Source organism: Cannabis sativa, chromosome 5 (genome assembly GCF_029168945.1).
Source record: "Cannabis sativa cultivar Pink pepper isolate KNU-18-1 chromosome 5, ASM2916894v1, whole genome shotgun sequence".
Lineage (NCBI taxonomy): Eukaryota > Viridiplantae > Streptophyta > Magnoliopsida > Rosales > Cannabaceae > Cannabis > Cannabis sativa.
Genome location: NC_083605.1, coordinates 74,610,448 through 74,676,611, shown reverse-complemented (window position 1 = coordinate 74,676,611; position 66,164 = coordinate 74,610,448). Strand labels below are relative to the sequence as shown.

Sequence of the window (66,164 nt, the reverse complement as noted above, 5' to 3'; positions counted from 1 at the left end):
TTTAAATTTTTTAGTAGGTTATTAATGGTCGATAAATTATTTATAGTATTGTAAATTGGTTATTTTGTTAAATTTTATCATATATGGCAAACAAAATAATTTAATATTAAAAAAATAAAAAAACTTGACAAAATTGGTGAAGTAGCCATATTATTATTTTATTTACACTCACTTTTCATAGTTTAGAGATTATTTTTAACGGACTAAAAAATTCAAGAAGTGCATAAATCAGGCAAAAATCTTAAATAATCATATTAACAATATAAGGACTCGTTTGGAACGCCGTATTAAGTCGTATTGTATTGTATTATATTGAATTGGATTATATATCATATTTTTATATAATACTATGTTAAACTTTAATTTATACTAAAATATTATATATTTAGGTGTCCATAAAAGTTAATACCACATATAGTTTTACATAAAAATATTGCATAAAATACAATTCAATATAATACAATACAATACAATACAATACAATACGACCTAATACAGCGTTCCAAACGAGCCCTAAGAGAAAGTGAAATGAGATATTCAAGAAAGGAAACAAAGTCAAATGAGTTGAAAATATTGAATCAATAATAATGTTATTCTTAGGAGTAGTAGTGAGAACCCATTTTGAATATATTTTAGGTTGTTGGGGAACGAAAGGACAAACATTTGCAACCCTTAGATGCATGAATTTAATTGTAGGACTTGTCTTATGACTTTCTTTCTTTCTCTTTTCTTCTTTTCTAGAAAAAAAAAAGAATACAATACAAAACAAAACAAACACACCACCTAATAATAAACAGGTCAAAAATTGAAGTTATTGGACGGTGTAAGCATATTAGACAACATAGTCTAAAACTATCAGCAATGACATCAAATATAGTTCCACATTTTCAACTGCATTCTATACAATCATAGTTTAGTTCCACTACAAACAAACATGTCCTAGTTTATAAGCTTTTATATATAGAGGATAAAACTATAGAAGAAAAAAACATTTGTTATTATAATTGTTTATATGACTGCCAATGTTAGCATCCTATCTGTTTTTTTTATATTTTTTGAATAACAGAATTCAAAGATTCAGTTACGCGAGTGCTTGTATCTTTTTGCATGAATGTTTGAATATTGTTTTCGAGACGGTAAATTTTTTGAAAATTTTAATTATTATTTTTCGTAGCATTAAAAATAAAACATACTAATGAAGACAAAAGTGATATCCCTACAATAATAGTGTGTTTACTTACACGTAATCGAAATGACCAAAATTTGAATTGAATAGAAATTGGATTCACCCAATCAAAATGACTAAATAGTGGCATGTTTACTTACACGTAATCAGAATGACTAAGAATTGTATTGACTAGAAATTAAATTCACCTTCAATCGGACTGACTTAGAAATGGTAATCCCACCAACCTCATAGGATGGCCAATTCTAAATAGGACTCACATATTTCATTCTCATTCTTTAATAAAATTAGAGAAGTAAACAAGATAATAAATCACATTCTTTATTCCCATTCCCTAATTCCATAACTTGAGAATTGATTCAGATCCCATATTTCATAATATAACGATATCCCTCGAGTACAATCATCAATACAAATAAATTTCCTTCTAAATCTGTAATGTTCTGAACCAGAGCTAATGTTCATAATCATAAGGTAATGATGATACACTTACAACTATCCTAATGTGTTGCCATAGTGACCAGTACAATAATAAATCCTCACACAATGGGGAAAGGAAAAACCAAATTATGCCATTTTTTTATAGCTTTGTTGTTCTCTCTTCTAGAATCTAGCTCACCTAATCTAATAGCTGCTGTTATTGATCATCTAGCAGAAACTGCATCAGTTCTTGTGCTTGGATTTAACAACTGATGAAGCTTGGCTTCAGGATTATCTGAGTTCTCATTCCTATTAGAATCATTAGAAATTTCAACTACTTTCTCAGTACTACTATTCAGTAAGGCCGAATTAGTTTCGGCCTTATCTGAAACTGTGTCTCCTTGCTGATCCACCGCTGCACATCCCAGCTTCGCCTGTGAATTCAAACTCGGGTTAACAAAGGAGTAACTCGATCAATACAGCTTGCTTGGTTGGCCAAACTATGGAGAAGTATGTGATAATAATAATAATGCTTGGATATTGGCAAAATGGAGAATAGTATAATGAGGAAGTTAGAAGAAGTACCATTAGTGCAGCATTTTCAAGCCTCAATTTTTCTGAATCGCCTTTGAGTTGTCCTAATTCGGACTTAAGGGCATTATTCTCCATATTCAAGGAGTCCCACCTTCTCACGAGTTCCTCGTACTCAGCCTGTTTCCTCATCCTAGACCTCCTTGCGGATTCTCTATTAGCCTGTTTCCTTCTCTCACGTTTCAAAAGCCTTTCATCCTGATGAAATTAACATCGAGATGCATAACATAACGTAAATATCTAAAGATCACTTCTAATCTTTCAAGTGTTCTTATAAATCAAGCTCAGCTCAAAGTCACCAACTACTCAAAACAATGTTTCAGAATAACTACCCTGTAGGGTCTTAAGGTTGGCTCTTTTTCAGCAAAGCAAGCCTCTAAAAATCTGAAGAAATTCCAAACCTCTTTCATTAATCCGATAGCATCATTTTAAACAAGCAGACAAGTACTAATGGTTCAAATCTTTACGTTGGTCATCATATTTCAAAATAAGTCAGCAAAAGAGCTAAATTGTCAATTTTTACATACCATAGTCATGCCATTAGAAGACGTCCCTGCTCCCACAGAAGCAACACAATCGGACATATTTCCTGTTTTCTCGCATGAGGATCCAACATACCCAATAAAATTCATAGGAGGCACCGTATTGTCAGAGAAATTTGAAGAAGTCTCGTTTGCCTCCCAATCTGTTGAAGAAGTGACCTGAGCAAGGACTCTCCTATCAATATCTGCCACCCAAATGATTGAGCAAACAATCAGTCAGCATGAAATAAATCCATACGGCTCGAACAGTTTCCAAACAACAAGAACCAGAAGCACAATTAACATAATTCCTAGCTTGCCATGACACAACAAACTGACCAATAACGCTAATAATGCCTTCCAAAATGAATACATTTCTTGGCCAAGAAATTTCCAATAATAAAAATATTTCCAATGCAAGATAATATATGTGATGAAACTTCACCATACCACTGGTTTGCTTGCTCTCAGCCCCATTATTCCCTTGAGTTTTGTCAGCCTACATGATGAAGAATACGATAACTTTAAAGTTCATGATTTGGTCACAAAAATCACCAAATACAAAATATATACATATATAAATATATATATATAGATACATGTGTGTGAGTGTATGTGAAAGAATAATAAAAATGTAGAATCCATACATCAGAATTTCCATAACTTCCGGCTGTCTGACCATCCAATTCACGTTCAAGTCTGCAAACAACATAAAATCAGCATTAGTATGATTAAAATTAAGAAAGTTAATTAGTTGGGAGCTTCTGAAGAAGGTATATATTATCTAAACTTGGGGATAAAGAATACAGAGCACTGCTCACTTCAAGCTTCCCAAATTAATACTCTTCCTCCCCTATATCTCTTTTTTCTCCAAGGAAAAGAACAAGAAGAATATTGGTAGAAGAATAATCTTTGTGTTAACATACCTTGGTAATTCTTTAAGGACTGGCACTGGAAGTCCATCTGACCCTTTTAACTTTTTTGTTAGGCTTTGCTCCTCCATTTGCTCAAAAGTTCTTCAGTACATGAAAAATTCACCAGAAGCTCACTGTCACTACAGAAAACATAAATTTCTTCTTATAGCTACTAATTTACTGTTTCTCCCAACAATAAATTGACTAAAACAAAGGAAGGAGCTAAAGAAGGGGAAAATGAAATTGTTAAGAACCAATATGCTTCATAAAGTAATATCTTCACGAATCCAAAATCTAAACCAAAAGTAGAGGCTTATATATTCATTACGAAATCATAAATATATATTATGAGCGGGCAAGGATGTCAAACTTTTGTATCAAGTTACAAACTTTCCATCCCAAAAGTGATTGTAGGTTCATGCAAGAGTACCAAAGCTTTGGGTTTTAATTCTCAAAATTCATTCAGCTTCAGTTATGATGTTTTTTTTAACATAAAAACTTCAAAATTGATCATAAAAGAATTGCAGAAGAACTGGAGAACTACCACTTGAGTAAACTCATCTCCACAAGGAGCTTAACCCTAGAGCTATTAATAAAGGTTAGTAATTGATCATTGCTTGATCTCAAATCTTAAATAATTCAACCTTAGACCCTTCTGTAAAAGTCAAAGCTGGCCTTTTAGGAGAGTAAATCATTGCATACATGCATACCCACCATTGGTGTTTCCTCAAAATTTATGGAAAATCAGTATTCTCCCTAACATAGTCGATTTCTTAACACACATTCAATGAAAAAATTCTAAGTTTTATCAGAATAAACCCTCAATTTCGACAGTTCTTCAAGCTTCGATTCATTTCAGAATGTCTATAGCCAAAATTCTAATACCTCAAAATCAATTTCTAGGAAAAAATAATAATAAAAAAAATAATTTCTATTATTCACCCTCAAACATCAATAAATTCAAAATCAGATCGAGCCACAGTTTCAAACATACCTAAAAAAAAATTGGAATCACATTCGAAAGAGCACAGAAACCGTAATCCTAGCTCAATTTTCGTAAAAAAAAAAAAAAATTGATTCAGCTGTGGACTGCCCCGACCGACGAGAAGGAGAGAAGGCCGATTCAGGCGGCGGCGCGTGGGTGGAGGGAAGAGGAAAGGGATTTTTGTTTGTTTGTTTGTATGGTATGATATGTTATAAGCTGATTGGCTCAGATTTGGTAGTTCTGGTTGTCCACGTGTCGAGATTTGGTGGGGTTGGACTACAATTAGGGGAATAAGCTCATCATTACCCGATCTTTCCTCCTCACGCGGCTTCGGTTGGGCCCAAACAACTAACCCACGTGTAAATGTAAATTGGAGGCTAAGTTGAAAAATACTTTTTTTTTTTTTTATTTATTTATCAAAAATACACTCATATTAATTTTTTATTAAAATATACTCATTCATTTTTTAAGTGGACTGCTTAATATACTTTCACTCTCTACTTAAGTCTAGCATATAATTTACATAACTTAAGGGGTCTAAGACATCATCCGGTATATCTAAAAAAAATATGAAAATAGAGGTAAAAATTAAAACAAGTAAAACAAAGTGGGTATACAATGTAATTTCCTCTGTAAATCGGTCCTAAAGGAGTCCATCAATACACACTCTATTTGTTTTGTCATTTAGGAAGAACAAAATTCACAATAATTTACAATAGCAATAGTTAAACAATTTACAAGTGTTATACCTATAACATACTCTATTTTAGATAATATTTTAAATAATTATAACGTACACAATTATAACTATAAAAAATAAATTAAATTTGATTTTTAAATGTTAAAATAAATAAAAGTACATCGATATACTTTTTCTAGAGGTACATTTTAGAATTTTCACCTACTTTAATAGGTTTTTTTTTTTTTTTTTGACTAAATTTACCATGGAAATATGAGTGTAGTACACTCCCTAAAATTATTTTAGTTTCAAAAGAGTTGATTTTCACAAATTAAACAATAAAAAAACCTTAGAATGTGTCATCCTAAAAATTCACGACAACGTTTAGTTAGAAAGAACGAAAGAAAATAAATATATACATATATAAAAAGAAAAAAGGAATACAAATAAAATCAAATTTAAAACACAGAAAAAATTGATAAAAAAAATTATTAATTTTTTTTTTTTTCAAATCTTACATTAAAATTTAGAATGGTCCTTCCATTTTAAAATAAAATAGTGATTCTACCAAAATAATAAAATAGTGGTACTATTGAAATAAAATTCTAATACTTTAAAACCAAACAAACTAATAAAATAAACACCAACCAAAGCCACCAAGCTTAATCATTCATATTAGATGAAGATTACCTTTTTTTATGGAACACATTAGCATTACTTTGGGTGGGGTTGTGAAGAAAGTTATTATGTAGAAAGCCATACAATAGACAATCACCCCAAAATCAAATGACTATTAATATCTATTATCTACATTACTATATGCCCCTACATGAACCATGAGATTCAAACTGCCCCAAAATACAAGAATCAAACCATTCCAACAAGGATGAGAAACAGTTTTACAAAAGGGACTATGGGAGACCAAGGTCAGAGATTGGGGTGGGTGAAACATTGGGGACTAAAAGGATCTCCGAGGACGAAAAAAAGATATGATCCCCTAAATTTGGAGAAGCTTTTAAAAAATTCCCAAAACACAACTTTATCTAGGTTGAGAAAACTTCCTCTGTATGAACAAAACCACTGTCTTTGAATCTGCTGAAAGCCGACTATAACCTGAACAACTCGCAAAAACCGGGATCAGAAAACAATTGTGTTTTCTGTAGAGGAGACATGTAATTGTGTTTTCAACAAAATTTTGCATGTAAGATCTTGTCACCACGCATTTGCACATATTGCTCCTGAAAAATGAAATGACATCATAGAGAATAAAGAAGTGTTTTTGAAATGGGATATAAACAAATTATCTGAGATGAGAAATATAAAACTCTACATATTACACATAGCAATAAGTTTGGCCATTTGAGGTGATCTCTTGTTCCAAGTTGCTATAGATCTTTTGTTTTTGCATTCACGTGTGGCTGCGTTTTCATGATTTTTTTCTTTCCCGGATCCACTTAGAAACTTAATGGCTCAATATCTTCTATTTGGTTACTTTTTATTTTCTCTAATGACTAACCTTCAGACTGAGATGAGCAGCACATCTTCTGTTCATCTATATGGTCGATGTCAAGCCCGAGAAACCATGATCCAACACTGACAGCATCACAAGCATATGTACGAAGAATAGACCTAATCAAACAAGGGAAGACAGTCTCTGAGTCCTACCATCAGTGCTTGCATAATACATAATGTCAACCAAAAAAGAAATGGAAATGGGATAGAAAATTACCTGTTTATTGATACATACTGAGCCAAATGTCTAGAAATGGCATATATCTCACCAGAGGCATGTCTAAAATATCTGTATCATAAGGCAAAAACAAATGCAATTATGAGCCAATTCAAAAATACTCTAAGCCTTGGTCGTTACTTACTAGAATGCTTGAACAAATATCCAGAGGAAGAACACTTAAACATGAAGCTTAACGATAAAACAGGAAGCTAGTTAAGTTAATTACTCACGAATTTGCATCACCAAACTTCCACCAGTCTGGCTCGTACCATTTGTTGGTCCTGCATTATCAAAACAAACTCTGAGCTATTCAGCATTGAAAAATTTGACAGGCTCATTTAGCAACTAAAAGTTATGTCATCTAAACTCACGGCTCAGTCAAGACGTGGCCTGATTTCATACACCCAAGATAGGTATCTTGTTTGTCCAAATGAGTATTTAAGATCGCTTCCAGAGCATCTGCAGTTTTGAATAAAAGGAAAATCAATAATCAGCACATACTTAATACTAATTACTTTAGGTCTACAGACTTTTTAATTGACATAAATAAAACAGCCAAGATTTCTTCGTTTGGTCTACAATGACCATAGAGAACATATTTGAGCAACCATGTTGGTAAGAAGAGAAAAAGAGATACTTCTGCTACTTGGGATTTGCCTATCCACCCACATAGCAACTATTCTCAGTAGTTATTTGTAGAAGAATTAGCTCAAACATTGGGTTCATATACACTATTTACTTTGTGAATATTAACACTTTACATGCTTGGATCAAAATAATAATAAGCAAATCATCCTGTATCATGCGGTTGACATTTAGAGTGTCATTGAACAGTAATGGGTTAGATCACAAATTGAAACCTAAGAAAAGGAACTAAATGGTCCCTGAAATTTCCAAGTAATAGTTTGTGGCTATGGAGTTTTCAAATGAGCAACAGTTCTAGTGTGAGTGAGTGTGTGCTTTGTCTATATAAAATAGCCAATAGAATGAAACAGATTAAGTGAGGAAAGGATTCTCCATTGTTCGTTACTACTACTAGAAAATTATTTTACAAGGGCTACATACCAATATTAACAAAAACATCATCATTGACCTTAACAAAAAATTTGGCGTTCCATTTCTGTACAGCATGAATGAGGAATGACTTTATCTTTCTGGGACGCTCCTTAGGTGATTCCACTTGATCATCCTAAACAAAAAGGTAGAACAAGAATCTGATATTTATGCACTAAATATGTTACAGATTTGCAGCAATCTTTTGACAAAATGTTTGACGTCCAATTTTGGATTTTAGAATTGTTAGACAAATAAAGTTCAGTTAGATTTTGAGTTGTGCATTTTCTAGTACCTAATGTAAGTTCAGATTATAATATTTCCACATATAATAAATTTCTATTTTTAAATCACCAAACATACAAGAACAATGAAGTCATTAGTTTGCCTATTTTCTTCTTCAGTCTCCTGGTCCAAGCTGTCTCCACGATTTGAACTGCAAGAACCACAATATAGCTGAAGAATGAACTCAAAAGCAATTATTGTTGTCATTCTTTTTTTCTTAGTACAGTTCTTGTTATAATTTCTAAATCATCATTACAGACCTTCTTCCAATTACAAACTGCACAATGATGCCCTTTTCATCTGCTAGTTTCTTCAAAGCTGATCCTACAAAATATGTGTCTCCAAGTTAATAGAAAACAAAAGAAAATTTAGAAAAGTAACAGTAATAAATTCATCAGTTGTAGATTACTTATTAACAAATTAACAAAAGTTGCCAAACAATTTCACCAAAGTTGTTATATTATTTAATCAAAAACCATGGCACCCCAATTTCTATTATTTACATTACATCCTACTATCAAAGTGATGAAAACAAATAAATGAAACTCAAAACAGTTACCAGTTGGCATCCATGCCTTACGAATCGCATCTCTATTTTTCCTGCGCCCAAACGTCGTAATGATTCCTATTACAGCTAAAAGATTTTTTGTAGGATGAGATTCTTCATTTTTTGAAATGTTCTTTAGAATGAAACCCTCCTTTCTAGCTGCAGTCAGCTCTGTTTCAAGAGCTGATAACTTCTTCTGTTGTTCGCTAGATAACCAAAGTGTCACTGTTGGTGGCCTTCTCAAAGTTTATAGATGGTTTCACAAAATAGAAGGAAAAAGAAACATTGATTACCTGCAGGCTATAGTTTTGAGAGTATCATCATCTACTGATATGATAGATTGACCCTGAGAGAGGACAATTTCCTCATCAATATAAAAATTGCATTCAGCTCAATCAAAGATTTCAAATTTTACATAATGGTAAACTTTGATTCCAGTCTCCAAATTTTGAACTATACACTTAGGAAAAGAAAAATGCAGAATTAAGCTAAAACTTTAGGCCAGGATTTCATGACTTAATGAATGAAAACCATAAAATGTAATGTCTTTGACCAATCTATGAATATGTTATCATGTACATCTCACTCAATAATTACTACTCAAGGTTAAGTGTGCCCAATGTGGATGGGAGTACAATTATTTGGGACTGTTAGTAGATGGTGTTTATAAGTTGTTCAAAGATCCCATTAACCGAATCAACCAGTTACTTTACATAGCATTAGAAAGCAGAAATTCCATTAATGGAAACACCACCACCACAATCCCTTGAATACAGTATACAGGGAAGGGGAGAATCCACAAAACTCTGAAATGCCTCAATGTTAAAGGAGATGCTTATGAGGCAATGAATTCAACAATGCGCCATAATTATCGAAAAAGATGATTGATTGACATTTCATTATCCATCATCTTAAAAAGTTGGCACCTCTACTGTCTCCACAAAGAGTCTTTCAAACAATGTTGAGAGAAGGGCATGTAAGGGAAGTAAGGCTATCTTTCTAGATGTCCTCAAAGAAATGTCAACTCATGCAAATCAACTTAATCTAGCTTTAGACAAATGTAACTTGCATATTATTAAAGTAACAATACATTCAAAATTTAAATTCCTCTACATTAGCAAAAGGAACAAAACACACAACATTTTAATTCTTTTTCTCTTATGAACAATTTAATTGATACAAAGTATCGGTTCACACTCTTCGAGTCAGTATAACTCCTAATTTTCTTTCATTTTATTCATTATCCATATGTGAAATGAAATATCATATCCCTATACCACTTTTATGTAACATTAATCCCATAATAATTAAATAAACAAATAAAATACCTGACTAGCTCTTTGATCAAGTTCTTGAACCAAATAAGCTCTAATCTCTGCATCCTGCCACAGACTATCAAAAATTCAAATTCATCAAACATAAATCACGAACAATGGATCAATTATAATAATCAAAAAAATGAAAATGAAGCTCACCGGCCGGCAACATAAACAGTAGCCATGGTTGCCAACATAGTGAGAAAAAGAGGGGAAACTCGGGAGCGAGAAGCGGAACCAGATAAGCGATTGTTGTGAGAACTCCGGGTATGCATTTTGAATGAAAGATACGGTGATTCAGTGAGTTGAAGGTGTGATTTCAGATCTGGAGGAACACAAAGCTATGTAAGCCCTAGCCAAGATTGAGATTTGTAACCGAACAATAGCTTAGCTCAGTCCCAACTTCTCAATTCATCAGTGTCGTCTTGGCGGTTTTGTAGTTTTAACTGTTTTTCCCTTTTGACCTTTCCTTGAGGCGTTTGGTTGGGAGGAATGAAAATATAGGAATAAGAATAAGAATCGGAATGGGAATAGGAATAGGAATGGAATGGAATAAAATTTAAAATACATAAAAAAATTGATAAAAAATAATTATTTTTTTTTTCTTATTACATTGGAATGGTCATTCCTTCCTTTTTAAAATGGAATAGTCATTCCACCAAAATGGTGGAAAGAGCATTCCATTAGAATGTCATTCCAATACTTTAAAATGCAACCAAACAAAAGAATGGAATGAAAATTGTTTCTTTTCCATTTCATTACCTCCAACCAAACGCCACCTAAGTTTTTGCTAAGGGCGGGTGGTACGATTTTTTTTTGACTATTTTTGTTAAGAAAAATTTAAAGATCTTACTGCAAAAAATTTTAAATTGATTTTTTTTTCTTCGGTATAGTACGGTTTGAGCGGTTTGATGAACAATTCTAGTTTTTGCCCTTTCAATGTATTATTAGAGTATTGAAATAGGGTACTAATTAGGGGTGTTCACTAAGTATCCGATCTAATCCAATCCGCATGATCTAATCCAATTCAATTCGCAAAATGCGGATATCCGTATTTGTGCGGATTGGATTGGATTAAAAAATCTAAAATCCGCACTTGTGCGGATTGGATGTTGTTTGACCTTAAAAAGTTTTCCGATCCAATCCAATCCGTACTTAATAATATATATTTTTAAAAAATTATAATATATAATATATATTAATTTTCTAGTAATATTAAAAAAAAAAGACACAAACTTCTAATTTTTTAATCTTTTTTAGTAATGTATTGAGTTGGTGTATTTTATTTGTTTTATAATAAAAAAATACCAAAAAAATTATTCTTATTCACATAGACACATACACATAAATTTAAATATACATACTAACTTATTTATTTTAGTAATGAATACATATATATTTTAGTGTAAATCTAAAGATGAGTACATATATATTGACATATATGTATATTTGTTTGATTTATATATAAATGGAGATGAAAATAGATTATTATTGGAGATTAAGAAACAATAGTCTTTTTTTAATTTTTTTTTATGAAATATTAAATAATTTATCATTAAAAAAAATAACTGATCCAATCCGCACTATTGCGGATTAGATTGGATTGGATTTAAGCTGTTATGCGGATCGGATTGGATCCAAAATATGAAATCTGCACTTAGTGCGGATTGGATGTTGTTTGACCAAAAAAGTGCGAATTGGACCGGATGAACACCCCTAGTACCAATGTGTCTAACCACTATGAAATGAAGTTTTATAATTGTTAGTAATTCTTTATAATTTTTGTTAATATAAAATATGTTGGACCCAATATTGAATTACACTTATAGGGATATTACACATCATAAGAGTGTTAGGCACCATGAGTGATATTTAGCATTTCTCGTATTATTAAAGCATTATTATTGCACTCAAGTAGTGTTCAACACCTTTTATAAGTGGCGCCCCAAGATTCTCTAAAAGTTATTTTCTTAAAGTTGTATGGTATTCAATACTTAATTACACTTTACACCAATAGCGGTATGACACCGAGAAGAGTGCTAGGCACCAATGATACTTTTTAGCAATTTTCGTATTATTATTACTGAAAATTGAAATATGCTAAGGGTACTTAAAGTGTCAAGTACTACAATAAGTATCAAATTGCTATTGGTGCAATATAATATCGGCTTCTATAGTTTTTGATTTAATAAATAATATAGAAAATCTTTAACCATTCACAATGTGTTACATTACTATAGTGTTAGACACCTTAAGGTACATAATATCAATGCTCACTCTTATTAGACTAAAATTTTTGGCTTTGACATGTACTAAATCATGTTAGTAAAAATTCTCTTGAACAATTAAAATTGTTAGATTGAATGACTTATGTCTAATTTTATTTAATTTTGTCCATGTATGAATTTGTGTTCACTAAATTTTAATATTTATAAAATCGTGCCTTTCAAACTTTGACATCTATTGAATTGTGTTATCTCAACTTTCATCAACATCAGACTTTGTAAAATTGGACAAAAAAGTTTTAATCGAACAATCTCAATAATTTAGAGAGAATTTTTAATGACTTGAAAAAGTTCAAAGAACATGATTTGGTATAAGTTAAATTTTATGGGATACAAATCTAAATAATCTTATTATTATATGACAGTGTACAACATAAGTATTTAAAACATCTTGTAAATTTTTTAAAAATTTATAAAAATTTAACATGATAAAAAAAAAAAATTAAAAACAGTATATTATATACATGTCTTTTATATTTTATAAAATGTTTTTACTATTTTTTATATTATAATTTATTTTATATTTTTCAAAATTTTATAAAATATCTAAAATAATTATAACATGTATAATCATATAAAAAAATTGAGATTATAATCAGTTTGATATCAGAAATATTATTGATGCATAAGTGGATCTTGTTTTCGGCTGCACTAAAATAAATTTAAAATATCTTTCATTAATATTTGTTTATGTATTAAATAATTTTTTTACTGTCGTCCCAAAAAATGATATTGTATGTAATTGTCTCTTAAAAGAATATGAAAATTTAAAATTTAAAATTTAAAATTTAAAATACAATTTCATATTTTAATTTTAAAAAAATTAACAAGCTTCTAAATAACTTTCTTAAAAAAGATAAATTTTATAAAAATATGATTTTTTTTTTTTGCTATCAAATCTTTCTTTTTTTTTCTTAAAAAAAAATGTAATATTATCTACATCCCATCTTATCATATCGATCCAAACAAGACCACAAATATATAAAACCCTCTCCTTTTCCGTTAAATTACAAAAACCTACCTAAGGATTTTGAAAATTACACTAACACCCCTTATTCTATAACTAAATAAAATAAAATTGTAGAAAAGATATTTTTTCTAAAAAATATTTATTTTTCAATTTTTATTAACGATTTCGGTAAAATCCAAACTAAATTTAATTTTATATTATATTCTGTATTTAGTAAAAAAAAATAAATTTGATGATTATTTACTGAAATTATCTTAATGCAGGTGTAATGCCTACTTTGAATGGGGTTTTTCTACTTGGCTTGCTAACATTTTTGCCAATTTTTCTATCGAGGCTATAAGAATTATTAGTGTCATCTGCTTGCAACTTTGGAAGGATCGAAATGAGATGGTTTAAAATTTTTCTACTCTTATTACTTTTAACATTGTAAGGTCTACTATTACTCTTTTTGATATGTAGAATATAGCTCACGCGGATATGCTCCTTAAAGTTTTGTTGGCTCGGTTAGGGAGATTGAGCATTGGATGATACTATTAGCTAATATGATCAAAATTAATATGAATGCTGCAATCTTTGACAGTGCAAGAAAGTTTGATTTCTCCATGGTCATTCGTGATTCTGTTGGTGTGCTAGTGGAGGCCCGAGTGTGATGTGCAAAGGGTGTTATGCGTGCGAATGTAGCTAAGGCTCTTGGTGTAAAGGAAGCTCTCAGTGTTGGAAATTATTTTACCAGGATCTTAGATCTACTCACAAGTATGTTTATTAACATCCTAAATATGAACTTTCTAAAACGATAAATTAAACACATATAAAGTTTAAGAAACCTTACATTGGGTGCAGCGGAATATAATGACTCCTTCCGTTCAGATATCTAGCCCTTGATTCCTTTCTGTAGCAGAGCATTATCAATATCTGAACCTGGATCTCTTTCTCTGAATCTTTGATGCTGAAACTCCTTTGCTGATGATCTTTCTTCACGATCTTCCTCACTATGATTGAGGTATCACTTGATGTGTGTGGGCACTACTCATACACTAAGGATTTTGAAATTATCAAGGAAGAAGAGAGAGAGTGGTCAGCTAAAGATAGGGAGAGAGAAGGCTCAGTTTTTCTGAATAGAAAAAGTCAGAATAAAAGTGTATTTTTCTGAAGCCTTCACTATCTATTTATAGCATTCCACTAGGGTTAGATTTGAATTATATGGCATTAAAATAATGAAAAAATCAATTTAAAATGCTACAATAGGTGGCCGGCCATGCCTTTAATGGATTGGGCCTTGGGCTTTGCAATTTTGCAATTTTAACACCTTTTGTATCTGATCTTCTCAAAAATGCCAATTTCCTAATTCAAACATTTAAATGCCAATTCTAACTATTTAATAACTATAAATAATTATTAAATAATATTGTCATTTATCATATTTATTAATTGAACCATACAAAGTATCATAATTAACAAATATGCCCCTATAAACTCTTTCTTTACAATTTTGCCCTTACTTAGTGAAAAATTCACAAATAGACATAGTCTAATTGAGAATTATAATTGATTAATCAAAACCAATTACATGAGTCTTACAAGCAATATTATCTCAACTAGTGGGGGGACCATGGGTCTATATAACCGAGCTTCCAATAAGTAGATCAAGAATTTAGCACTAAAATTCACTAACTTATTAATTCTTCGTTGAATCCACGCATAGAACTTAGAATTGCACTCTCAGTTATATAGAATGCTCTATATGTTCCACCATATAGACACATCATTAGTTATCCATTGTTATAATCCTAATGTGATCAATGATCCTCTATATGAATGATCTACACTGTAAAGGGATTAAATTACCGTTACACCCTACAATGTATTTATTCCTTAAAACACTTGACCCCGTATAAATGATATTTCAGCTAATGTGAAATGAGTACTCCACCATTTATGTTCGTTTGGTCAAGCTCGAAGGAGATCATCCTTTGCTTACTATTCGCCAGATAGAAGCTATAGATTCCATGTTTATGATAGCGTTCCCACTCAATTGCACTACCGTGTTCCCAAAAAGTACGTATCACCCTGACCAAAAGGTAGGCTTAACTAACAATTCAAGGAACACGAATAGCCTTTCAAGATTGAGCCTAATCATAACAGGATTAAGATCATTTGATCTAGGATCAACTAGGCGATATTGACTTGAATAGATATTACGGTAAGTTTAATAAATCTAAGTCAAAGTTCAATATCGGTCCCTTCCGATGCATACTCCATGCATCCAACCTGAGCTTTACTTTAACCAATGTTCTGGAAAGAACATAGCACTTCTCCAAATGCAAGTAAACTCTTGTTGTAGATTATCATATCAGTAAAACCCCGTGTCTGATAAATCTAGGAAACTTTATTCACATAGTCATGTTTACTTTCCAATGTGTTGACGGCACAATAAACGGGATCAAGTATGTGAAAAGGGTTTCGTATGAATTTATACATTATGTACATATAATCATGAAATAAATCATGTGAACCATGCAACATTAAATGTTATTTCTGATCTATATTAATAAGTAAATCTGATTATATTGAAATGAGTTTTATTTAGGGCATAAAACCCAACAAACTCCCACTTGCACTAATATAAAACAAAAAGTGCGTTTCAATTAATCTCAACACCTTGATATACAAATCAAGTGTAGTAGTAGTAAACTCCTCGTAATAGGATCTGAAAGGTTGAATTAACCACAACCTTTTCTCCACTATTACTCTTCCTTAATCACAAAATCATTGATAATGTGAAATTCCTCTCTATATGTTTACTCTCTTGGGATACTGGATTCTATACCTTTGGCAACTACTTTTGGTTAATCAGGAAATTAACAGTAGTAGTTTAAGGCAATTTGGAATGGTGCCAAAGATGTATAGAACTTTCCTTAGACTGAATAAGTACCTTTCCTGCAGCTTTAACATTCAATCTCTCTCTGGTAGACCTAGAGACTTCAGATAGGTTTTTACACTTCTCCAAAATCACTATTCCACCCCCAGAGTAATCACCATCTTATCAGAAAGATTTTCTAGCACAAAGGCAAATTTCGAAATCTGATATGGTGTAGTCTAAGAGTTTTAAACACACCCTTATAGACTAACATATAGTTCCTCTTCTTAATCTTAAAATTTACTTGATTGTCTTCCAATGTTCTTCTCCTGGATTAATCTGATACCTACTCATTACTCCCACTCAACAGCAGGTGTCTGGTCTAAGGCATACAAAAGCATATCTAAGACCTCTCACTGTTGATGTAAGAAATTCTTTCATGGCTTTATCGTTTCTGGAATAGTTAAGACTTTTCCTTAGATAAATAAAATCTATACCTAAGAAGTTGTGAAGCTTCTATAGATTGCCATTAGAAAGAAAATGCTTCAGCATCTTACTAAAGTAAGTTGCTTGCATTAGAGTAAGTAATTACCAGGTATACCACAAGCCATAGATTTAGATAAACTCAAACCTATAATACTAGGAACAGGAAGTTTTGTTAAGTCCATTGAATGGACTTATAAACGTAAATTTCCTTTAATGTCCTTGTAATAGAAAACTTAAGGTTACTCCATGTGAATGGATTAAACCATAGTTCTATTGGCTTTTCTTCTTAGTTTCTTATCTTGACAATCCATTACTTGTTTAAACTCACAATGGATTTTAATCACTAGTGTCTCCCAAGTCATAAGAAGGTGAGTTCCTAGAAACTCTCCCACTACGACAAGGTACCGTGAATTATGTCGAAGAAAACTAAATGGTATTAACCTCTTTGGTTGTGACAAGACAACAGAGGCAGTGGGATCATCATATATTATATAAGATGATAGAACACTTTTGGAATCAAGAATTAAATATCTCCTTTATTTGCTACTTGTTTTTCAGACTTAGTCATTTTCTTAGAAAAGTAGTATTTGTTTGAACAAACACTTTCTTATCTATTGACAATGGGATGGTCCACCCCTAATCACTTAGAATAGCTAAGAAACCATGGTTAACAGTTCTAGCTTTTCTTAAGATTTTGATTAGATCATCCATGAATCTAGTAATGATTTACATTAAGTATACAACCATTACATCATTCTGAAATTGTATTACCATAGAAGGATTTAGGCAACGACTAGTAACTAATCATCAACATGCAACTCGAAATTTACGGGAGGTAAGTTTGGATATAATTCAAAAATCAATTTAATGATCTTTGAACTGCATATCTACTAACTATTTCTCCACCCCTATCAGTTCGCAAGATCTTTAACCACTGACCTTAATGGTTTTAACCATTGCTAGAAATTAATGAAATTTTTCAAACATTTCAAATTTCTTTGCTAAAAGGTATAATCTAGAGTGATCGTTTTAAGAATACAACGAAAAACTCATATCCACCCACCGAATGTACATCCATCTCGCGAATGAGATGAACTACTTTCAGTGGATATAGGCATATTAACTCTTTGCAGAGATTGATCTTGTCAAATCCACTATGAACAAGATACAAATGCCATAGATTAAGAAAAATGTGGTTGTGTCGTTTTGATGACTTAGGTATAGTTACATCAAAGAGTTCTTAGAATACTGCAAGTGGATCCTGGTCACAGAATACCTAACTCATATTCCATACAGTTTTAATCCATTGATAGAAGATGGATATTTAAACACTTGAGAAAGTGTAACTGTATTGTATTCTGGAATTAGAAATATAAGAAAATTTCTATTTGGATTCTAAAATTAAAGTCAAAGACTTGAATTCAACCAAATATAATGAGTAATTCTTTCTTGGACCACCACTACTAATACAAACTCTAAGTCAGATTTGCCCATACAAGTAGGAGATTTCTAAGATTGAGGATTTATATCAATTGGGAATAGAATTTCGGGATTATAATCATAAGCGTCATTTAATTTCTTAAGAGAAAATATAATGACATGAAATGATTTATAGACCATTCATCCAATGATATATTATTAAGCTAATTCGAAATGAATAAGCTAAGAGGAATTAGGATAATTTCGTTTATAAATAAGAATCCAACGATGCTTCGATTAGCGAAAGACAAAGTAATCTTATTTATGTAATCTTCTTGTTTCATATTGTAAAAATACTAGTCTAAGGTGTCATCAATTGATGAACAGCTAGATGTCGCATATACAATACTTATCTTTCGAGATCTTACACTATTATGTATGTCTAATGGTGAAAATCCATTAGGGATTTATCTCATTAGAAAAACAAACATGTTAGACCAACAATGAAGATTCGAAATTAAACTACAACTTAATAACAGAAAATAACATGGTTCAATATAAATTCATACACAATTCAGAAATTATAAGCATATAGCAAGTAGGAATGACAAGTGAAAATACTAAAACATACAATCCTAAATAATTTCCAAGGTTTTTCAACAAACTGATACAGTGTCCCGTTTAGGCGAGAGTCAAAGCATCATCCATTGAATAGAGTTGTCAGCTCATCTAAAATGATAACCATTCTAGCAACCTTTTATTCGATCAAGATTGGAATTCAGCGTTGTCCCGTTTAGGCGAGAGTCAAGGCAATTCTATCTTATGAGCTTCCACCATTGTTTCATAATTTGCAAGTCAAGTATGGTCGCCACCATTAGGGTGATCCATACCATACAAAACACTTACAAACTACTTATCATGCGAGGTTAAACGGTGCGAAATTGCTAATGAACGTTCCTCCATTAGGGAGGATTACTCACTAAAACAAACGCGGTGTAAAACCCACAATGGAGATCGAATATCTTTTGATAATAAAGCTCATTATTTAAAAAGAGTTGTATTTTCTTTTATTCTCTTTATTTATTCTATTTATTTTAAATATATATATTTATTTAATTAAAATTCCAATTTAGAATGAAAAATTCTAAATATAAATTTTAATTTAATATTTATAAATTTTACTTAGATGGATATGAAAATAACATGAATTATTTCCATCTTAGTAATAATTTCCAATAAATATTTAGAAAAAATATTTAAGTTGTTACAAAATTAATTTAAATTAATTTACAACTCAAATTTAATTTTCTATAAATATATATTGCATTTCGAAAAATTAAAGTATATAAGAATACAATTTTCGAAAAATGCATATTAAAATAAAAAATAAATCCTGAAAAAATTATTCTAATTTAATGTTGGCCCAAAATTAATTAATAAAATTAATTTACAATAAAAAATATAATTTTACTATTTAATTAAATATATAAGAAAAATTTCAAATATTTAAGTATGATGATGAAAATCAACTTAAATATTAATTTTCTATTAAATTAAATACACTAGAAAAATACTTCAAGCAAAAATATCACCTATCTAGATTTTCCTTTGACTAATTAATTCAATTTCTAATAATATACTTTAATTCAATTTATTTTAAATTAATCAATAAATGAAAAAATCATTGATTTAAGTTGATCCAAGAATTAATTAAAATAATTAATTTACAACTTAATCTATTTTTCAAGATAAAATTCGAAATTCTAGCATTTAAGAAATGCAATTTCGAAAATTGATTAATAAAATAAAGAAAAAATATATTTTGAAAATTATTTAAATTTAGTTGAAAAATTAAATTTCAACTAAAAATAATTTTCTATTTAATTAAATGTCATGAAAAAGAAATATTTAAGTATGATGATAAAAATCAACTTAGATATTTAATTTTCAAATTAATTAAATGTATTAAATTCAAGAAATAAATAATTAAGTGTAGAGAAGGCTTAATTATTAATTTCTAGTTTAATACTAGGAAAAATATACTTAAAATAAATTGTACCAAAATTAATTATTTAAATAATTAATTTCACAATGTATAATATTTTCCTATTTAATATTAGAAATAATAAGTAGTCTAGAAATAACTATCTAGAAAATATTTTATTTGACTAAGTATCTTTTCCACAAAATTTGAAAAAATATCTAATTTAAGTTGTATTAGAAAAAATCTAGAACTTAAATATTTTTCAAATTTAAATTTAATTGAATATCAAAAATTAAGTTGTAACCACTTAATTTGAAAATATTCCATTTTAAGTTAATATTCGAAAAGATATTAACTTAAAAAATATCTAAAGAATCTTAATAACCAATGCCTAAAATTCCTCAACTTAATTTTGAAATTTTGAATTCAAAAGATATTCAGATTTAAGTTGGTTAGTTGAAGATAACTAAATATCAACTTAAATAGGAATATTTAATGAAAAATTTAAATTAAGTTCCAGAAAGAATCTAGATGGTTATAATTCTATATTTAATTAAATACAAGAAAATACATATAGTTTAGCTTAGAATAAAAAAAAATAATTCTTTAAACTATATTTTTCTTAAATTAATTTCAAAATAAATGAAATTAATTATGTTGCTAATCAATTTTAATTAGGTTAAACTAGTGTAATTAACATAGTACAGTCATTCAAATCAGGCAAATGGGTCTTCACAATTGGGGTGGTTTGTGTGAGGGGGTGCTGGGTTCAGTATGTCGTACCCACTTCTATGGCTCCCAACTCTCACACAAGGCCCAAAAGAGAGGAATTTAACCTTAATAAGAACAACTGTTATTAATTGAATAGGCCCAAAAACTAAATGGGCCTAAATAAATTCTATCAAAAACTATGATAATTTATTTTAGCAACATTAACCTATATGCATCTATAATAAAATTAAACACATAGGCTCACACAGGCACACTTTGGATGGGTCCTATCATGTTGCTAGGTCATACACAGATGAAAGAAGATTGTAAATATACCTGTTACAAATTATTATCTTGACCAAGGGAGCCATCAGATCATTAGATATGGCAAAAGGTAACCATGGCTATTTGCAATCAAGTAATAATAGGTTTTGAAAATTTACAAACAAGCTAAAACCACATACTCCTGCAACAAGGTTAGCTGGATAGTTGGATGTAGGATTTATTTAATTTTAAATTAAATAATTAATTTCGAAATATTATTAAAATGGATTTTCGAAAAAAAAATTTAAAAAAAATTTCGAAAATTAATTATATATTTAAATTTAAAATTAAACCTACAATTTTGAAAAATTAGGTTTGAACCAACCTAAATATCATTTCAAAAATTTGCTAACTACTTTTAAATTTTAAATATTATTTTATAAATAAAAATTAAATAAAAAATTATAAAAGATAAATAAATATATTTTTCAAATTTTAAATGTAATTTAAATAAATAAAATAACAAAATTTAAAAAATTAGCAAAATATCTTATATCTATTTAAAATTACATGATTATAAATATCTTATTTTAAATTTAAATATGGTCAAAATATCTAAAAAGATTTAATTAAAAAAGCTTAAAAGATAAGATATTTTTAAAATATCTTAAAAGATAAGATATTTTTAAAATATCTTAAAAGATATTATAAATATCTTAAAAGATATTATAAATATCTTAAAATATCTGACCTTAAATTTTAAAAAAATATAATCAAATTTAAAAATAAGATAGATTTTTAAGCAAAAAGATAAATACTAATTCTATTCAAATTCAAATTACACTAATATCTTGAATTAAATTAAAAAAAATTTAAATTAATTCAAAATGATAATTAGAATTGAATTAGGAATAGGAATAGTATATATACAAAACCATACAAAAAATTGGAAGCTAATTCCATGAAAAATTATGAAAAATTGAAGAAAAAAGGAAAAATTCGAAACTGTACGGACAGTTCTGCGATCGCAGGAAACTATGAGCACAGCCCCGATTTTGTCAAATCTTCAAAAAATCATAACTAATTCAAATAAAATCCAAATTGAGTTCTGTAAAAGGCTAACTTGCTTAATTTTTTCCATACTATCCAATAAAAATAATTCCAGAAACGAAATCACAATTACTTTTCACGAAAATTTCACAAACATCAATCAATCATCAAATAACACTCAATACAACATGATACCATCCAAAGAACATACAAACAATCGTTTTAAAGTCCAAATTTCTTGCAAGTAAATCAATTACCATGGCTCTGATACCAGTTGTTGGAAATTATTTTACCAGGATCTTAGATCTACTCACAAGTATGTTTATTAACATCCTAAATATGAACTTTCTAAAACGATAAATTAAACACATATAAAGTTTAAGAAACCTTACATTGGGTGCAGCGGAATATAATGACTCCTTCCGTTCATATATCTAGCCCTTGATTCCTTTCTGTAGCAGAGCATTATCAATATCTGAACCTGGATCTCTTTCTCTGAATCTTTGATGCTGAAACTCCTTTGCTGATGATCTTTCTTCACGATCTTCCTCACTATGATTGAGGTATCACTTGATGTGTGTGGGCACTACTCATACACTAAGGATTTTGAAATTATCAAGGAAGAAGAGAGAGAGTGGTCAGCTAAAGATAGGGAGAGAGAAGGCTCAGTTTTTCTGAATAGAAAAAGTCAGAATAAAAGTGTGTTTTTCTGAAGCCTTCACTATCTATTTATAGCATTCCACTAGGGTTAGATTTGAATTATATGGCATTAAAATAATGAAAAAATCAATTTAAAATGCTACAATAGGTGGCCGGCCATGCCTTTAATGGATTGGGCCTTGGGCTTTGCAATTTTGCAATTTTAACACCTTTTGTATCTGATCTTCTCAAAAATGCCAATTTCCTAATTCAAACATTTAAATGCCAATTCTAACTATTTAATAACTATAAATAATTATTAAATAATATTGTCATTTATCATATTTATTAATTGAACCATACAAAGTATCATAATTAACAAATATGCCCCTATAAACTCTTTCTTTACAATTTTGCCCTTACTTAGTGAAAAATTCACAAATAGACATAGTCTAATTGAGAATTATAATTGATTAATCAAAACCAATTACATGAGTCTTACAAGCAATATTATCTCAACTAGTGGGGGGACCATGGGTCTATATAACCGAGCTTCCAATAAGTAGATCAAGAATTTAGCACTAAAATTCACTAACTTATTAATTCTTCGTTGAATCCACGCATAGAACTTAGAATTGCACTCTCAGTTATATAGAATGCTCTATATGTTCCACCATATAGACACATCATTAGTTATCCATTGTTATAATCCTAATGTGATCAATGATCCTCTATATGAATGATCTACACTGTAAAGGGATTAAATTACCGTTACACCCTACAATGTATTTATTCCTTAAAACACTTGACCCCGTATAAATGATATTTCAGCTAATGTGAAATGAGTACTCCACCATTTATGTTCGTTTGGTCAAGCTCGAAGGAGATCATCCTTTGCTTACTATTCGCCAGATAGAAGCTATAGATTCCATGTTTATGATAGCGTTCCCACTCAATTGCACTACCGTGTTCCCAAAAAGTACGTATCACCCTGACCAAAAGGTAGGCTTAACTAACAATTCAAGGAACACGAATAGCCTTTCAAGATTGAGCCTAATCATAACAGGATTAAGATCATTTGATCTAGGATCAACTAGGCGATATTGACTTGAATAGATATTACGGTAAGTTTAATAAATCTAAGTCAAAGTTCAATATCGGTCCCTTCCGATGCATACTCCATGCATCCAACCTGAGCTTTACTTTAACCAATGTTCTGGAAAGAACATAGCACTTCTCCAAATGCAAGTAAACTCTTGTTGTAGATTATCATATCAGTAAAACCCTGTGTCTGATAAATCTAGGAAACTTTATTCACATAGTCATGTTTACTTTCCAATGTGTTGACGGCACAATAAACAGGATCAAGTATGTGAAAAGGGTTTCAGATGAATTTATACATTATGTACATATAATCATGAAATAAATCATGTGAACCATGCAACATTAAATGTTATTTCTGATCTATATTAATAAGTAAATCTGATTATATTGAAATGAGTTTTATTTAGGGCATAAAACCCAACACTCAGTTGATTGAAGAATAACCTTTTTGTTCATGCCTAAGTAGAAACCAACTGCATCAACATTGTTATTGCTATTTATAGTTTTATTGAAATGTTTTCTACCTTCGGTATTGTTATCTATGATTGTAGAGAATTCCTTGCTTCTCTTAGGAATATTTTCATTTGTTATGTTAAGCAGTCAATAAACATAGTCGCTCATTGACTTGTTAGAGCAATCTATTATCTCCCTGACTGCATTATTAGAGAGTAATTTTTCATCTAATTTGTTGTCTTTGTTGGCTACTGATTGTCTCCATTAAATATTAATAAAAAAGAAATACTCGTTATTTGATACATAGTGATAATTTAGATTCTATGAGCCTGTTTGGCTTTACAGTTTAAAAACTGTTTTTTGTTTTTTAAAATTAAAAACAGATTTTAAAAACTATTAGGAGTCGTTTGGCAAAAATTTTTAAAAGCTCTTTTTTAAAAATTGAGTTTTAAAAAACTAGAAAACAGAAAACATAAAAAATGTTGTTTTCAATTTTCAAAAATAATTTTTTTTGTCTAACATATTATATTTTATATTTTGCTCACATACTCGGATCCTAGACCCGAACCTAAACCCGAATAGGTTAGTGTCATGGTATGGTGCTAAAATATTGATTTTTTTCGTAAGAAAAAATCTAAAAACAATTTTTAAAAATTTGTGCCAAACACCATTAAATTTTTAAAATGACAAAAAACTGTTTTCTATTCTCACTTTTAAAAACACAATTTTAAAAACTCAAAACTGAAAACACAACTAAACAAGCTCTATATTTTTTAATATAATTTTCGTCAAATTAAAATTTAATAATAAATGACTTAAAGGTATTATTACACCACTTATTATAATTTTGCATCTGTTTATGCTAGATACTAACTTCAATTTGGTTATATTAAAAAACCAAATTATTAAAAATTAACTTCTTTTGGTTGGGAGGAATGAAAATATAGGAATAGGAATGAGAATGGGAATGAGAATAGGAATGGAATGGAATAAAATTTAAAATGGATAAAAAAAATTGATAAAAAAATAATTAAATTTTTTTTCTTGTTACATTGGAATGGTCATTCCTTCCTTTTTAAAATGGAATAGTCATTCCACCAAAATGGTGGAAAGAGCATTCCATTGGAATGTCATTCCAATACTTTAAAATGCAACCAAACAAAGGAATGGAATGAAAATTATTTCTTTTCCATTCCATTCCATTTTATTACCTCCAACCAAACGTCACCTTAGTCTATTCTATACTATCTAAAAAACACAAAGTCTAAGGTCAAATGAGTAAATTAAATTTGATGATATATATTTGTAATTTTTTAAAAAATTAAGGACGATTTCTCAATTAGCCAAAACTTAAAAAGAATATCTGTGTTATTTTTCAATAAGATAAGAATATATTTATTTTCTTTAAATATTTTTTTAAAAAAGATAATAATAATAATAATAATAATAATAATAAACTGGTGATGTGTTACGTTGTGAAAGTATTTATATTTATAAGGTAAAGCCCTTCTGTAATTTTTGTCTCTCTCTCAATAATCGTGGTCGAGAGAAGTTTCGCTCTCACTCTCATAACAATCCCCTTTGCTCTCTCCGATCTTCTCCGATTCGAATCCATCGCCGATCAAGATGAACGACGCAGATGTCTCCAAGCAGATCCAGCAGATGGTCAGATTCATTCGCCAGGAGGCGGAGGAGAAGGCCAACGAGATCTCAGTCTCCGCTGAAGAGGTACTTTACTTTTCCTCGTAGTTACGGATTTTTCTTTCAATTTTTTTCAATCTGATGAGTTTATTGCTTTGAATTGATTTTTATGTGTTTTTTTTTTGTGTCAGGAATTCAACATTGAGAAATTGCAGTTAGTTGAGGCTGAGAAGAAGAAGATCAGACAGGAGTATGAACGGAAGGAGAAGCAGGTTGATGTTCGGAAGAAGATGTAAGATTTTTACTTGAATTTTGTTTTGTAGTTGAAGTGGTTTTGAAATTGAATGTAAGAGTCAGGTTTGGGATTAGTGTTGAAAAGCTGTGAATTGAAAGATCTGATCGGTTCGTACTTGAATCGGAGGGTATAATCTTGTTGATTTTCTTTGAATTGTTATAGGATTTTTCTTGTAGATTTTGATTAGGGATATCTGTTGCTTATCAGTGAAATTCAGATTCAGAAAGAGTAAGCTGCAAATTTTGAACACTGTTTGGGGAATTGAAACAATGGGTTTGTTGAAAACAGTGTAGTGACGTTAATACACTGTTTGGGAAAAAAGTTTTATTTTGTTTTCGGCTACTGTATTCACTCTTGTTTGCTGTGTTATTTATTTGTTGAGTTGATGCACTAGTAAACAAATGATCAATCTCCAGCAGTGTTCAATTTGTGTGGTGGAGTTAGATTAATTTGGGATACTCTCAATAAGCAACGTGGATGAAGGCTTGTGTAGGTGCACTGATTGTAACTTTTCATGAATGTGCCATGGAACTTTTCTTTTTTCTTCTTTTGGGGATCCACGAGCTGAATGTTATTTTTTCTTTCAATTTTGGTCTTTTCTTCTCCCTATGAGTCAAAGTCTTTCTTGTAATTTTACTCAATTCCTTTTGTTATAATGATAGGATCCAAGTTAGAATCTGGATGTAGAAATATAAGAAAGTGGGCCCTCTTTTTGCTTTACCTTGCTTTATTGTAGAAGCTATGTAGATGTGGAGAAATACTAAACTTTTTTCTTTATGGTCTGCTGCAGTGAGTACTCCATGCAACTCAATGCTTCTCGAATCAAGGTCCTTCAAGCTCAAGATGATGTTGTTAATTCCATGAAGGATGTAGCCTCTAAGGAGCTTCTGAATGTCAGCCGAGATCACCATGTCTATAAGAAGCTTCTGAAAGGTCTTATTGTTCAGGTCAGTAAAGCTATCTTTCTATGCAGATACAATTTTTTTACCCCATTATTTGTATCTAGTTGCAGGTTGATATAAATTTTATGAACAATTGATAAGGGCTAATGGAATTTAGGATTATCTGCAGCCTTTCATAATACTGAAATCTTTTGAGTTTCTTTTGCAGAGTTTGCTCAGGTTGAAGGAGCCTGCTGTGTTGTTGCGTTGTCGTGAAGCTGATCTTAGTCTGGTTGAGTCAGTAATTGACTCAGCTGCACAGGAGTATGCAGAGAAAGATAATGTTAGTCCACCAGAGATTCTAGTTGACCACAAAGTCTATCTTCCACCTGCTCCTACTCATAATCAATCCCATGGTCTTTCCTGGTAATCTATCCTTTCCGAGATTCTTATATTCTCCTATATGAATGCAGCTGTTTTTTAAGCCATCACCCGAGTACAAGATTCAAGTTGTGTTGCTGTTATTTATTGTTATGTTTTCGATCAGTTTCTTTTTGTGAGACTTTCTTATACAAGTACAGCCTGCTAATTGATATTCTTTTGGTTTTGCTGCAGTTCTGGAGGTGTGGTGCTGGCTTCCCGAGATGGAAAGATTGTATTTGAGAACACCCTTGATGCAAGATTGGATGTTGTATTCCGTAAAAAGCTTCCAGAGGTAATTTTACGCAACAACAAAACATATTATATATCTTTTTAATATATGTTTGTTTGCTTTCCTGTCTTTAGTAAAAGGTGCAAAAGAATACATAAAACAGATAATAGAACAATTCATTGATGTTCAATAGTGGAAACCTAAATAAGGAAATGGAAAATAGTAGGAAAAACTAACAAAATTATCATAGGAAAGTGATAGATTTCCAGTCCTTAGCTTTTAATTTCTCTTGCTTATGTTACCATGGTTGAACTTTCATGCTTAGGTATGATATATCATGTACCGAGTGTGAACTCAGAGAGAGTGAGATGTTTGTTTTGTAATAAAAATCGAGCCAAGTTAAGTTTCTTGTTTACTTTTTTTTCCTTCAGATCCGCAAGCTGCTCTGCGGTCAGATTGCTGCATAATGGGATGGAGTTTGTTTTGCATGTTGATCGAAGAATATTTAAGATCGAAAACTTGGTTGTGAACCGACCATGCGGTGTATTTTTTTATTTAAATTACCTATCTGTGGTATTCCGATTTTTATTGACTCTGAATAACTTATTTGCCAATTAGGTTTGTATCTTGGTTTGGCTCTCTGTCATAATATCGTCTGCGTTTATACTCATTCTTAGTACTGATGATATAAATAAAAATTTGCCAGCTTGAGAATTAGCATTTTGCTGTGAAATTTGAAGTTCATTATATTTTAGAATAACCAACAAACTTAAATATAACATTATGGCTATATGATATGATGTTTGGTTGCTTAAATAACCATTTAATAACTTTTAGGCTCTTAGAATGACATATTTTTGTGATTTTGGTAAAGAACCAATATATTGGTTAAGGAATTTCTACTACTTTAAAATGCAAGTTATCAATATTTTGCTAATCTAACTGAACAGAAGATGGAATCATGAATGTTAGGGTGTTCACGGATTGATTTAGTCTGAATTTTCAATTTTTTTAAACCAAATCATGATAACGGTGTTTTAAAACCAATTAAATGATCAAATCAGATAAATCAACCACTCAAAAATGGATTAGTTTGGTTCAAAATAGAGTTTGTCTTTTGTAGTTATTTTTTTTATTTTTTTTTACAATAATTGTTCATTTTTTTATCATATTTTTTACTTTTAATAAGTTTATAATACATAAATAACAATAAAAAAAATTATTATCATAATAATATTAAGTCAATATCAATATTCTAACTATAACTAAAGTTGTTTTCAAATATCAACATTTTGTCAAAAAATTATATATAAATAATTATAATGATTGATTTGGTTTTGATTGCTACCGAGATTTTAAAAATCGTGACCGAACCAGAGAATTTGAGCGCTTCGGATTGACCAAATCATTCACTCCAGCTTCATTTGGTTCATCTCAAATGATTTGATCCAACTTCATTAGTACACTTAAGAAAAACTACTACTCTAAGACCATCTTTAATGGGAGATGTAAAAATTATGCTATATTTGGCACAAAAAATAATTTTGTGGTAAATTTACACCAAATTTTAGATTTGTGCTCCAATGCACAATTGTAAAACTAAAATTTTGATGTAAAATTTAATATCTAATTAATATTTTATTAAAAATATAAAATCTAATAACTTTATTATCAATTTTATTATTATTTTAATATGTAAGAGAATAAAAAAAATAATATTAATGTTTCATAATTTAATGTGATAGTTAAATATACTAATAAAATAATAGAAATGACATAAATGTAAATGAAAAAATAGTGCATTTAATATGGTGTAAATTTTACATCATAACAAATGTTGTGCCAAATTTAGCACAAAATTTGCTATGTGCTAAATTTAACACATGCTAAAAGTTATGTTAAATTTGACACAAGATATAACATTGTGTCAAATTTAGCCTACAATAAATGCTACTTTTTTATTTGAATGTTATAATACCATTAATTATTATGATTCATTTACTTTTATTAAACTTTATATTTTTTATTTACCATATTACCATTATTTAAATAATCAAATAATTAAAAAAAATAATATTTTTTTGTATATTCTCAATAAAATACTAAATGACCATTAATTTAAGGCTAATTTGGATTTTTGCCTCTTGAACTTTGACATGTACCAAATCATCCCCCTGAACTTTTAAGGTTGTTAAAAATACCCCCTAAACTATTGAGATTGTTAGATTTAAGGACTTTTGTTTAAGTTCATTCAATTTTATTATTTCAGTGATTGTTTATGTACTAAACCATGCTCCCCAGACTTTGATATCTACAAAATCGTGTTCATGTACTAAATTATGACGCCTGAACTTTCATCCATATTAGACTTTTTCACTAAAATTGGAAAAAAGTTTTTAAATCCAACAATCTTAATAGTTCAGGGGACATTTTTAACGACCTTAAAAGTTCAGGGGGCATGATTTGGTACATGTCAAAGTTCAGGGGGCAAAAATTCTAATTAGCCTTAATTTAATTAATTATTTTTTTTTTCTTATTTTACATTTTGTATATTGGAATACAATTGTAAATAGTAGGTCAAATATAACACAAATTTATTTTTTGTGTCAAGTTTAGTACAAATTAGAGCACAATTATAAATAATGAAGTCAAATAAATCATAAATTTATTTTGCTGTATTAAATTTATTATAAATTTTATATTTTCTATTAGAGATAGTCTAATGCTTGTGTGGAAGGAAACAATATCTTTTGTTGCTCCTCCTGCCTTATTGGATGGCCTGCCAATTTCTTTGTAGTATTAGTTTCTTTCTTTTTTTTTTTTTTTTTTGCTGAAAGTTGTAGAATTTGACATTGTTTCTTGTTAAAAGTTTTTCAATAAGTAAAAAAAAGCCATTTTTTTTGCATATATGATAAAATATAGGGGTCAATCTAACACCAAGCAATAATAGTCAAAGTGTAAACCATAAACTCTTTTGCCATTGAGGTTAGAGTATAAAAAGCAAAAAGAGATCCAAAAGTAATTAGAAATTCAAACTAAGCACAAAAGGGTAGTGCAAACAAATTGATTAAATATTGTAATATTTTTATAATTAAAGATGACCTATTGGCCTTTTGTAAAAAAAGAAACAAAAAATGGACCGAATCCTATTAATCTAGAGTTAATAAACCACCAAACTCTATGATTGGTTCAATATTTTTGGACAACTAATAGGGACAAATAGTTGAGCACTATAATTATTATACACCATATACTTAATTTTATTTATTTTTAACAAAACCCTACATACTTTATTGGTATATATGAAAATTGATTTTGATTTCACTTATTTACATTTAAATTAATGAATTATGTGAAATTTGTTAGTTAATTAGACCAATGATAATATACTTGTGGGAGGTTGAGAATTATTATGTCTTAGTATCTATCACCAATATAAGTTAGTTAGTATATTGATGTAATTTTACATATTTTAATTTAATAATTGTTATAAAAAATTATTAACAATATCTCAAATCTCCTAATAATAATATTGGATTGAATTGGTATCTTGCTCAAACTAATAATAATATTTCCCTTGATAAGGAAAAAAGAATTAAATGGAAATTATAGGAGGTACCTTTGAAAAATAAGTGTATTGAACATTCATTTATATTTTCGACATTTGAGTATTATAATTTTATTATATATACACAGTAAATATTTAGGATATTCTTTAAACTTTTGGAGAAATTTAAAATAATTTTTCATATTAAAATAAAATTTAAATAGTCCGTATTATATACACATATGAAACATACCATTAAAACTTTATATTTTGTATGGTAAATTATTCAAAAATATGTAGAATATACATCAAGCAATTTTATGCAATAAAGGTATTTTTCTTTACTTTAGTCAAAGATTCAAATCTTACCACATATCTTCATGAGATCTTGATGAGAAGGATTATATTTGATCTTTTGGGAGGTTAGCTTGTCGTGACAATATCATCTTTATTATGAAGGGAACCCTCGAAGTGCATATCGATGACCAAATTAAGAGAGAATGAAGTATAAAGTCTCAATATTATCTAAGTTATCAAAGGGATAGAGAAAGAATCTGCATCACACAATTTTTTTTTTCAAGCAAACAAAAATACACTCATATCCTTGCCTAGGTTGATCAGACTTGTATAATCAAAGATATTTTTTACTTATTGTAATTATTTTAATAATATTTTTTTTATGTATTGTTTTAGGATTGATAATAGTGTGGCCCATAATTTAGCGAAGTCAACACTGTCTTTGAATGATCATTATATTTGGTTTCCTTATCACTTTGATTGTATTGCTGCTGCTGTTTTACAAACAAATTCTTATGATTAATGATATTGTCTGACACTCTTTTTCCTCTTAAAGTTTCTCCCGTTGAATTTACTCTTGAGGCTTTAATTAGGCTATTTTTTCTATAATAAAAAATAATTTTAAAAAATTGTTTACGATTCTTATAAAAATACATAAGTAACAAAAAAAAATTTTATCGTAAAAATAAGGGAAATTTTATTTACACCCCAAAATTTTCTAAAGGCACCCCATTTTAATAATTTTTATTTTATATAAAATTTATATCTTTAATTGTACTAAATTTTTTTAACTTTTTTTTTTCCAATTCATATTCTTAAAAAATATACCTATCAAACAAAAATAAATTATATTTTAAATATTATGAGAAAAAAATTAAAATAAAAAATTATATAAAATTTTCTTAGAAAAAATTAAAAAAATATATACATGAGTTAGAAAAAATTATGAATAAAATCAAAATAAGTATTGAAATTAACATAAAATAGTGTGAGAAAAAAATTTTAAAAAAATATTAAGAGTAATTTTTAAAAATTATTTAAGTTTATATATTTTTTTTTAATAATAGGTGTATTTATCATTTTGTGGGGTGTAAATAGAACTCCTCAAAATTTAAGGATGTTTTTACAATGCACCCCTTAAAAGATATGCCAATGTACTTCGAATCTGTTTCAACATTTGAGAGAATTTTTCACGCTAATTTTATGGTTTTCTACTTTATAGTTATTTAAGACATTTTTTTAAATTTTGAGTAAAAAATATTTAACCGAAAACATAATTCAAACACTTTGTTGCACGCGAGACTCTTTTATTTTTTTGAATTTCTTAAAGATGTCCTAAATAAATACAATCAAAAAATTAAAATAATTTTTTTTGTAAATATCGAAATAAATAGAAATTCTTGGATGAATTTATTTTATGGTTGTAGAATTTTTTAAAATTTAATTAATTGTGAAAGTGTAACCGATAATTAAACTTTTATATCTTCACCTCAAATTTCCCAAAAAATAATTAATAATATTATTTTGTTGTGAGTAAGTTGGTTTTGATTTTGGTTTGTGTAAAAAAGAGAGAAGACTGTCCTTTCAGTCCCTCGACGAGTCCGCCACTCTTCGCCTATAATCTCCCCAAAGGACAAGAACTCCTCTTCCTTATATCTAAATCTCCCAAAGCTTCAAACTTTACACCCACCCACATACCCACCTACCTTCCTTCTTCTTCTTCTTCCTTCCTCATCCACCAAACCCATCTCCATTTTCATCCATGGAAGCTTCAACAGCCCTTTCACGCATAGGCTTAGCAGGTCTAGCAGTCATGGGTCAGAACTTGGCTCTCAACATCGCTGACAAAGGTTTCCCAATCTCAGTCTACAATCGTACAACTTCCAAAGTCGATGAAACCATCGATCGTGCTCATCAAGAAGGTAATCTCCCACTCTTGGGTCAGTACAATCCTCGTGATTTTGTTCTTTCAATTCAAAGACCTAGATCTGTTATTATTCTTGTTAAGGCTGGTGCTCCTGTGGACCAGACTATAGCTGCTTTGTCTGACCATATGGAGCCTGGGGATGCTATAATTGATGGTGGTAATGAGTGGTATGAGAATACTGAGAGGAGAATTAAAGAGGTGAATGAAAAAGGGATTCTTTATCTTGGTATGGGGGTTTCAGGTGGTGAAGAGGGAGCTCGTAATGGACCTTCTCTTATGCCTGGTGGGTCTCATCAGGCTTATTTGAATGTTCAAGATATTCTTCATAAGGTTGCAGCTCAAGTTGAGGATGGTCCTTGTGTTACATATATTGGTGAAGGTGGTTCTGGTAATTTTGTTAAAATGGTTCATAATGGGATTGAGTATGGTGACATGCAATTGATTTCTGAGGCTTATGATGTGTTGAAGAATGTTGGGGGTTTGTCAAATTCTGAACTTGCTGAGATTTTTGCTGAGTGGAATAGAGGTGAGCTTGAGAGTTTTCTTGTTGAGATTACTGCTGATATTTTTAAGGTTAAGGATGATGGAGGTGATGGTGAATTGGTTGATAAGATTTTGGATAAGACTGGTATGAAAGGTACTGGAAAATGGACTGTTCAACAGGCTGCTGAGTTGTCTGTGGCTGCTCCTACAATTGCTGCTTCTTTGGATTGTAGGTATTTGAGTGGGTTGAAGGAGGAGAGAGAGAATGCTGCTAAGGCTTTGAAAGAAGCTGGTTTGAAAGAGGAAACTGGGTCTGTTGTTATGACTGGTGTTGATAAGAAGAGGCTTATTGATGATGTTAGGCAAGCTTTGTATGCTTCTAAGATTTGTAGTTATGCTCAAGGGATGAATTTGTTGAGGGCTAAGAGTAATGAGAAAGGTTGGAATTTGAACATGGGAGAGTTAGCTAGGATTTGGAAAGGTGGTTGTATCATAAGGGCTGTGTTTTTGGATAGGATTAAGCAGGCTTATGTGAGGAATCCTAATCTTGCTAGCTTAGTTGTTGACCCGGATTTCGCTAGAGAGATGGTTCAGCGCCAAGCTGCGTGGAGGAGAGTTGTTGGGTTGGCTATATCGGCTGGCATTAGCACTCCTGGAATGTGTGCTAGTCTTTCCTATTTCGATACCTACAGGCGTTCCAGGCTTCCTGCGAATCTTGTTCAGGCTCAGAGAGACTTGTTTGGTGCTCATACCTACGAGCGAATTGATCGACCGGGTGCATTCCATACCGAGTGGACAAAGCTTGCTAGAAAGACTGATGCTGGTGTTGGGGCTTTTAACTAAGTTTTCCATGTAATTTGGCTAGTTGTTGTCTGTCTCTATTTCGATTCGGCATTTGTTATGTTGGAAAATGAATTTGAGTTGTATCTGTTTTAGGCATAGCATAGCTATCATTGTTAGCCTTGAAATTTCCTTATTTTCTTCAATCTTAATAAGAAGTGCATGCCTTTCAATGAGCCAAAGGTTTCCCTTATTTTTTCTTAACTTTTTTGTTTGATCCAAACTTTCTGTTTTCAATGGATTTTATGATGTTGGTATAAGAATTGGAGTGAAGTACAAGGGACTAAGTTTCTTGTAGTGTCCAAAAGACTAGTTCATTCTTCTATATATTATATATATATATATATTCAAATACAAGGACATTTGTAATGACAGCTCAACATGAAATTTCTAACAAACATTTTGTATGAATTAGCCGTTTGAAAGGTCTGAACCTGGTTTTATTGGGTGTGGTCTTCTGATTAATGTCTTTATGGGCCCGTTTGGTACGCAGGATTGGATTGGATTAGACAGGTTAATTTGTCCAATCCAGTGTTTGGGCATGTTAGAAGTTTAGATAATTAATCCAGCTAACCTCATCTGTTTAGGATTATTTATCCCTTCCAGTATGGTGGGATAAATAATTCAATCCAGTACTGCGTACCAAACGGGCCTTATATGTATGTACATAACATTAACAGAAGCAATCCAATGAGATTATTGGATTAACATGAAAGAAGGAATGGACCAATCCAAATGAGATTATTTGTTGTTATTGTGGTTGAATTTTGAATATCTTTTGTTTGGTTAAATGCATTCCCTTTCTGATATTTAATATGATTCACGAAGAGTCAAAAACTATAAAATCAGTAAAAAAAAACATATTATTTCATCAATTTTAAAATGGTTTTTTTTTTTATTTAAAAAGAATGGACGTTGATTTCATTAAAAATTGAGAATATTTATTTTTTCGAAAGTCAAGAATGAGCAATGCTATTTGGCATTTCTAAAATCTAAAATATAATAAGAATAAAAGAATGAGAAATTAAAATAAAATAAAAAACTAGTTAAGATATCTAACTTAATGATTTAAATATGCAATATATAATATTTATAACACTAACTAATCTAAAAAAAAAAATTAAGGTCACAAGCTAATTGATTTTTTATTTTTATTTTGTTATTAAAGACACAAAATAATAATAATTTATTTTATTTTGTTATTAGTTATGTGGAAAAATAATATTTTTTAATAAATATCAAATAATTTAATGTAACTAATCCAAAATAATCAATTTAATTTGGTATTTTTGTGTTAGGTTGGATTGAATTTGATTTATTGTGCGGATTGGATTAAATTCAAAATATAATATTCACACTTAATGTGGATCTAATGCACTATGAGCAAAATAATGCCAATTGAATTGGATAAATAAGAGCTAATATTTAATTGCACTAATAATAATAGGCAGCTTAAGTGATGTGTTTTTATAATATTTCTCTTAAAGTATGTTTGAAAGTTCAATTTTAATAAGAAATACATATAATTAGAGCATCTCCAACTACATTCTTTATTGTTTAACTAAATTTTAGTTAAAATAGCTAAAAAGTTAAAATAGGAGTCATTCTTTTTACTCATTCTCTAATCATGCTACCTATTTCAGTTAGTGTTTGATTATTTTAATAATATTTTATAATTTAAATTTATCAAATATAAATTAATTTAATAAAATAATGAAAAATTAATAATGCTTTTGATTATAATACTATTAAAAATTTAGTAAAAAAGTAGGGAGCTCCTTACATTTAGAGTACTCGCTATAATTTTTTTTAAGCTCACTCTCTATTTTAGCTAAGGAATATGTTTAGAGAGCATGATTGAAGATGCTCTAAAGAAATAATAATAATAAAAAAAGACATCAAATTTTTTTTCTAAATTAAGAGCGTCTTTGATAACACTTTTATGTTTTTAATTTTTTAATCATAAAAATAAAAATAAAATTTGTGTTTAAAAAATAAAAATTTGTTCTATAACCACTTTTGTTTTTTAATTTTAAAAATAGAAATAAAAATGTGTTCTATAACTTTCATTTTGGGGTTGGAATTTAAAATATTGATTAAATAAAAACTATTTAAAAAATGTTGAAGAGAGCGTCTGCCCATGTTGTGCTCTTTGGCAGTTACTATGTCCTTAATGGTTCTAACTAGTTTTTGTCAATCTCAACTACCTTATAGCAGTTTCCTTCAAACTTTCCTCAATTAACTGCATTTTTTCTGCAATTTTCTGCAGTATTTTGTCTTCAGTTTCCCCCGCATTCCCTTTCATCTAATTCTGGTTTTAGTTTGTCTGCTACTTTCACTGCTTCTGTCGTGTTTGTCCCCTTTGTTTACTCAATGGACCCCGTCAAGGACAAAATGAAATCACCACTCAACCTTATAGAGGAAGAGCAGTCAGTTTTCGAGTTTGATTTTGGTGAACCTTTCTCTTCCAGCCTTGATTGCCATCACGTTCTCTATGCCCGAATCCTGACAACAAAAAAAGTGTGGTTATCTACCCTCCAAAGGCAGATGGCTGAGCATTGGGATGGTAGATTCCCTGTCAAGATTTCCGAAGATGATGGCATGTTTATGCTAACTTTTGGCTGTGAAGGTGACAAGCAGAGAGTTTTGGAGAAGGAACCTTTCCACTTTCAGAATCACCATATCATTTTATACTCACCAAACTTTGGTGAGAATGTTTCCTCATCAAAGCTTACCCGTACACCCTTCTGGGTGCAAGTGTATAGGTTACCCTTCATGAGCAAAACTAAAGGTCTGGCTGTTGCACTTGGAAACTTAATTGGAGAATACATTGACGTTTTTGAGGATTCGCTTTTTGAAGGTTGGGGCCCTTTTCTCCGTATCAGAGTCAAAATTGATGTCACCAAGCCATTACTTCGGGGCCGCATGATTGCTCTATCACAAGTTCGGGATAAATTCTGGGTTGAGTTTCGTTACGAAAGGTTGCCTGAATATTGCATGGAATGTGGGAGAATTGGCCATCCTTACAATAAATGCATCACTTTCCTTGAGAAGCTTGACAGAGGAGAAGAACCAGAACTTGAATATAGGCCTACCATCAAAGGCTCTCCCTTACCTACTTCGGGCTACGATAGATACAGAACCGACTTCGCCAAGGGAAACGCTTGGCCTTTGCTCACTCGATTAGCTAGAACATCTATTACTGCTGCTGTCCCCTCTCTGAGTAGGCAGTCACAACCTCAGCCAACAATTCTATACCAAGGTGAAACTTCTCACCAAGTGCCGGCTGGGACACAAGCAACACAGGCTCATGGTTTCTTTTCATCAACACGAACATCTGTAGGAGTTTCTATGTCTGCCCCCTTGCACACTACACCAGCAACATCATCAACAAATATTTCCTCTGCAAATGTGACAACTCACTTGCAACAATCATGGTCCAACCATTCAAAAGATGTTGAGAATCAATTTGTGCCTTCTACTGGTGTGACACCTACCACACAAAGCACTGCAGCAGTCCCAAAACTCTCGCTGAATACTCAACTACCTGCCCAACCAACAATTTCCAAGGGCAAATCAATTTTACTATCAGCCTCTTATGATGATTTGTCTGATATTTACACTCCTCCAACAGGCCCTTTTAATAGTCCTAATATAGTGGCTACTTATCCACCTCAACCATTTACTGATTCACAAAACTACATCAGTAATTTCAATGCTCCAATTGGTACTATTGCAGCATCACCATCTGTCATTGTATCCACCAAAGCAGCCACTTATGGGAAAGAAAATTGCTCACCAAACCGAAGCTCAAAGAGACAATTTGACCGGGGATCATTGCGTGATACTCTTAAAAGATGCAGGGGTCTGCACCAACCAAGTTTCTCCCCTTCTTTGTCTGCTGGGGAAGACCAAAACCAGACAATTTCCAATTCTGATATGGATTTTTCTGGTTCACTAGACAATGCTGCGGAGGCTGATACTCAGCCCCGCAATCAACCATGAAAATCCTTAGTTGGAATGTGCGAGGTTTGGGGAAACCAAGTGCATTTCGTCACCTTCGTTTGCTTGTCAAAGAGCAATCCCCACATGTACTTTTTCTTATGGAAACTAAGTTAGGACCCAATGTCATTTCTAGATTTCGTAATGTTTTACATTTTAATAATGGACTTGAAGTCCCTAGAGTAGGATTAGGAGGTGGTTTGTTGTTACTTTGGAAAGATGATATTGATGTATCTATTTTAAATTATAATACTAATGTGATTGATTGTTATATTGCTTCTCCCAACCAACCAAGATGGCATTTTACTGCATTTTATGGAGCTCCTTGCACTCAACTTCGTTCTCAAACTTGGACTCTATTAGAAAGACTTAAAGATGTCTCACCACTATCTCCTTGGCTTGTTATCGGAGACTTTAATGAGATCCTTTCTAATGACAATAAAGTTGGAGGTGCACCACGTAATGAAGCTCAAATGGAACAATTTCGGAAAGCGCTTGATTGCTGTCGTTTAAATGAGGTTCCTTTTGAGGGTGACCCGTACACATGGATTAAAGGCAGGCGCACAGTGAACACAGTAAAAGAGAGGCTGGATTGGTGCTTTGTTAATGACTGCTGGAACTCTCACTTTTCACCAATTGTTACTAGACATCTTGACTACTATACATCTGACCATAGAGCTATTGTTGTCAATGTTAGTCTTAAAAATTCAGATCAGCAGCCACAACAGCGTCGCACCAGGTTCAGGTTTGAACAAATGTGGCTTCAAAATGAAGAGGTTGCCAACATTATACAGCAGCAATGGACATCCCCAGTAGCCGGTTCTGCCATAGACAAGTTCCTGCATAATATTGCAGCTTGTACATCATCGCTCCAACAATGGCATGTATCTACATTTGGCAACATGAAGGAAAAAAATCTCCACTGCTCAGAAGAATGTCACACGGCTGAATAATCAACAAGCACGATCACCGACTTTAATAGATGATATAAAAAAATCTGAAAGCATCTTGCATGAATTATTGGAACAAGAAGAGCAATATTGGCAGCAACGGTCGCGTGTTGATTGGCTGCAAAGTGGTGATCAGAACACTAAGTTTTTTCACGCCCATGCTTCCTCACGTAAAGCTGCTAATAGGATTCACTTTCTCTTGGATAGCAATGGCGCCAAGACTACTTCAAATGAGGGAATATCTAACATAATCACTGAATTTTTTGACAATCTCTTCACTGCTACATCAGTAAACCCGACTGCTATAGCACAATTCACATCTGCCATTCCCACTACAATCACACCTGCAATCAACCACTCTCTCACGGCCCCTTTTACTGAAATGGAGGTAACTACTGCTTTAAAAACCATGAGCCCTGATAAAAGCCCAGGTAGTGATGGTATGTCTGCAATGTTCTATCAAAATTACTGGCACATTGTTGGTTCTTCGGTTACAGATGTGGTGTTGGGGGTCCTTAATCATGGTCTGGACATGGATTCAATTAATAAAGCGATCATCACCCTTGTTCCAAAAGTCAGCTCACCAAATACCATAGCTGATTTTCGCCCAATTAGTCTGTGCAATGTCATATACAAGATCATTTCCAAGATGATTGTGTTGCGATTCAAAGAAGCACTTCCCCTAGTCATATCAGAAACTCAAAGCGCATTTCTTTCCAATCGATTAATTACTGATAATGTGCTTGTTGCCTTCGAGCTTGTTCACAATATTCAACATCAAAAACGGGGTAAAAAAGGTTTCTCTGCGCTTAAATTAGACACGAGTAAGGCTTTTGACCGAGTGGAATGGGATTACTTACGGGCTGTCATGGACAAAATGGGCTTTGCAAAGTCATGGACTGACTTAATTTTTAAATGTCTATCATCTTCAAGTCTCACCTTTGCACTCAATGGAGACACTACGGGACTTGTGAGGCCTACTAGGGGGCTGCGCCAAGGAGATCCATTATCTCCCTATTTGTTCTTAATTTGCTCAGGGAGACTATCGAGATTGTTACAACATGAAGAAGCAATTGGCAACTTACAAGGACTCCGTATTACCAGACAAGCACCTTCAATTTCTCACCTCCTCTTCGCTGATGACAGTCTACTATTTTGTGAAGCTACCAACACTTCTGCATTGGCAATTCAGAGAGCACTTGACATATATCATAAAGCTTCGGGCCAAATGCTAAATCCTCACAAATCAGTAATGTCTTTCTCTCCAAACACTCCTATGGCAGCGCAATTATTTTTTCAGCAAACCCTTAGCATGCCCATTAGTGAGTGCCATGAAAGATACCTTGAGCTACCTTCTTACTCTGGCCGCGACAAGAAAGTTCTATTCAGCCACATCAAAGAACGTATTTGGAAGTTGATGCATGCTTGGAATGAAAAATTGTTTTCAGTTGGTGGTAAAGAGGTTCTATTGAAGGTTGTGGTTCAATCTATACCAACTTATGCGATGAGTTGTTTTCGCTTAACCAAAACTTTTTGTCAACAACTTGAAAGCATGATGGCTAATTTTTGGTGGGGTTCAAACAAAGATGGCTCTAAAATACATTGGAAAAGATGGAATTTACTTTGCAAGTCTAAGTTTGAAGGAGGAATGGAGTTTCGTTCCTTTATCCATTACAATCAAGCGCTACTTGCAAGTCAAGCTTGGAGAATCCTCGACATGCCCAACTCCTTACTAAGCAGACTTCTCAAGAGCCGATACTTTCCTCACAACTCTTTTTTGGAAGCGAGACTGGGTTCCCCATCACTCACATGGCAAAGCATCCATTGGGGACGTGAGCTACTCGCTAAAGGACTTCGATATAAAGTAGGGAATGGCTTTCACATTCAGAGTGGTCTTGACAAGTGGATTCCGGGCCATACGGAGTTTCGTCCAATCACCTACACGGGTTCCCCATCCCAGCCGGTTGCGTGTTTCATTACAGATCAAAGAGAATGGAACCTTGATGCTCTTCACAACTATTTTGGCCAGATGGATATCGATAAAATTGTCTCCATTCCATTGAGTTTCTTTCCTATGGTAGACCGTCTAATATGGCACCACACAACATCGGGTGAGTACACTGTGAAGTCTGGTTTTCACTTGGCTGCTACCTTGGACGAGCAACAAAATTCATCCACTTCAGATTTACATAATTCTTGGTGGAAAACTTTTTGGCACTTATCCCTCCCATCCAAGATCAAAATTTTTGCATGGAAGGTTATGCATAATGTTCTTCCAACTGCAGCAGCATTACATAGACGGAAGGTACTTGACTCGGCTGCCTGTTCGATGTGCTCTTGTGCTTGGGAGTCCATTGGGCATGCACTCTTTAGCTGCCCTCATGCAAAGGCTGTATGGAACCATACTGGTTTTGTAATGGACTATCCGAAAGCGCAACAAATGTTTAATGGTGATTACATTTTCTACCTTTCTACTCTACATTCACAAAGGGATTTTGAGCTAATCATTTGCAACTTATGGGCCATATGGTCGAGTAGAAACAGATCTTTACATGGCAGTTCAAGACCTGATGGGAAACAAACTGCTACATTTGCTAAAGATTATGTAGAAAAATTCAGACTTTCGTCCACTAGAAAACACACAAATCATGCTCCTTCAATTGCTGGAAACACAGCTTCTTCAGCTACCACTTCGAACAATCTCCAAGAGGTTCGTTGGCAGCCACCTGATGCCACTGGTTTTAAGCTTAATATCGACGCTGCTGTAAACTCAGCCACAAAAACGCTGGGTGTAGGAGCCATTGTTCGGGACCATTATGGACAAGTCATTGCTGTACTTTCTAAACCAACACAAGGTTGTTTCCGTTCAGACGAAATGGAAGCAAAAGCGCTATTTCATAGCCTCAATTGGGCGTTGCAGCAACAACTTCATATCACCAATATAAAGACCGATGCCCTTAGAGTTTTTCATGCTCTAACTACCACATCTACTGATCTATCTTGTTTTTCCGATTTAATATTGGATGTTCGTTGTCTTTTATCCTTTTTTCTTGAAGCACGTATCTCTCATGTTAAGAGAAACGCTAACCATGCTGCACATGGTCTAGCTAAACATGCTTTAGCGTTGGATCAAGACATTTGTTGGATAGGGGAAATACCCGATCCTATTTCATCTATTGTTGTAATTGACTGTTGATTTATAATAATAGTGATCTTTTCTCAAGAAAAAAAAAAAACTGTTTAAAAAATTTTAAAAGTAATATTTTTTTTATTTTAAATTATCAATAAAAAAATTAAAAAGTGAAAATAATTTTATAAAATATGTTTTTGAAAAATATTTTTATTTTTTTACCAAAAAAACAGAAAATTAATATTTCAAAAAAGAAAAAAACAAAAAAACAAAAAATTAATTAATAAACGTGATAATGTGAGAGTGAGAAATATTCAAACGTGATAAGTATATAAACAATTTAACTTAAAATGCAGAAATTTACATGAGAAAAATGAATCTTAAATAAACCTGATCTCGAAAAGGCTCTGGAATCCGATAGTTGTGGCTATGGATTTGAGTCCCTGGCCATGCATCTATGCCTTCAAGAAAATAAATGTAAAAACAGTAAGGGTTGCAGTAGTTTTGATGTATCATCTTTTTCTTTGTGAAGGAAAATTTAGCATGCTAATCTTTGCACCGAAATAATACTTTTTCTTTTCTTCTTTCACTTTCAAATTTACAAAAGCAAGGATCAAATATAACTTACAAAAACCGAAGAACGTTTTGTTGATTAAAACGAAGAACAGAGACAAATTCTAACAGTAGCCTTACAAAAAATTAATAACTAAAAAACTGTTTGGCATCATAACTAAAAAACTGTTTTTTGTTTTTAAAAACAAAAAATTGTTTTTTGAAAACAATTTGACTTGTTTGGCCTTGTTTTTTAAAAATAGTTTTCAGAAAACAAAGTTACAAAAAACAAGAATTTCGAAAACAACAAAATGTTGTTTTCTGTTTTAAAAACCAATTCACTTTTGGTCAATATTGTTTTTTAAAAACACTAACCAAACATGACTTGTTTTTAAAAACTTCAAAAACTATTTTTTGTTCTTATTTTTTAAAACAATTTTTTGAAAACAAAAAACAGAAAACAATACCAAACATGCTAAAATATTATGAAACGGGAACATATATTTTTTTTTTTTTTCCAATATCAAATATTTATAAATATGAAATTTCTTTTTGAAACATATGTAGTGAAAATAAAAACCCAACTTTTTATTTGAATAATGTTAGTGTAAATATGTGAACATAATTAATAAAAAACGTTTCTTGAATTAGGAGAATAACCAGATGATCGCCGGCGCCGGCCCGGGGAGCAGAAATTTCTTCGTCGGCCTACTCAAAACCGCTACTTCTCTCTCTCACCTCACCCAAATCCACGCTCAAGTCGTTATCCATGGCCTCCAATACGACCTCGCCATTGTCACCAAACTCACTCACAGACTCTCTGACTTCAAAGCCATTCGCAAGGCAAGAAGCCTCTTTCTCACCATTCCTAACCCGGACTTGTTCCTCTTCAACGTCCTCGTAAAGGGTTTCTCCAACAATGAATCTCCTTTGTCTTCCATATCTCTTTATACCCATTTGAGGAACAAAACGATTCTCACTCCTGATGAGTTTACTTACGCCTTCGCTATTTCAGCGGCTTCTGGTTTTAAGGATGCTAAGTATGGGATTCTGTTACATGCTCATTCTATCATTGATGGGTTTGCTTCGAATTTGTTTGTTGGGTCAGCTTTGGTTGATATGTATTCGAAGTTTTTACAGTTTGAGTTAGCACAGAAGGTGTTTGATGAAATGTCTGTGAGGGATACTGTTTTGTGGAACACAATGATTTCTGGGTTAGCTAAGAATTGTTGTTATTTCGATTCTGTAAGGCTTTTTGTTGATATGGTTTCTAGTGGTACACCATTTGATTCTAGAACCTTGGCAGTGGTTCTTCCAGCTGTGGCTGAACTTCATGAGTTGCAAGTTGGGATGGGAATTCAGTGTTTGGCTATGAAGGTTGGGTTGGATAGTGATGTTTATGTGCTTACAGGATTAGTTTCTTTGTATTCAAAATGTGGAGAGATTGATAGAGCAAGGTTGTTGTTTGGGAAGATTAGTCATCCTGATTTGATATGTTATAATGCTATGATTGCAGCTTATACTAGCAATAATGATACAGAGTCCTCATTGAAGCTTTTCAAGGAATTACTTGCATTTGGGGAGAAAGTAAATCCAAGTACAGTTGTGGGTCTGATTCCTGTATCTTCTGCCTTTGGTCATTTGCAACTTACTAACTCTATACAAGATTTTTGTTTGAAGTTTGGTATTCTTTCAGACCCTTCTGTTTCAACTGCATTAACCACTGTTTATTGTAGACTCAATGAAATAGAATCTGCAAGAAAACTTTTTGAGGAATCACCAGAAAAGAGTTTGGCATCTTGGAATGCTATGATCTCAGGTTATACTCAAAATGGACTCACAGAGATGGCAATATCTCTTTTCAAGGAAATGATATCTGTGCTAAGTCCAAATCCTATTACCATTACAAGTATTCTTTCAGCTTGTGCTCAACTTGGTATCCTAAGTCTTGGAAAATGGGTTCATGGCTTAATTAAGAGCAAAAATCTTGAGTCTAACATATTTGTGAAAACTGCTCTTGTTGACATGTATGCCAAGTGTGGAAGCATTGTGGAAGCTCGGGAATTATTCGACTTGATTAAACAGAAAAATGTTGTTACTTGGAACGCGATGATATCCGGATATGGCCTCCATGGACATGGTCATGAAGCACTTGAGCTTTTTAATGAGATGTTGCATTGTGGGGTTGCCCCAACTGGGGTTACCTTTCTATCAATCTTGTATGCTTGCAGCCATGCTGGTTTGGTGAAAGAAGGAGATAATATATTTAAGTCCATGGTTCGTGATCATGGTTTCGAGCCCTTAGCTGAGCACTATGCGTGCATGGTTGACATTCTTGGAAGAGCTGGACAAGTTGATCAAGCCTTGGAATTTATAAGGAAAATGCCAGTTGATCCAGGGGTTGTTGTTTGGGGTTCTTTGCTTGGTGCTTGTATGACTCATAAAAACCATAGTATAGCACGTTTAGCTTCTGAAAAGCTATTTGAATTGGACCCTGGAAATACAGGATATTATGTCTTACTCTCTAACATATACTCAGCTGACAGGAATTTTCCAAAGGCTGCCATGGTAAGACAAGTTGTCAAAAATAGGAAACTAGAAAAGGTTCCAGGGTGCACTCTGATTGAGATTGGTGAGGACACTCATGTATTTACAGCTAGTGACCGAAGTCATCCTAGAACGATGGAAATCTACGCAATGTTAGATAAGTTAGCGGGAAAGATGAGGGAGGCTGGATTTCATACAGAGACTACTACTGCTTTGCATGATGTGGAGGAAGAAGAGAAGGAGCTAATGGTGAAGGTTCACAGTGAGAAACTGGCCATTGCTTTCGGTCTTATTGCTACTGAACCTGGAACCGAAATAAGGATCATTAAGAATCTCAGGGTTTGTTTAGATTGCCATAATGCAACTAAACTAATATCGAAGATCACCGGTAGAGTTATTGTGGTTAGAGATGCTAATAGATTTCATCATTTTAAGGACGGCTTGTGTTCTTGTGGAGACTATTGGTGAAGAAAATTCTTTGCAAGTTAAGGTATGCATTGTCCTACTATTTATATGGTAACATTAATTGTTCACAATAATTTTGATAGACAAAAATTGATGAAATCAGATGTTACCTTTCTCTTTATACATAAACAAATTTACATAACTTCTATTCTATCAATTGAAAACCAAAGAACTTGTATATAATGTATTTCTCAGTGTTACAATACCATGATTAAAGTCATTACTTTTGTTTGGTAAAATCACCTTTTGTTGGTCACTCACTTCAAATTAAAAACAGCAAATGAAAAGGATGATATTGAAGAAAAATAGTAAAGAAATCATGTGAAACAACCATTCTCAAGAACAGGTTGTGTTCTTGTTACTGCAGCAGAAGGCATTTTGCTCTGACCAACCCATCTACTTGTAAGAACCAAATCTTCATCAGCTTGTTTTTCCATTATCTGAATCTTCTTTGTTCTTAAAAACCTCATAGAGAAAATCCCACCAAAACCAACCAAAACCAGAACAATAAATCCAAGAATGGAGCCAATCAACCACCAATGCCATACAATCTTCTTTCTTTGTACCCTGCTGTTGTTTTCTGGAATAACAACTGAAAAATGACCCTGCTCTCTGGATAGACACTCACCGAAATAACTCATCTCACTAAGATAAAAGCTTCCATTAGCTGCAAATGTAACACATTTTGTTTCGGGTTTTGTGCTCTCTGCGAGTGTCAAGTTTCGAAAATGAATCGAAATAGGCTTCCCCATAGTAGTTAGACTGACTTTAGTGAAGCTATTGGCACTTGGATTTGATGCATCGAAAGCCATGAAACCAACAACCGAAGTGATTAAAGAGTAACCTGGTACTTTATAGTAATGAGAAGACCAATTTTTCATGTCATGATAAACCAAAGCAAGTCTTCTTACATGAGGCAAAGAGATTGTTCTTGAAGGTATACTAAAGTAGCTAAAATTAGCTCCATTATACCACAATCCCCGGCTTCTTATCTTCAAAATCGACACTTCTATACCCGATAAATTGGCTGGCGGGATAGTTTTGTACAAGACACCAGTGTGAGGCTTGTGTCTGACAAGCGCCTTCGAAGTAAAATCTTGAAGTAAAGCATCTAAAGAAGCTGTTGCAGACTTGTTAAAACAATTTACCAAGGGAAAACAAACAGATAAGAAGAGCAAAACAAAGATGTTTAATTTCATCTTGGCTTGGAATTTGGATCCTTCTTAAGACACAAAGTGAAAAACTTGATCTTTTTAAGCATTGGAAAAAAGGAAAAAGAAGAAAGAAAAAAACAGTACAATTATGATAATAAAAGAAAAGTGTAAATAATAAATATGTTTGAAATTGTTTGAATGATGTGTTTTGAATAAAGATAGTGAGCTGTGAGCATGGTATGAAAAGGGTCCCATATAAAGAGACCAAACTAGTAACTAATAAGACACTATCTTTCTTTATCAAAATTTCACTTTGAATTTAATTTAGAGAAGAAGCAATCTTTTCTTTTTTCTTCTTCTTTTAATATTGGCCCATATTAAGGGTACTTACCATTATTGGCGCTAATTGCTCTTTAATCAAAATGTAGACATTTTTGAGGTGTGAAATCATGATTCATGGTTGACTAGACTGATCTCTTTCTATTCATGATAATAATGTTGATGAATGCAAATACTATAGGGACTTTTTAGTAATTTGAAAGTAGTGTGAGAGCCTATAAATATATAAATATATAATTGGGTAGTCATTAAAATATTGATTGAGAAAATAGAATTTAGATTAAATTAGGAGATTGACAAAGTCTCTAAATCTCTAAATACATTCTTCGAGATTGTCAAATTGTCAATTTCTAAAATTTATAATTGAACTGAAGTTCTATTTTCTTAATCCATATTCATTAATGATTATCTAATTACATATTTATAGGCTCTTATACTACTTTCAAATTACTAAAAGGTCCTTATAGTATTTTCATTGTTTTCTTTAAACTATAGTTTCTTTTTATGTTAACCTAACCATAGTTGAGTTTCAACTTTTGATTCTTACTTTTAAGAGACCAGTTCTATCTTTCTTATTGTAATTATAATCAATTATGGTTCCCAAAAAGAAAGGAAATGAAGATGTTATTGTAACCAACGGCTATATGAGAAGCCTCATGTTTTAAAGTGAAATGAATAAGAAGCATCTTTCCCATAAAGAACAAAAGTGTACTAAGCAATTTGACTATAATTTATATGAGAATCTTTTAACTCCAACTTTTACCTCCTTATGTTTTGCAAATCTCATAACTTTTTTTCCTTTTTCTTTTGCAGAAATAAATCTCATAGCTTGTTTGAATTTTGAAAGGTTTTATCTAATAATTATTACACAATTAATTTCTCTAACAAATTAGGTTCTTCGTTATCTCTTTTGATAACTAGGATTTTGACAATTAACATTACAAATTTCCTTAGAAGATTACTTTTGATACTAATTTTGGGGCATTGGAATTTCGGGGTGTTGAATTGGAAATGTGGAATGCTATCACTTGTCTACATTTATCTATATGTTTATGTTTTAAGTTACCGTTTAGTTTATGTAACTCCCTTATTTATTTAAAATAAAATACTATAAATAAACTGGCGTGAAAGTACTAATGTTGTCTTTATTTAAAAAAAGAATAGTTTAAATAATAAATTGAAGTTTAAATTTATTAGAGTGGATATTTATTAAAAATTATTATTATTATTATTATTATTATTATTATTATAATAATAATAATAATAATTTGAATAGATAATTAGTCAGATTTTTAATTTTAAATTTAAATCTATTATACAGTTGGTATATATGCGTATATTATACGATATATTTTTTTTCTTTTCAAAATCCTAACAACCATATATCTATCGTATCTATCTTTTATCTAAAAGTATCACCTTCTTTATGTCACCAAATAGATAGTTCTAATCCTAAAAGCTTTGGAGTCAACAATCAGCCACTCGTATCTGAACACCAGTATTTTATGTCTTCTGAACTGAGCAACTTGAAATCTTGAAGTAATTTATTTGGGTATTAACGATAATATAAACTAAATTCGTAATTGTGTTTTTATTTTCGTTTTCAGAGAATAGCCTTTCATAAAACTATCATATCTCTCTCCTTATATGTCCGTTTGCAGTGATCTAGGTACCATTTTAAAGATAATTTAATGATATATTTTGTGAAGATACTTTTCCCTAATTCTGATTATTTCAATGTCAAAAAATTCATATTTTCATGCTGGCTGTCGAATTACAGTTTTTCCAGATTTCCTTCCGATATTGCCTCAGTAAAAGTATAATATCTCTCTCGATATCTATTTTTTCCAGTGATTCTGGCACCGTTAGAAAGCTAATTCGATAATCCATATTTTCTTTGAAGAAACCTTTCCCTAATTTGGGGTTCTTACTTATTAAAAATCGGTATCTTTACTCGGTTAGGATATCTCGTTTTAAGTTTTATTTCAGAAAAAAGTGTCCTTAGTAAAAACTCAATATCTCTCTCAATTTTGATCCATTTTAAAAGATTTTTATCTCGTTTTAAAGCTTAAGAAGAGAGCTACATTTTTGTTGAAGGAAAATCTGTCTGGATCGGGGTGTAACTATATTTAAAATTATTATTATTAAACTATATTCAGAAATCAACATGATCCAGGATTTTAAAGAAAATATTTTAATAAAATATCCATAAATCCTAGGTTATAACTTCGATTTTGATGATCTCTATACCGTTAGAAAGGTCTTTCGATTATCTAAAAACTTTGTGAACAGTAGGATTTCTAATTCAAACGTTTTATGAGTCAAATTCTGATCTAAACTTTCTGTATAGTAAGAATTACAAATATATTGAGTTTATCGGTGGTTTAAGGGTTAGCTAATTGTTGATACGGCCTAGAAGATATCGTAAGAGTTAATTACAGCGGAGTTGAGGTAAGGAAAAATAGTTATACTTTACTTGTACTTTTTATACGGTTTGAGTACTTAGTGGGACTTGTTGAATTAATTGTATTGAAACTGTGAAATATGATAGTTTCGGTAAAATAGTGTTTTGTCGATGGATTGTATATGGCTATTTAATCATGTTCCAGGTACTTGAACGTGGTCAGAAACCACACATGTATGGTGATGTGGTAAGTGGGACAGTGTACGTAAGGGTGCACTAGCCATTGCTACTGCGTTCAGGTTAAGAACGTAAGACACTCTAGACTTGTATGGAAGCTGGAGTGTGAGTGTGTGATATTTCTGTATTAGTATGACTGCCTCTATTTAAAAACATGATAGATTTGTTGCATGGTTGATGTATATGATTGTGGTATGATGTGTGAGTGCTTGTACATGGTATTTTTTTTTCCTTACTGGACTTTACAGCTCACTCCTAATTTACTCCCCATGTGCAGATAAGTAAGCCTGTAAACTTTCGGTGGCAAGTTGGGTCTGGACAGCATGGGGTGTATCTCGTGAGATCATGTAACTACGTGTGGTCTTGGTCATCTTTCGCTGAAAGTCACTTTTAAATTCATAAAACTTATTGTGGATGTTGTCTTTTAGTTTTTTTTTTTTTTTTTTTGTATTTACTTAAATAGTAATACTTTGATTTCAACTGAGTACCCATATTTTGAAAATTGTTATTTTTTTAAATAAAGACAACTTTAGTACTTTGACTTCAGTTCATTTATAGCATTTTATTTTAAATAAATGAGGGCGTTACAAATAGTATTAGAGCCACAGTTACATTGATCTTGAATATTCACACGAAATACACACCATCGCTGCAAAGGATCAACTTGTCATCAAGTAAGTATGCTTTATTTGTGTTATGTCTTATATGTTAAGTTTGGTTAATTTCAATCTAGTATTTATTTTAGGTTGTGCAGAGTTAATAATGAATCCAAACGTAGTTAAGGCAATTAAGGGCTTGAGACGGTTGCTGACATCTAACAATAGAAGTAAACTAAGGAGAATAATAGAGGATATGGATAAAATTAATCCAGGCATGGGGTAATTATGAGGAGAGAGTGTGTGTTATTAATGGCACTCGAGAAATATATAGTTATGTCACACTCACTAAGGTCTGAGGAAGCAAGAGCTCACCTAGATCGAATGTGGAGACAAGTGAACGGAGTTGTTACATTTCAGAACATAACAAGTATAAAGAGTCGTTTGAGAGATTCCTCAACACTTTCTCTGTCTTGGTTGTGCGAATGAATAAGCAAGGTGTGAGAACCTTGCTCAACCATAAACTGGGCGCAGAATATCATGATTACAACATTGCCAACATCCCAAAGACAATAGTTGACATTTACAAGGATGCATAAAATTTTGATTATGAGCCAATTTTAAGAGAAATCTTGGAGGATGGTTCTGACGTGGAAGATCCGAATGAGTCTGAAGAAGAAATACAACTACCAGCAAACCCTGAGCCAGTGGAACAGCAAGGGGAGGACTCAGGAGACAATCTAGAAGAAGAGTCAGAAGAAGATTCGGAAGAAGAGGATGAATAGACTTTCAGCTTGGATTAGTCTTTAGCTTTAGACTAATCCAAGCTAAACGTCTTCTGACTCTTCTTCTAAATTGTCTCCTGAGTCCTCCCCTTACTGTTCCACCGACTCAGGGTTTGCTGGTAGTTGTATTTCTTCTTTAAGCTCATCCGGATATTCCACGTCAAACCATCCTCCAAGATGTCTCTTGAAATTGGCTCTTAATCAAAAAAATTTGCATCCTAGTAAATGCCAACTGTTGTCTCTAGGATGTTGGCAATGTAGTAGTCATGATATTCTGCCCTCAGTTTATGGTTGAGCAAGGTTCTCACATTTTGTTCATTCATTCGCACATCCAGGACAGAGAAAGTGTTGAGGAATCTCTCAATCGACTCTTTATACTTGTTATGTTCTGAAATGTAACCAATTCCATTCACTTGTCTCCATATTTGATCTAGGTGAGCTTTTGTTTCCTCAGACCTTAGTGAGTATGGCATAACTATATATTTCTCGTGTGCCATTAACAACACACGCTCTCTCCTCATAATTACCCCATGCATTGATTAATTTTATCCACTCTATTATTCTCTTAAGTTTACTTCTCTCGTTAGATGTCGGCAAACGTCTCAAGCCCTTAATTGCCTTAACAACGTTTGGATTCATTATTAACTCTACACAACTTAAAATAAATACTAGATTGAAATTAACCAAACTTAACATATAAGACATAACACAAATAAAGCATACTTACTTGATGACAAGTTGATCCTTTGCAGCGATGGTGTGTATGTCGTGTGAATTTAAGATCAATATAACTGTGGCTCTGGTACCATTTGTAATGCCCTCATTTATTTAAAATAAAATACCATAAATGAACTGGCATCAAAGTACTAATGTTGCCTTTATTTTTTAAAAAATAATAATTTTCAAAATATGGGTACCCAGTTGAAATCAAAGTGTTACTATTTAAGTAAATGCAATAGAAAACTAAAAGACAACATCCACAATAAGTTTTATGAATTTAAAAGTGACTTTTACCGGAAGATGGCCAAGTTCACACGTAGTTACATGATCTCACGAGATACACCCCATGCTATCCAGACCCAATTTGCCACCGAAAGTTTATAGGCTTACTTATGTACACATGGGGAGTAAATAAGGGGTGAGCTGCAAAGTCCAGTAAGGAAAAAAAAATACCATGTACAAGCACTCACACACCATAGCACAATTATATACATCAACCATACAACAAATCCATCATGTTTTTAAATAGAGGCAGCCACACTAATACAGATTTATCACACACTCACACTCCAGCTTCCATACAAATCTGGAGTGTCTTATGTTCTTAACCTGAACGCAATACCAATGGCCAGTGCACCCTTATGTACACTGCCCCTCTTACCACATCACCATACATGTGTGGTTTCCAACCACGTCTAAGTACATGGAACATGATTAAAAAACCATATACAATCGATTGACAAAATACTATTTCACCGAAACTATCATATTCTAAAGTTTCAATACAACTAATTCAACAAGTCTCACTAAGTATTCAAATCATATAAAAAGTACAAGTATAATGTATAATTATTTTTCCTTACCTCAACTCCGCTGTAATTAACTCTTACGATATCTTCTAGGCCGTATCAACAATTAGCTAACACTTAAACCACCGATAAACTCAATATATTTGTAATTCTTACTATACAGAAAGTTTAGATCAGAATTTGACTCATAAAACGTTTGAATTAGAAATCCTACTGTTCACAAAGTTTTTAGATAATCGAAAGACCTTTCTAACGGTATAGAGATCATCAAAATCGAAGTTATAACCTAGGATTTATGGATATTTTATTAAAACATTTTCTTTAAAATCCTGGATCATGTTGATTTCTGAATATAGTTTAATAATAATAATTTTAAATATAGTTACACCCCGATCCAGACAGATTTTCCTTCAACAAAAATGTAGCTCTCTTCTTAAGCTTTAAAACGAGATAAAGATCTTTTAAAATGGATCAAAATTGAGAGAGATACTGAGTTTTTACTAAGGATACTTTTTCTGAAACAAAACATAAAATAAGATATCCTAACCGAGTAAAGATACCAACTTTTGACAAGTCAGAACCCTAAATTAGGGAAACGTTTCTTCAAAGAAAATATAGATTATCGAATTATCTTTCTAGCGATACCAGAATCGCTGGAAAATAATAGATATCGAGAGAGATATTATACTTTTACTGAGGCAATAATGAAAGAAAATGTGAAAAAACTGTAATTCGACAGGCAGCATAAAAAGATGAATTTTTTTTCACACCGAAATAACCAGAATTAGGGAAAAGTTTCTTCACAAAAAATATAGACCATTAAATTATCTTTAAAACGGTACCTAGAAAACTGAACACGGACACGACGAGAGAGATATGGTAATTTTATGATAGGCTATTTCTCTAAAAACGAAAATAAAAATACAACTACGAATTTAGTTTATATTATCGTTAATACCCAAATAAATTACCTCAAGATTTCGAGTTGCTCAGTTCAGAAGACACAAAATAGTGGTGTTCAGATACGAGTGGCTGATTGTTGACTCCAAAGGTTTCAGGGTTAGAACTATCTATTTGGTGACATAAAGAAAGTGATATTTTTAGAGAAAAGAAGGATACGATAGGTATATGGCTGCTAGGGTTTTGAAAAAAAAAATGTATCTTATATGAGGTATATACGCATATATACCAACCGTATAAAAGATTTAAATTTCAAATTAAAAATATGACTAATTATTTATTCAATTTTTTATTATTATTTTCAGAATATTAAAATGATAGTTTTAAATAAATATCTACTCTAACAAATTAAACCCTCAATTCATTATTTAAACTAATTTATTTCTTTTTTTTACTAAATTTACGTTTTTTTTTTCTAAACTTATATATATTATAAATTTTTATATAATAATAACTATACGTATACATATTATATAATTCTATTACATATAACAATCTTATTATCAAATATTCATACGAATATTAACTAATAAATTTTATTTTTAATACAATTAAAATTTACTAATATTTAATCTAACTATGAGAATCTCTAAAAATCAAAATATAATTGTACTTAGCAAATACCAATTCAATTCTATCATTTTTGGGTTGATTTAACACTAAATTTAGCATTTAGTATTGGAATTGCGCTTACAGAGAAAAAACCCAAAGACAATAAGGCGATAACACAAATGGAATTACAATTTAATTTCACCAATTTGCTTCTTATTTTTTGAAGACCCTTTCATTGAGAAAAAAAGGTAATTTTTTTTTTTTTTTTCACTTTAAACCCAAACCCAAACCGTAAATTTGAAAAAAAAAAAAATAATTAAAAAATAGTATATATGGTAATTTTCAAAAAAAAAAAAAAATTGGGTTTGTGAATTTTAATCGAGAGCACACTAAAAATTAGGGTATTTATTAGAGTAATTTGCGGCAAAACCCCCCAACTATTAATTTACTTGCAAAAAACCATCCAACCTCATATTTTGGTGGGAAAATCCTCCAAAGTACTGTTCCGTTTACATTTTTAAGGTGTCGTTTGTCCAGCCTCGTTAAGTCCTAATTTTACCCACGTGGCAATGACATGTCACTAAACAATTATCCTATGTGGCCATATTTTACAAAATAAAATAAAAACTTTAAGTGTAATTTGCGGCGAAACTGCCCAACTATTAATTTACTTTCAAAAAACCATCCAAAAAACTTTAAGGTTGGATGGTTTTTTGCAAGTAAATTGATAGTTGGGAAAGTTTTACCGCAAATTACTCTTAAATTTTTTATTTTTATTTTTATTTTAATTTTGTAAAATATTGCCACGTAGGATAATTTTATAGTGACCTGTCATTGCCACGTGGACAAAATTAGGACTTAATGAGGTTGGACAGACGATACCTTTCAAATGTAAAGAGAACAGTACTTTGGAGGGTTATCCCACCAAAATATGAGGTTGGATGGTTTTTTGCAAGTAAATTGATAGTTGAGGGAATTTTGCCGCAAATTACTCTATTTATTATTAGAGGGTGCCTAACCAAAACAAAAATTACAAAATTTGAATAACAATTACCATATGAAAATTATAAAGAAAAACGACACAAATGAAACGACACTATAGGATAAAAACGACAACAAGCTTAAAAATGTCCTCAAACGACACTGAAATAAAAAAAAACAACAGGACTTGATAAATGACTATTTTGACTTTTGAATAACGAAACTAAACGACACTAATGGAGTAAAACGACAATAATCGACAAAAATGACACAAGGGAAAAACGGCATAAATGGACAACAATGACGAAAAGGACAGAAATTCATCTTTTTTAAAAGGAAAATAGTTTTTTTTTTTTTTTTTCCAAACTATAGAAATTTTTTCCTCTTAATATTATTTTATTTTATTTATTATTTTTTTAACCCGAACTATAACAACTATTGCAAAATCTTCCCTTTTAAATGTAAACATTTCATTATTTTTTTTGAAACAATTTGTTGAAATATAGTATGCTAATCTAATGCAATTCAAATGTTGAGAAAGAAAATAATATGCATAAATAGCAATTTTTGTATTATTAGAACTAAATTTTGTATGTTAAACACTTATAAACTTATTAGCTAACATGCAGTATAATTCACAATATTCTAACATGCACATTCACTCTACTATAGTTTTTCTACCACTTTTTCTTTCCACTCCATTATCTAATAATCTTCCAAACATATGTAACTAAATGATCTTTATATGCTTATTAAAAAAGAAAGATCTTTATAGAGAAAATTACAAATTTGATGAATTTTTATACTATCTATACAAAAAGTACCCTTTTTTTTTAAAAAAAAAAAGTTATTTTATGAGAAAAATTTAAAAAAAGATTGAAAAATATGAGAAAACTATAAAGCATGTTTGGCTGTGTTTTTCAGTTTTCAATTTTTAAAATTGTGTTTTTAAAAGTGAGAATAGAAAACATTTTTTTATCATTTTAAATTTTTTTTGTCATTTTAATACTTTCTATTACACCAACTCAATATATTTGTTGGAAATTAATAAGACTTAAGTTCTAAACTAATAGTTCATTTTACGTTCATACGACAGAGAACAAAAAAAATAATTTAGTAACAAAAAACACAAAATCCTCAATAAACCTAGTTCAAATAAGGTTATTTAAGAGTAATCAACAAAACCATTAACTCTCGAACCCTAGAGACCAGTACCATCATCGTCTTCCTAATTAACTAGAGAGATTAGTACACAATACATGATTGAGAAGTAGTTATAGAAAAAATATTAATGAAATCAGTGATGAAAAATATAGAAAAAACACGAAAATTTATAGAACTTCATCCTAAAAACCTAAAAATTAAGAATACATCTTCTTTCTATCTTTCTTACATACACTTGGGAGCACAACTGGACCCTTTCTTTGATAAAAAATTTCTTGATCTATTGATAAAAAGCTCTAAAGCTATCCCTATTTATATCTTTTTATTTGGAGTAAGTTGTTGGTATTAGACCTGGATCTTGAGTTTGTTGCATGTAACAATTTTAATATGTATCTTTGAGTGATGGCGAGGAAAGTTCATGCATCGTAGATTTTATTTTGATTGTGTATGTTGTAGTTAATTTTTTTTTTTTTTATTCGTTAGTGACTTAGAGGGAAAAATTTGTAGTACATTTATTTGTTTTGGTATTTAGGTGACTAATTTTTTAGTTTTTTTTTTTTTTCATGATCGTATATATTTTAGTTATTTAAGATCGGCCACTTATAAATTTTTTAAAATTTTTTGAATAGTTTACAATATCAAAAATTAATTCAAATAGTTGATTATATTTATATTTATATATATATATGTAAAAATAGTTACATGTCATAAAATATTTAAATTTTATTTTCGATATTATAAATTATTTGAAATTTTTTAAAAAATTTAAAAATATTTTTAAAATTTTCCTAAATACCAAAATATAAGAACTAAGAAATTTGTGGGGTGTACTAACTTATTTAATAATTAGTTAGTTTGTTAATTTTAATATTGTGTTCATTATCATCATGTTCATATATAATTAATTATTTGGGTTAGCATATATAATTAATATATAATAGGACAAAAACAATCCTATCTGATTCTTCTGGAGAAAGATTTTAGTTCATATATATCTCTTTAGAGATGCTAGACAAGACATTGTGACAATTAATTAATTAAAGGAGTTAAATTAAACACTAAATTAACCTTTTCCAAATGGGCAGGAACATCCAGGACCCAGAGAATAAAGGAAGATCAAACTTTACAACAACACTTATAGATATTTTAATTTTAATAATTATATAGTTTGATGCAAAAATTATATTCCTTGTCAAATCCCATCCTTATATATATATTAATTATATAATTAATTAAAACCCAAATTTTTAAACCCCCTAAAACCATTGGGAGACTAGGCACCTGGAAAATTCTTCAATTGATCATTATTAAATTTAAAAATATATATATCAAAATTATAACAATAATGACAAAATAATTAAGCACTAATTATATGTGTTTGCTAAAGATGGTGCATTGCTGAATCATGACATATCCAAATTTATTTAATTAATTGTCTCTCTGTGACATTAATTATAAATGGCTCTGATCAATACTATAATAATACAAAGGCACATTATATATATAAATATATATATATATATATATATATATATTTATACATATAGAACTACACCATCTTTGGTTTGGAGAGTTGTCTTAGTTAATTCAGAGATTCGATTTTGGGAATTCAAGGAAGAACTATATATATGGCAGAGTATGTATATATAGTGTGTGCCAGGTTATATAAATATATATATATATAGATATATTTATATATTACTATTTGGTCTTCAGTAGGAAAAGACCACTACCAATTTACGACTTTTAAATAATATTAATTCAGCAAAATTGAATTTTAAAATTTTTAAAAGTACTTTTTAAGCAAATTAAAGTTTGTTTATTTATAATTAAATTTTATATATATATATTTTTTATATAAAGGTGTCTTTTTATTTCACTCGATCATGTTAAGATATATTAATAATAAAAAAAAGAGTGTTTTTAATAAGTTGATAATGCTGTTTGAGGATATGTTATAGAAGTTTTATTGTTTAAATTTCTGAAAAATAATTTATAATTTATGTCCTTCACTTAAACGATGTGTTATTCTTATATTCGAACTTATTATTATTAATTATGTGTAATTTTCATCGTAAATAAAAAATCGTTAGATGTATAATAAAAGAGAGATAATTAGTGATATATATGTGCATATTTTGTATACAATTAATTAAAACACTATACCTAATGTTGTGATAATTAATATTATTTAGAGTCAAGACACTTTGAAATAAAAAACACACAACTATATATATATTTATATATACTAGGTAAACGTATTGCTAGTTTTATTTAAGATTTTGGTCTTTTTAAGATTTTGAATGTATTTTATTTTTAAAGATTACAAATTTTTTGTTTGAAAAAATTAAATATTTATATTTGAAATATTATTTAATAATGTATTAAAAATAATATTAGTGTAATTATAAAATTGTAAATAAATTTATTATTGGAGTATTAGATTATTCTATTATTAGTTCTTTTTTTAACATAGCATTGTAATGTAAGTTTATATTTATAAATATTTTGTAAAGTGTTAATATTATATAAACATCTCCATTTATAAAGCTACAAAGTGGGTCAATGACAGAAGTGGTATATCTGCAATAGAAGTAGTATTTCTGCTTCCTATGTTAACTTTAATATATAAAGATTTTTCTTTTTTTAAAAAAAAAAAAAATAATATTAATATTCTCCCAAGATAGGTTTGTTAGAGAGATATGTGACTAAGATGATTTTTTTTGATTGTTTAATTTTTTGAGTTTAATTATTGGGTTTATTTGTTAACGGGAGATCAACCTAATTGTTAAATTTAACAGAATATTCTTTTATTTTTAAGTATATTCTGTTAAACCAAGAATTGTCGTTAGATAAGCACTTTTAATATATAAAGATATATATGTTTTTGGTAAATTTTTGTATGCGCAACACGTATATCAATATTATTCAAAACAATAATATATAGCTATACACTTAATTAATTTTAACATTGTAAAATAAAGGTGAAAGTACGTACTATATATATATTATATCTATATTTTTATATGTATATAACTAATATTATTAGCCATAAGTATAGGTATATGGATATGGATGCTGAGAAATGATTATAATATGGAGTAACTTTTCACCCATAGTTATATTTATTAATACAAAAGGTTTTATTTTTAATTAATTATAATAAAATCAATAAAAACTGAAAAAATTTGTGACTAATTAATAATTAATAATTTCTATATATTGTGATTAAAAAATTTGTAGCTGAAAAATATTAGTCACAAAAATTATAATTTATTATGGCTAAATATATTTTTAATTTTTTTCATATTTAATTATAAAAAAAAATTTTACGAGTAAAAGATTGTTAATAAACATATTTTTCTTATATAATAATTTTAGGGTTTTGTATAAATTGAGAGTCATATAGCTTAATATTATGATTCGGTTTTCATGCAAAGACATATTATATACATATATATCCAATCTTGTTGTGTTATATATTTTTATTGATTTTAATTTCTTTATTAATATATATATACACACATATATATATTATATTATACAAAGCAATATATATATGAGATTAACTAGCATATATATTAATGTAATAAAAGAAAAGTAGGCATGTACAGATCGAAAATCCAACAAAGAAAACTCCTGAAAATGGTTTGAATTCAAAGATATATAGATGTACAAAATTAATGATGTGAAAGAAAGAAAGACTAGCTAGAAATATATAATTATTATCATAATATAATGGGAGGGCAATATGGTAATTTGGTCATCATCTTGGAGACAATATATACATGTCTAGGAACTTGTTGCAGGTGGAAAGAGAAGTAAAACCCCAAGAATAAATTAAAGAAACAAACAATTGTTATTGTTATATATATATATAGATGTAATTATATATATAAGCTTTTCTTCCTCATTAACATCATATATATATATTTCTCACTAAAAAACATCACCATTATGATCATCATCATCAGAGAGAGAGAGAGAGAGAGAGACACATGCAGCTTCACAAAACCCTAACTGCAAAAATCATACTGTTGTTAGATATATATTTATATATATATATATATGAATTAATGAACATAATTATAACCAAAACAAAATGCAAGAGTAAGATAACCACAAAACCCTAGCTAGATTATATATGAGAAGGGATCCAATTATGTCAAACATATATAATTCATTTTTAAAAGGCATATTTAGCTATAGATATACCAATAAGAGGATATAAAAAAATTAATTAATTAATTAAATTAATCTCACATATATATATATATAGAGAGAGAGAGAAGGAGAATGAATATTGAGTGGATAAGTTTAAACAAAAGCTCATCTAGCTAGATAAGTACTATATATATGTACATATATGACATATATAAACAATATATATATATAAAGGTATATAGGAGGAGGGAGCTCCCTTCAGTCCAAATACAGGAAGCTTAAGAATCAATTTGTCTCCCAATTCATTCACTCATTTACTGAGTTACTAATTAATTAATTCAACTCAGCATTTGGATGAATGATTCAGCAGCTAATTGACTCATAACTGCCACCCATGAGTGGACTAAAGAAAGCTCTCTCTCCATCTCTTCTCATATCCACAAAAACCATAATAATATATATATAATAAGCCAACTATTCAAGGATATACATATATAGAACTAGCTAGCTAGGGTTTGTATAAGTATATATATAAATATATATAGAGAGAGAGAAAGAAAGAGAGAATTCAAGGCTAGGATTGGCAAAACTCTTTATTATCTTTCTCTTTCTAGCTAGGTCGTGGATCTAAAAGAAGGGTAGGAATGGCTTTATATAAGCTCAAAAAAAGGGAGGGTTCAATGATCATCATGACTCATCACACTACTATATATATATATACGTATTTATTTCTTTTTTATATATATAAATATATAATAAACAGAGGAAAAAGAAAATTATTCATATTCTGTGGTATTTATATTATATATAATATATATGGTGTCATGTGCAACATTATTACTTACTGCCAAATAGGGTTGCATATTATAAAATGCCCATCATCATCTTACTTACTTTGCATATGCTTTTCTAGTTTTTTTAATCATTTAATTATAGTAACAAGATCCTATTATATAAGTATAGTCATAATCCACAAATGAGTTATATATATTATGATCATTAATTATTATAACTTCACAAACAAGATATATTTATACATATATAATAAAATATAAAAGAGAGCATATATATTATTATTGGAATAACTACCAAAAATTATATATATATATACAGAAAATAATTTTGATGTGACACATATAAAAAATTGTTAAGTTTAAAAGTATTAATATATGTTACAATAATTATTAATATTTGTGCATAACAATATAAATAAATTGACGACACAATGATACATGACTTGACACTGGCGGAGCCAACCTAAAAATTATTAATGGATGGCCACTATTTATATAAGAAAAGAAAATAAAAAAAAAAAACAAAAATAATGTGGTGCAGATTCTTTCTCTAACGGTTTTAGTAGTTTAGACAATCTTAAATTTGCGAGGATCACGAGCTAATTATAGATTTATACCTTATATTCTTTCTTAATTGGGTCATCAATATGTACTTGGAGAATTATCATTCCATTAAGAATGACACTGCCAACAGTGACAATTGATTTTTAGTCACAACATAATTTTTTTGTGACTAAATGTAACTAATAAAAAGTTACTTTTGATTAAAATATAATATTTAGATTATACATATTTAGTTATAACAAATTGTAATTTTTGTGACTAAATATACATTTAGTCACAATCGTTTTAGTCACAACATAGAAATGATAATTTATAATTATTAGTCATAACTTTTTCACTATTACTCATAAATTTCATTTTGACTAATTAACTCATGCGACATTCGCTTTACTAATTAAATTAATTACATATAGAGTTATTTGCGGCATAACCTCTTTAACTGGTTAGATTTTTGCAACTAATCCCTAATTCTAAAATTTTGGTAGTAAAACCCCCTAAACTCGTGTTCTGTTAGCAGTTTAATATTTCCATCCATTTTTAGTTGTTAACTGCCATGGTAGAATGTCTATGTGTACACAGTGTACACGTGGTACAATTTTATTGGTCCACGTAATAAATAATTAAAATTATAATAAAATTAATTATTCTAAAAATAAAAAATAAAAAATAAAATTCTTTTTGTTAAAAAAATTAAAAAATGTAAAATTAAAAAAACAATTTTAAAAAAACAATTTAAAAAAAAAAAAAAAAACTAATAGAGTGGAAGCATTGAAATGACGGCGTGCGATGCGGCATCGCTATCAACGGGAGGTCATTGTTGATGGGCTTGCAATTGCAAATGAGTTGGCAGCCGAGTTTACTGATCAGAAACGCAAGACTGACCCTCCATTAGGGTTAAAGAACTTCTTGCTACCTCAATAGTGTTCTCCAGTGTCTCACCTATACGTGTCCGCTTGCCGATTTCTGCCTCCGCAAATAGCATTCTTCTCTCTGTAAGTTTTTTTGTTTGGGTGCCCTAGCTAGATTTAATTTTAATTTCTTCCATTACTGATGCTTGAAGTTTGGGTGCCCTGGGTTGAGATGGTATCGAATCCAAGCTACAATCCACACCATCCGACGATTCAAAACCCTCGTTGTTCTGAATCCCCAAAGGCAAAGAAGAAGAAGAGGCTGTAGAGCTCAATTGATTGGGTTTCTTCCATGGTCGCGGAGTAGTAAAGCTTGAAGCTTTCAATGGTTTCTTCCGTGAGAGAGAGAATTTTTTAATTTTGGATCTTAGATTGTATTTAGTGTTTAGGTTTCTTTGATTGTGTTTGAATTTTAAAAAAAATGTTGAGGTGGTAGTGGTGGGCAGTTGTGGTTTTGTTAAGGTTGATGATGGTGATGATAGAAGAAGAAGGAGGAGGAGGAGGAGGAGGAGGAGGAGGAGGAGGAGGAGGAGGAGGGTATCAGGATAGAAGAAGAAGAAAGAAAATAAAATAAAAGAAAAGAAAAAGAAAAAGAATTAGGGTTTTTTTTAATTTTTATTTTTTTAAAATTGTTTTTTTAATTTTTAAAGAAAAAAATTTTTTTATTTTTTATTTTTAAAATAATTAATTTTTTTATTTTTTTTTAAATATTTATTACGTGGACCAATAAAATTGTGCCACATGTACACTGTGTATACGTAGATATTCCACCATGGCAGTTAACAGCTAAAAATGGATAGAAATGTTAAACTGCTAACAGGACACGAGTTTAAGAGGTTTTACTACTAAAATTTTAGAATTGGGAGTTAGTTACAAAACATGACCACTTAAAGAAGTTACATCGAAAATAACTCTTACATATAATATATATGTTATGTAGGTTGCTTTATTATATAATAATATTTTGTTCAATTATACATGTCAAATTTGTGACATTGGTAGTTACCTTGCTTCTGCATGTTTGAAACAAATTAGTGTAGTAAAATTGTGTCTATAATTTTTTAAATAACTGTCTTTGTAAACATTATGTATACATGTATTTATGTTATGGGAAAATTTTACAATGAACTTTTTTAAAAGAAATGTACCGATGTACATCTTATTTATTTCGATATTCGAGAAATTTTTTAATCTAATTTTTTTTTACAATCGTATACGTTGTAGTTATTTAAGATATCTTGTAAAATTTGAGACCTTCAAAGAAATTTAACATGCCAAAAAATAATAGGGTTCAAATAGTTTGTTGCATGCGTGACTTTAAACACGTGTGAAATAGACTGTTTGAACACTATTTTCTATATTGTAAATTATTTCAAATTTTTTAGAATTTTGTAAGATGTCTTAAATAACTACAACTTACACGACTATAAAAAAGAATTAGACTAAAAAATTATTCTGAATGCCGAAACAAATAAGGATTGTATCAGTACATCCTTTTTAGGAGTGTGCATTGTAGAAATGTTATGATATTTTCTAAAGTTGACTATCACTACAAAAAACTGTTACTTTTAGTGACAACCTTTAATCACAACATAATTTTTTTGTGACTAAATATGACATTTAGTCACAACAAATGTTACTTGTGACTAAAATATAGTATTTAGTTACAAATTATCACTAATTTAGTTTTAGTCACAACAAGTATTGTGACTAAAAATACATTTAGTCATAACAAATTGTAATTTTTGTGACTAATACATTTAGCCACGGACCTTTTAGTGACAACATAAGAATAATAATTTATAATTAGTCACAATTTTTTCACTTTTAGTCACAAGTTTTGTTGTGACTAAAAGTAAAAAAATTTGTAGTGTATATATATAATTAAGATAGAATTTAGCACCCCTAAAAGAGGTCTATATATGTACTGATGCATTTTTATTTGTTTCGACATTTAGGAGAATTTTTTAGTCCAATTTTTTCATGGGTCTTCTATGTTGCGGTTATTTGGGGCATCTTGAAATTTTTTGAGAAATTTTAAAAAATTTAACACGCCAGAAATAAGGTTCGAACAGTACAATATAAAAGAGTTTTTTGTGCAACCGACTGTTTGAATCCTATTTTCGGTGTGTTAAATTTTTCTTAATCTCTTAAAATTTTGCAGGATGTCTTAAATAAACGTAGACGACCATGGAAAGAAATTACACTAAAAAATTCTCTCAGATACTAAAACAGATAGGGAATGCCTCAACAATGGACCATTTTTTAGGGGTGTATTGTAAAAGTTTCCATTAATATATAGATGATCAACATCAACACTATATAGGGTGCTAATTAATTTTATAATGCAACCTCCTTAAAGGGGAGCACCGA

The 66,164-nt window shown here is 30.6% G+C and overlaps 7 protein-coding genes across 10 annotated transcripts; 4 read left to right on the top strand and 3 right to left on the bottom strand.

The window, feature by feature from the left end:
* Positions 1–1,489: 1,489 nt before the first annotated feature.
* LOC115716160 (G-box-binding factor 3) lies at positions 1,490–4,823 on the bottom strand. 2 transcript variants are annotated; one of them, XM_030644903.2, is made up of 7 exons: positions 4,627–4,823; positions 3,645–3,772; positions 3,366–3,417; positions 3,169–3,217; positions 2,725–2,924; positions 2,192–2,395; positions 1,490–2,040 (listed from the first exon to the last, which is right to left on the bottom strand). In XM_030644903.2, the coding sequence occupies exons 2-7, from the start codon at positions 3,719–3,721 to the stop codon at positions 1,831–1,833; spliced, it is 792 nt and encodes a 263-aa protein (XP_030500763.1). In that variant the 5' UTR covers positions 3,722–3,772; positions 4,627–4,823; the 3' UTR covers positions 1,490–1,830. The 2 variants fall into 2 exon arrangements, with proteins under 2 accessions (XP_030500763.1, XP_030500764.1); XM_030644904.2 differs by having other exon boundaries at positions 3,645–3,734.
* Positions 4,824–5,947: 1,124 nt separating this feature from the next.
* Positions 5,948–10,698, bottom strand: LOC115716155 (hydroxyproline O-galactosyltransferase HPGT1). 3 transcript variants are annotated; one of them, XM_030644895.2, is made up of 12 exons: positions 10,389–10,698; positions 10,242–10,305; positions 9,207–9,259; positions 8,926–9,119; positions 8,627–8,690; positions 8,445–8,517; positions 8,094–8,217; positions 7,400–7,487; positions 7,259–7,309; positions 7,026–7,097; positions 6,813–6,925; positions 5,948–6,534 (listed from the first exon to the last, which is right to left on the bottom strand). In XM_030644895.2, the coding sequence occupies exons 1-12, from the start codon at positions 10,502–10,504 to the stop codon at positions 6,509–6,511; spliced, it is 1,038 nt and encodes a 345-aa protein (XP_030500755.1). In that variant the 5' UTR covers positions 10,505–10,698; the 3' UTR covers positions 5,948–6,508. The 3 variants fall into 3 exon arrangements, with proteins under 3 accessions (XP_030500755.1, XP_030500756.1, XP_030500757.1); XM_030644896.2 differs by having other exon boundaries at positions 8,627–8,684; XM_030644897.2 differs by having other exon boundaries at positions 10,242–10,288.
* A 15,217-nt stretch (positions 10,699–25,915) lies between these two features.
* LOC115716163 (V-type proton ATPase subunit E) lies at positions 25,916–28,653 on the top strand. The gene is made up of 6 exons (XM_030644909.2): positions 25,916–26,179; positions 26,284–26,384; positions 27,178–27,334; positions 27,498–27,694; positions 27,884–27,983; positions 28,352–28,653. The coding sequence occupies exons 1-6, from the start codon at positions 26,078–26,080 to the stop codon at positions 28,385–28,387; spliced, it is 693 nt and encodes a 230-aa protein (XP_030500769.1). The 5' UTR covers positions 25,916–26,077; the 3' UTR covers positions 28,388–28,653.
* Positions 28,654–33,277: 4,624 nt separating this feature from the next.
* On the top strand, positions 33,278–35,190 carry LOC115716152 (6-phosphogluconate dehydrogenase, decarboxylating 3, chloroplastic). Its single transcript, XM_030644891.2, has one exon. The coding sequence runs from the start codon at positions 33,527–33,529 to the stop codon at positions 35,015–35,017; it is 1,491 nt and encodes a 496-aa protein (XP_030500751.1). The 5' UTR covers positions 33,278–33,526; the 3' UTR covers positions 35,018–35,190.
* A 3,825-nt stretch (positions 35,191–39,015) lies between these two features.
* Positions 39,016–43,162, top strand: LOC133038517 (uncharacterized). The gene is made up of 2 exons (XM_061116686.1): positions 39,016–39,900; positions 40,064–43,162. Exons 1-2 carry the CDS (start codon positions 39,016–39,018, stop codon positions 43,160–43,162), a joined length of 3,984 nt encoding a protein of 1,327 aa, XP_060972669.1.
* Positions 43,163–44,208: 1,046 nt separating this feature from the next.
* On the top strand, positions 44,209–46,793 carry LOC115716142 (pentatricopeptide repeat-containing protein At4g30700). Its single transcript, XM_030644880.2, has one exon. It carries the CDS (start codon positions 44,312–44,314, stop codon positions 46,661–46,663), a length of 2,352 nt encoding a protein of 783 aa, XP_030500740.2. The 5' UTR covers positions 44,209–44,311; the 3' UTR covers positions 46,664–46,793.
* Positions 46,794–46,817: 24 nt separating this feature from the next.
* On the bottom strand, positions 46,818–47,859 carry LOC115716159 (uncharacterized). The gene has a single exon (XM_030644902.2). The coding sequence runs from the start codon at positions 47,857–47,859 to the stop codon at positions 46,978–46,980; it is 882 nt and encodes a 293-aa protein (XP_030500762.1). The 3' UTR covers positions 46,818–46,977.
* Between the last annotated feature and the right edge of the window lie 18,305 nt (positions 47,860–66,164).

What these genes read in the sequence shown, in the direction of transcription:
- LOC115716160 (XM_030644903.2), bottom strand. Translation starts at nt 3,721, where the DNA reads ATGGAGGAGCAAAGCCTAACAAAAAAGTTAAAAGGGTCAGATGGACTT. An exon ending in GTCCTTAAAGAATTACCAAG is followed by an intron (nt 3,418 to 3,644) that starts GTATGTTAACAC and finishes TGTTGTTTGCAG; the next exon opens with ACTTGAACGTGAATTGGATG. An exon ending in CTTCTAATGGCATGACTATG is followed by an intron (nt 2,396 to 2,724) that starts GTATGTAAAAAT and finishes TAATTTCATCAG; the next exon opens with GATGAAAGGCTTTTGAAACG.
- LOC115716155 (XM_030644895.2), bottom strand. Translation starts at nt 10,504, where the DNA reads ATGCATACCCGGAGTTCTCACAACAATCGCTTATCTGGTTCCGCTTCT. An exon ending in TTGATCAAAGAGCTAGTCAG is followed by an intron (nt 9,260 to 10,241) that starts GTATTTTATTTG and finishes GTCCTCTCTCAG; the next exon opens with GGTCAATCTATCATATCAGT. An exon ending in TAAGGCATGGATGCCAACTG is followed by an intron (nt 8,691 to 8,925) that starts GTAACTGTTTTG and finishes CATATTTTGTAG; the next exon opens with GATCAGCTTTGAAGAAACTA.
- LOC115716163 (XM_030644909.2), top strand. Translation starts at nt 26,078, where the DNA reads ATGAACGACGCAGATGTCTCCAAGCAGATCCAGCAGATGGTCAGATTC. An exon ending in TCTCAGTCTCCGCTGAAGAG is followed by an intron (nt 26,180 to 26,283) that starts GTACTTTACTTT and finishes TTTTTGTGTCAG; the next exon opens with GAATTCAACATTGAGAAATT. An exon ending in CAATCCCATGGTCTTTCCTG is followed by an intron (nt 27,695 to 27,883) that starts GTAATCTATCCT and finishes GTTTTGCTGCAG; the next exon opens with TTCTGGAGGTGTGGTGCTGG.
- LOC115716152 (XM_030644891.2), top strand. Translation starts at nt 33,527, where the DNA reads ATGGAAGCTTCAACAGCCCTTTCACGCATAGGCTTAGCAGGTCTAGCA.
- LOC133038517 (XM_061116686.1), top strand. Translation starts at nt 39,016, where the DNA reads ATGAAAATCCTTAGTTGGAATGTGCGAGGTTTGGGGAAACCAAGTGCA. An exon ending in CATCGCTCCAACAATGGCAT is followed by an intron (nt 39,901 to 40,063) that starts GTATCTACATTT and finishes CAATATTGGCAG; the next exon opens with CAACGGTCGCGTGTTGATTG.
- LOC115716142 (XM_030644880.2), top strand. Translation starts at nt 44,312, where the DNA reads ATGATCGCCGGCGCCGGCCCGGGGAGCAGAAATTTCTTCGTCGGCCTA.
- LOC115716159 (XM_030644902.2), bottom strand. Translation starts at nt 47,859, where the DNA reads ATGAAATTAAACATCTTTGTTTTGCTCTTCTTATCTGTTTGTTTTCCC.